The 72,089-nt window shown below is 34.5% G+C and overlaps 1 pseudogene; it reads left to right on the plus strand.

The window, feature by feature from the left end:
* Positions 1–15,158: 15,158 nt before the first annotated feature.
* Positions 15,159–30,823, plus strand: LOC107151061 (annotated as a pseudogene).
* The last annotated feature ends 41,266 nt before the right edge of the window (positions 30,824–72,089 follow it).

Raw genomic sequence — 72,089 nt, forward strand, 5'->3', positions numbered from 1 at the left:
AAAACCATGCACAGTGGGTCTTGAAAGTCTGATGCAATCTAGCTGTCAGTCAAAAATCAAGAAGTGGACCTGGAATCTTTCCTGGGACCCTCAACATAACAGGATGGCAAAAGGAGCTCACCATCTCTTTCCTCTCCCTTAGGAGTGTCTCCTTTCCTCTATTTCCTATCCCTTCTAATAAACTCATGCCTGCTACTTTGTGTGACTTGTCTGAAATCTTTCCAACATGATTGCAAGAACCTGTGACTGAGGACATCTGCAGTCAATTGATGTCCATGTATGATCTTGCTCTGTAACAGTGATAAGTGCCTGTAATCTCAACAACTCCAGAGGTTGAGGTAGGAGGATCACAAGTTGAAAATCAGCCTGGGGAACTTAGTAAGACCTTATTTTTAAAATTTGTTTTTTCTTTACTTAAAAAATGGGCCAGGGCTATCACTCAGTGATAGTGTACTTGTCCAGCATGCACAAAGCCCTAGGTACATTCCCCAGTATCACAAAACAAATTATTTAAAAAAAAAAAAGTATTGAGAACTTCAAAAAGCTGGTTTAGGAACAGAAACTGAAACTAAAAATTTTTAAACATTTACAAAATGATTTTAAAACAATAATAAATTACTACATAGTAATAACATTTTATGAAAGAACTATTTTCCCAAATTTCTAAAAATAAGCATTTTTGTTTCTACATGAAAATAAAATTTTATATTATGAGCATCAAGGAAAAGGGATGTTTCAAGAAGAAATGCCATATTTATTCTCAAGTGATAGGAATGAAGTTAAGGATGTACTAAACACCAATTTGAGAAGCACAGGGTCTAGGAAAACAAAACAACAAAGCAGAGCAGGGAAAATGTTCTCCTTTGACATCTATCAAGATGCATTGGTTCTCACCCAGAAGAATTCAATGGTCTTGAATCATCAATGGTCTCTTAGTTAAAACATGAAAACTTGCCTTTTACTTCTTTAACCAACTAGACTGACCCTTTGGTTGGATATATTTGGTATGATATCTGTTAATTAAAAATTAGACTGGGTTATTTTAAATTAGCCCAATCTGAATCTAATCCATAATGTCCTTGGAGACTCTGGAGAAAAATTATGTCCTACGGATAAAAAAAAACAAATCTTTAATCTTTTATCATCTATAGTCTCAGACCAGGTTTTAGTCTATTAGTATCTGGGGTTTTATTTTCTACTAGATATTATTAAGAAATACTACAATTTTCAACTTATAGAATATACCTGGCAACTAGGCTTCCATTTTTTATTTTTTTACCTTGTAGAAGCAAGAAGCATAGAACTCTACATAAAAAGGCAAAAGTTAATGAAAGACTGGTTTCTCTTGTTTTTTTTTTTTTTCTAATAGTCAGTTCAAAACTATGTGTCTGCCAAGTAAAGGGATATATGCTGATCTTATATGCATGGCTTCTCCCTGCACAGCATTTGAAGGCAAATTCCTACTCCTATATACTTTACCTGAAACTAAAAGTATGCTCTACAGTTGGTGTTATCTCATATGACATTATAGTCTTATCACACACATGATTATAAAACTGACTGATTAGATTCTCTATAGGTGGGGGTCATAAATATGTATTCATAGGAAACTTAGTGGTGCTAATGTAGTCAATCAGACACACTTTTGAGTCTAACCAGCATTGCTCATCACTGATTTGAGAGACTTATATTCATAACATGGATGTCCAAACTTAAATGCATTTTCTTTTAAAAAAAAACTTTAAGTATTACTTAAACACAATTTTCATGTTTCTATGTATGACTTAAAAACAAATTTAGTTTTTAAAAAATAGGTCAACAAACATAACTGACAACCACTATGCTCCTTTTGGTTTCTTTATTTTAAAAAAAATTTTTTTTTAGTTGTTGATAGACTTTATTTTCTTTATTTCTTATGTGGTGCTGAGGATCAAACCCAGTGCCTCATGCATGCTAGACGAGTACACTACCACTGAGCCACAACTCCAGCCCCAAGCCACAACCTCAGCCCCTCCTTTTGGTTTCTTTACCTAGTTAAGTCAAACTGATTTTCAGCACCTGGGCAATTGCTGTTGTTTCTGGCTTCAAAATGGTTCTCTGGCTTTCAAATGGTTCTCCATCACACTGTTCCCTTCCCTAAGATCACTCTTGCTCTCAGCACCATCATTTTACTTTTATAGTCCTCCTTAAAGATCCCTTGCCCCCATCTTCAGCCTCCACCTACCCCACTTATCCCACACCCTGGGATAAATCCTACTCATCACAATCTGCAATTGTGTTATTTGTCTTTTGCTTACCATCAGTCTCTCACCACCAGACTGTGTCTTTCTTTTCATCATGAAAATACTTGGTATTACTTGGTAATTACTTGGTACAGGGATTTTGAGAGATAAGCAATAGACACCAAACCCAGGTAACTTAGCAAATAGGTACCTGGTCAGAAGAAATTGGAAGGAACAGAGAAGCACACTAGAGAACCAGTCTACTGTCTTTGGCACTGGTTATTTACACTGCTGACACCATCAAAACGCAATCTGGTGATAAAAAAAAATGATGCCGCCTCTGGAAAGCAGATGTTGGCACTCACTGTTTCTGCTGTCACAACTCCTCAAGGGGCAGGGAGAGGTTGGAAATTTAGTCTTTTCATCATCATTTCTGATTCAAACTTGATCTGTTTGCCAGAGTTTAGGCCATGGGCCTGCAGCCCCCTCAAGGAGGTTAGGAAAAAAGCAAGTATCTTACATTTCCAGCTTCTGCTGTGCTAGATGAACTTGGCCTCATACAGAGGAGCTCCAATACAGAAGAGGGTTCAGCTGTTAGGTAGCCAAAATAAAGGATAAATGGCTCCACTTATAGAGGCTCTCAAATATCTCTTGAATGAATAAGTCCTAAAATATATTTTTAAAAAATACTATTAGAACAAGTTTAAAATAAGTACTTGTAACTACAAAATTTCTAGTATTTAAATGCTATCAATTACTATTTATTCTAATCCTGATTCTGATTTCCTCCTCCCAGACTTGAATTAAAAAAAAAAAAAACAATCTGTGCTTCCAAGCAGCTTGAATTTCATTAAACATGATGTCACAGATAAATATAAGGGACTTTCCAGATTCCCCTTAGATGAAAGACTAGTTGCCCAGCTGCTGGGAGAGTGGGCATTGTATAGCCATCACCTGACAGATATTAATAGAATGGCTCCAGGCTCCTTCCCTAGGCACCCTCCATCCAATGACTGATCAACATGGGAACCTGAAGTTTTGATCCCGTTGCCTCAACTCCAGACTATAAAGCCAATCAGGCTCTGGAATTCCCCACGGTCCAGTCCAGGCTGGCAGACATCCTTCATGCAGATTAACTTCTCCCTCTACTCACCCCTGCACTGGTCCTTTGCCTTCCACAGGTGGTGACCTCAAGGATACTCCTCAATAAACACTCGGCACACTAAATTCCCTTTCAGCTTCTACATCCTGGAGAACCACCCTGGGACTGTTCTACCAGCAGTGGTCAAAGAAAGTAAGTATTCAGAATGGGCTTTGGAACTGAAGGAAATGTGCTAATAGTCTAGAACGAAGATTTTATGAGGCATTCTCATTTTGTATATGTTAAAATCATTAAGGTAAAGATAATTAGGTTCAACTAACAAACTGTTAAAATGAGATCATATGGAAGCTACCATGTTCTACTTGGAGAAGATAAATTATTACCAGCACAAGATGGACAAAACAAAGTGATTACCAGGAGATTTTATTTTCTCCCTCAAGCTAAATAGTTTTTCAACATAAATAAAAATGCCAAGGATGGCTTGTGAAACCACTTAGTGTTTGGTGCTTTTAAATTTTTGCTTTAAAATTCCAGTAAACATAAACCAAACAATTAAATTTGAAGGTAATACATAACTAAGCCATAAACACTCTCAAGGGTCATAATTTGTACTCTTTGCCCCATTTATTTAATAAAATATAAAGAAAGTGATAGAACATTAAATATTTCCAACCGAAATTAAGTAGAAACTTCACCTAAAACCTTTTTTCTAGATTTAATTGTAAATGTCACTACATAGGATCAGGGTTATGGAATTCTTTTAATTACATTCTACCTTTTTTTTCCAGTACCCTTTCTCTGCCAAAATTCCCAATTTTAAATAAGTAGAATATAACACTAAGGTTACCTCATAGCTATGGTGTCTATAATTATCATTTTCAGAATATAGGGAGGAAAATGAAATTGAGAAATAGCTTGCCTCCAAGGAACAGTTTAGATTGAAAAGCACTACACCAACAAAAGCAGAAATCCTGCACTCTAACTTCCTATTAACAGATTCTAGATTGTAGCCTGAAGAAAAATAAGAACCTCAGCACCCTGTGCTGAAAAACTATTTAGCTTAGAAAATAAGTTAAATCCTCTTCATGCAGAAGCAGATTTCTTGGTGGGACTTGAAGTTGGTGACAGGAAGTTACCCAGTTATTAAGACATATCCAACTATGGAAATAATGTGGAGCTCCAAAAATAGTAACAGTTCTATTATTACCATAGTATGAAAATAAATTATATTGTTTTGCTCTGTTACTAAATTTGGTTAATTATCCATGCAAAAAAAAAAAAAGATATTTCTGGCAACCTCCAAACCAAAATTATAGCTAACACTGTTGGGGTTAGAAGACAAGAGATTTCTACAAAAGGAAAAAAGTCCTTCTTAATTCTAATTCAAATGCTACATTTTACTGACTCAAAGAAATATGGTCTAACAACCATACTGAAACTCTGGTTTCAAAGCCAATGAGATAACTTATTTTTTTGGCTAAACAGACAACCTGATATGAGGCACAATGGCAACATTCAAAATGCTAGAATAGGGACAAGAAGAAGAAATTCATAAAGTACTCGATATGGAGCTTGCATGAGAATCACTGTATTGGGGGGATTTACTTAGAAAAATGAAGCCCAATCAAAAATTTACAGCACAATTGTATTATTATGAACCACAAAGATATAGAGATTTTTAAAAAGGTCCAATTATATGCTTTGTACATAAGATGCACTTTAAATAAGTTGAAAGTAAAACAAAAAGATATATCATTCGCATAGTAACCATAAGAAAGCTGAACTGGTTATATTAAAGCCAGGCAAAATAGAATTTAAAACAAAATATTTCTAGTGATGAAAAGGAACATTTAATAATAGTAAAAGAACCAAGCCATCAGGATGATTTAGCAATTACAAATATATATGTTCCCAAAAAAGAGCCACAAAATATATGAAGAAAAAAAATGACAAAATTGGAGAAATGGGTAACTAAAATATTATAATTAGAACTTCCATACCCCACTTTCAGTAATGGATAGGGTAAGCGGGAGATCAACAAAGAAATAGAGGACTTGAACAACACTGATATCGAATAGAGCCTAACATGTCTGTACAACACTCCAGCCAACAGCAGCAGCATCTATATCCTTTTCAGGTGCACATGGAGAGATACTGAAGAATAGGACCTATCTAGCCCATAATAGAAGCCTCAAAATTTAAAATCACTGAAATCATACAGAGTATATTGAAATTAGAAACCAATAACAGAAGGAAGTTTAAAAAATCCACAAGTATTTGAAAAATAACATGCTCTTAAATAGTCAATCAAGACAAAATAAAGGAAATTAGAAAAACCTTTTAGATGAATGAAAATGAAAACAGCAAAACTTATGTGATGCAGCTAAAGTAGTGCTTACACAAAAATTTATAGCTATAATGCCCTTATTAAATAAGATCTCAAATCAATAAACCAAACTTCCACATTACTTCACCAGAAAAAAGAAGAAACTAAAACAAAGCAAGCAGGAAAAAAATATATATATTTGAATGGAAATTAGTGAGATTAACAGAAATAGAGGAAGAATCAGAGAAAAGAACCAAAACTTGTTTCTTTGAAAAGAATAATAAAATTGTCAAACCTGCAGCTAGACTGACCAGGGGAAAAAAAGAAGACGCACGTTACTAAAATGAGGAATGAAAGAGAAAGTATCACTATTCACCATACAAAAATAAGAAGGGTTAGAAGAAAATACTAAGAACAACTGCATGCCAACAAAACTAGATAACCTGGATAAAATGAAAAAATTCCAAGAAGGTCACAACCTACTTCTTGGGCTGGGGTTATGGCTCAGTGGTAGAGTGCCTGCCTAGCACTAGTGAGGCACTGGGTTGGATCCCCAGAACCATAAAAACAAACAAAAAACAAATACACACACACACACACTAAATAAACAAAACAACTTACTTCTTCATGAAACTGGTTTGAGAAGAAATAGAAAATTTGAGCAAGGAATATTTTCCAATTCATCCTAACAGGCCAATATTGGTAAAATGCCCCCGAGTTCAATCTTTAGTACCAAAAAAAAAAAAAATGAAAAAGAAAAAAAGCACACACACACTCTCTCTGATAAAATCAGGCAGGGACATCACAAAAACAAATAACAACAAAAACAATCACAGACCAATACTTCTTATTAATATACACGCAAAAATCCTTGACAAAATGGGATGAAAATAGTAAGACAACACAAACTACTTATTAAAACTGGATCAAATAAAAACTAACAACACATAAAAAGGCTTATTCATGATGATCAAGTGAGATATATCCTAGGAATGCAGGAACAACTCAACTTTTAAAAATCAATTCATGAAATAAATCGTATCAATAGAATAAACTATAAAACCCACACAACTGTCTACATAACAAACATTTGTTTAAAAAGAAGAAACATTGGGGCTGTGGCTGTGGCTCAGTGGTAGTGCACTTGCCTGGCATGTGTGAGGCACTGTGTTTGATTCTCAACACCACTTATAAATAAATTTTAAAAAACAAAGGTCTATCAACAACTAAAAAAAATATTTATTAAAAAGAAGAAGAGGGAGGAGGAGGAGGAGGGGAGGGGGAGGGGAGGAGGGGAGGGGAGGGGGAGGGGGAGGAGGAGAAGAAGGAAGAAGAAGAAGAAGAAGAAGAAGAAGAAGAAGAAGAAGAAGAAGAAGAAAGAAGGAAGAAGGAAGAAGGAAGAAGGAAGAAGGAAGAAGGAAGAAGGAAGAAGGAAGAAGGAAGAAGAAGAAGAAGAAGAAGAAGAAGATCCAATGCCCTTGGGCTAGAGTTATGGTTCAGGGGTAGAGTGCTTGCCTAGCAGTGAGTTCCATTCTCAGCACAACATAAAAATAAATAAATAAATAAATAAATAAAGCAAAGATATTGTGTCCATTTACAGCTAGAATTTTTTTTTTAAATCAAATGCCCTTTCATGATTAAAAGAAAAAAAAACCTCAACTAACTAGGAATAAAAGTGAACTTAACCTGAAAAGAGGCCTCTGAGAAACACACAGCAAACATCATACTTAATGGTAAAAGATAGAAGGCATCCCCCTAAGAAAAGGAAAGAAAGACAAGGTCCACTTTTACCACTTGCATTCAACACTGTACTAGAAGCTCTAGTCTGGGTAATTAAACAAGAAAATGAAATAAAAGCCATCTAGATTGGATGCAAAGAAAAGTAAAATTATTCTTACTTGCAGATGACATGATCTCATATATCAAAAATCCTAAGGAAATACACTAAAATCCATTGTATCTAATATACTAGTTTAACAAAGTTGTAGCATACAAGATTAGTACACAAAAATTAACTGTACTTCTCTAAGCTTGAAATGAATAGTCTAAAGATTAAATAAATAAAAAGATTGCATTTACAATAGCATCAGAGTAAAATACTTCAGAGTAAATTTAATAAAATAACTTAAAACTTACAGAATAAAAACTACAATGCACTATACAAAACATTAAAGAAGACCTAAATGAATGGAAAGGCATCCCATATTTATGGATTGGATAGCTTAATATTGTATGATAATACTTTTCAAATTTGATCTTATATCAAAATACCAGCTCCCTACCACCATCTTTTTTATTATTTTTCAGAAATTGGCAAGGCTGTCCTAAAATTTGTATGGGAATACAAAACCTAGAACAGACAAAAATAGCTTGATAAAGAACAAAATTGGGGGTAGTCACATCTCCCAATTTCAAAACATACTACAAGACTATAGTAATAAGGATAATATAGTCTTGGTGTATACACAGTCACACAGATCAATAGAATAAAACTTATGGTCCATAAATAAAAATTCACATTCAAAATCAAAATTCAAAAGTGCCAAGTTGATTAAATGAGGGGAAAATAGTTTTTTCAAAAAACAACACTGGAATACCTGCAGAAAAATGAAGTTGGATCCTTTTCTCATACCATACCCAAAAGTTAACTCTGAATAGATCACAGACCTAGATATAAGATATAAAACTCTTAAAAGAAAATTTAAGGGTAAAAAAGCCAAAGGTTGAATGTTTTCTCGAATACGTGGAAACTAACCCACAATAGTGGGGGAGGAAGGGAAGGGAAGAGAAGGACTTTAGTAGATTAGATAATGGGGAATGGAGGGCGGATAGGAAAAGGAAAGACAGTGAAATGAGTGTGACATTATTTTCCAATGAACATGTGAAAAAAAGCATAGTACATCCACAAGAATGGAATCCTAACTAGAATAAGATATATTCCATGCTTGTATGATTATATCAAAATGGATTTTACTGTCATGTATAACTAAAAAGAATCAATTAAAAAAACTGAAAAACAAACAAAAAAACGTAAGGGTAAATTTATAACTTTAGATTTTTGCAATGGTTTCTTAACTATGACACCAAAAGTACATGGGACAAAAATATATATAGATATTTAGGATTCATCAAATTTTTTAAATGTTATGCTTTAAAACACATTATCAAGAAAGAAAAAAGACAACTCCAAAGAAGTGTAGAAAATATTTGCAAATTACATAAAGAACTAGTACAACTCAATAATAAAGATGATTAATGTAACCTAAACAACTTTTTCTATCAGATAATAAAAATGCCAACAAACACATAAGAATATGCTCAACATGCTGAGCCATATGTGAAAAGCAAATCAAAACCACCACAGTATGCTACTGCACATCCTTTAGTATGGCCAGTATACTGAAACACAAAAAACAAAAAACAAATCCAGACAATGAGTATTGTCCAGGCCATAGGGTAATTGGAACCCTCATATATTGTTGGTATGAATTTTAAATGGTACAGCTGCTTTGTTTAAAATAAAAATAAAAAATAAAAGCCCAGCAGTTCCTTAAAAGTAAACACAGTAAGCATATGGCTCAGAAATTCCACTCCTGGGTATATACTGAAGAGAAAGAAAAATGTATATCCACACATAAACCATTACATGAATTTTCATAGCCATATTATTCATAATAGCCCAAAAAGCATAAACTACCCAAATGTCCAATAAATGATGAATAATAAAATGTGTTATGTTCATATAATGAATTATATAGTCATAAAAAAGAAATACTGATACAAGCTACAATATGGATGAGTCCTGAAAAGAAAGATACTAAATGAAAGAAACCAGTCACAAAACAACACACATTGTATGATTCTACTTATATGTAAGTGCCCAGAATAAATGAATATTAGAGAATCACAAAAGCAGATGATAGCTATCTCCAGGTAAGGTGAGGCAAGGTAGGCAGTGATGCCTAGTGGGTATGGGGCTTCTTTCTGGGCTGAAGAAGTGTTCTAAAATGGACTCTAATGATAGTTAGACAATTCTGTGAATATACTAAAAAAATGGAATCATACACTTTAAAGGGATGAATTATATGTCATATGAATTATGTCTCAATAAAGTCATTAAAATAACAACATTGATAACAAGGAGGTGAGGCAAGAGGTAGGGCCAGCACACCAAGGGACCAGGAACCATGCTAAGGATTTACATTTCTAAAGCACTGGGGAGTACTGAAAGATCTAAACCTGTGAAGGACATGATCACACTGTAAATAAAACACTGCTGGCACATCAATGCAGATAATAGATTTAGGGAGAAATCATGCAAATGGTGAAAGAAAGGCCATTAGGGGATCGCTGTGGTAACCCAAGGATGACTGAAAAGCAGGTTTAGTCTGGAGAAGGGACCTGCTGAGGAAAGATAATGATGTCAGTTTTTTTTTAATATACATTCCTATGACACATCTAAACACAACTGTCAGAAAGTCAGTTTTATGAAGTCTGGGATCAAGAGAAAGGTTTGGAATACAATAGTAAGCATCAGGAGGAGGAACAGGCAGAAACTAGAATCTTGTGTAGAAGACCAAATTGTTCAAAAAGGAGGAGGGGGGGAAGGAGGAGGGGAAGGAGGAGGGGAGGAGGGGGGAGAAGGTGGGGGAGGAAGGGGGAGGAAGAGGGGGGGAGGAGGAGGAGGAGTTGGAAAACCAGACAAAGACAGCATCTTGGAATGCTCCCACGTAACTCCCATATACACAGGATGGGCAGGTCGTTGAAACTCACAGAAAGAGTCTGAGGAGGGATTACAAAGGAAGAAGAGAAAATCACAGAAATGACATCCAGGAGGGAATTTCAAAAAGGACAAAAAAAAAAGTATTTACTGGATTTAACAAAAATCACTAGGTATTTGGACAAAAAATTCAGTGGCAGAGGGAAAATCCAACCCACAATTGAGGAGGAGCAAATGAGAGATGAGGAAGCAAGAAACAGCAACAAGAGTGAGAAGCAGGGCTGGGGTTGTGGCTCAGTGGTAGAGCGCTGGCCTAGCACATGCGAGGCCCTGGGTTCAATCCTCAGCACCACATAAAAATAAATAAACAAAATAAAGGTATTGTGTACAACTGAAAAAAAAAAAGAGTACAGAGAAGCATGCCTTTGAGGTGAGAGGAACAGGTAGAGTGTGGCACAGAATAAAGGGTAAACCTTGTAGTGTTTCATTTTTTAAGTTAAGAAGTCTCAATCATGCATGAATATTGAGAAGAAAAAGACAATTCGGAGGCTAAAGGACAAAAGAAATAAAATGATAATGTCATTCACTAAGGAGAGGGAAGCGGATGAAAGCACAGCTTTAGACAGTGAGAGAAAATGAATATATATGAAAACTCTTCCTAAGTGCTGGGAGTGATGAGAGGGGTAGGAGGAGGAAACAGAGATCCCTCCTGATTGCCTCTGCTCTCTTGGTGAAGCAGAAGGCTGTAAGTCACCTCCTTAAAGCTAATATGGAAATAGTAAGAAAGCAGCCCCGAAGATGGTGAAAAAGGCTTAACGTAACTATCAAGAGAATGGAAGAATCTGACTGAGGAACACAGAGAAAACTGGCATAAAATACTAACGGTGTCATTCAGACTAAAGTTCAAAAATTCAAACTAAGTAGCAGTCTTCAAGAGTATGTGATCTTTCTTTCTAGCCATAAGGGGTTAAAAAAAAAGTAGAAGTTAAATAAAATAGGGGTTAAAAAAGTAGAAGTTAAATAAAATGGAAGTGCAGAAAAAAGAACTGAGGATACGTATGTTCAAAACATCAAGCTTTATCACCTGTGAGGTCCTGAGTTTGATCCCTAGCACCTCCAAAGTTGTTTTAATTAAAAAATTCATTAAGCTATGTACTTCAAATTTGTTTACTAAATTGTTTGTTAAGTTATGCCTTAATATATTCATCTAAAAAAGAATCCTTTGTCTCATTCCAAGTATTCAATCTCCCAATCCCAAATCAAAAGGCAAAAAATATCTCTGGACAACTTCTATTTTAAAATAACAGGTGAAAAAAGATTGAAAATGGAAACAAAAAAACAAAACCTGGGAAAATCCCATCTTCCCTCAAATGCATATTTTTAATCTAGAGTAACTTATAGACCACCAAGTAGACTTGGATATCAAGCACCAGTTCCCACATGAAAATTGTTATTTTTGGCTTTAGCACTTTAATCTAAAGAGGACACAAATTCTGCTCATGTTTGAATAACCCTTGCCAACAAATTGATCCCATAGCAGCAGGGCTGCAGGGAGTAGTTTCCAAGATTGAAGGGAAACATAAAGGGGAAAAATTCAGTAAATATATTTCCTCCTAGGATAGATCCATTTAAAAAGAAAAAAAAAAAAAAAAAGCTTTTTTTCTCTTTCCTTCTTTTCCAAAAGCAGTCCAAAAGGGCATTAAGGAACATCTGTAATATACATAGAAGGAAGCAATACCAAAGAAATGTAGATTCCACAGCTGTTAACCCAAGGGACACCTCAAACCAGGCAAATCTCTAAATAAGGTCTGAAAGGCAGATGCTCTACTAAAGGCCACTAACTTCCAAAACCAGGAATATGAAGTGAGCACTAAGCATGCTAATGTATGACTTTCTAGAAAGCTAACTTTTGCTTTTTATATGGGCAAAGCAGTACAATTAATAATTCTTTTGTCAATTCAGATATATCCAAAATGGATTAGGAAGTGTGCCTAGCTACCACCTACCATCTGAACATAAGGAAGGATTTTCCTTTTCATTTCAATATCTATCTTCTTCATCTACAAAATATTACATATTTGATTAACAATATCAGAGTAAGGTCTCCCAAATGTACAATATCATATGTGAATAAACCCTCAGAAACTCTAATAGAATAAAGCTACAGAACCAAACCCCCCTGGATTCAAATCCTGATTCTCCACTTTCAATGATGTCTTGGTCAAGTTACTTCACATGTTTAGGCCTCAGTTTCCCCACAGAGAAAACAGAGCTATTATCTACTCATAGAGTTATAAGAATTAGACAGTCAACATATTTAATTATAAAAATATTCCAGTGACATTGTAAGTGACTCATAAATCTTAGTTCCTATTAAGTCTGTAACTTAGCAATTTGTAATAAGCACATCTCTTTACTACGACTTCTAAAATTTGCATGCAGCCAGGGCTAACTCATGTGGCTTACACCCTGTGAATACCTGATAACTGGAAAAGGGTCAAACTATGGTATACTGAAATTGTTGGCCTATTTAATAAATAGCTGGAATTTGAAGGCTAAAGATTCAATGCACTATTTCCCTTCTCTAGAAGTTCTCATTCACATTATGTATGTGTTTACTAAAATGACCAACTGCCTTTTGTGGAAAATGTCAATATTCTGTAAACACAGCATCTGGGAGGATTAAACAGAACACTACCAAATTTGAAAAAATACAATGAAGTAAATTAAGAAGGACTAGAAAGGTATGTTCTAAATTCCTAGAAAAACTGTTTTGGTAAGCTTTCATACTTTCTCTCCTTTTTTCATTAGACTACTATTAAATAGAGTTCTGTCCCTTTAACTGTCAAATGGTTTGCCATTTTACATGTGATCTTTCTCCACAGAGGAATCTTTTAAAAGTTATAAATAAAATACCCCAAATATTTTCTTTTTCCCACAGATGAGAACATTAGAACACTAACATTTTAATCTGTTCTGTACAAGAGTGAGTTGTGTCAACACAGTGCTCCCAGCTACAACGCTGAAAAAAACAAGTTTAATTAAAGACAGAGAAGAAACCGTGTGTGGAGCCTAAGCCATTGAGATACAAGGAAGAGTTGTCATCTTCAGAGTGAGTTCTCTAAGAACAAATCTCTGTCAGTGTCAAAAGGAAAAAGAGAGAGAGACAAAGCAAAGCCAAAGTGTGATTCTATAAAGGAAAAACCTGGTGGTGTCAAATGTCAATGTTCAGACTAAGAACTAAAAACACTGTTTCCATTACACTGTTTACCTTCAGAGTCCAGACCAGACCCTACTCCTAGCATCATAAAACATCTCTGGATGTAAATAGATACCTATTAACCATAGACACATTGAACTACAAAAGGAGAAAAAGACCCATGTCACAATAATGATTTAGCAACAGTGAATACTGCTTTTACTGGGTTTATTCCAGAATATTGGCTATTCTCTTTTCTCAGACTCTTATTTGAAGGGCAAATCAGCATTACCACAATGCTATCAGCTAAAATTATGCACAAATCTAACTACAGTTTTGCAATACATAGCTTGCTGCCTATCCCCCCTGCCTTTCTGCCAGGGCACTCAATTATCAGAGAGGCCCTACAGGACAATGAAAACAAAACAAGGCAAAAATGACCCGGCTTTAGCTTTGGCCCTGCCAATTTCCTAGCTTAGTAAGTCTTGGGCAAGTCACTTAATATATTTGTGATTACTTTCTCTTATCTATAAAATAGGGATAATGCTAATTACTCAAGAGCCTTATTGTAAGGCTTCAATGAGATAACATATGTAAAGAATCAGGTTCATTTGTTTAGCTCACATAACACACACTACACAAATAGTATTCTTTCTGTATTTATTTATGGAACAGAGTTCCCGGTATACTAGCTGGCTGTCCCTGAACTCACAATCCTCCTGCTTCAGTCTCCCAAGTAGCTGAAATTACATGCATGCACAACCATGCCTGGCTTCTTATTAACTTTTGATTTTTAAGATACTGGTCACTTGTCGATTGTATATTATCATACCTTCGACTACATCCTACATTCCTTAGAACTAAAACTTCTTTCAATCCTATATAATAGTCTATCTCACTTCAGAAGGAATATTAGCATTTACTGGATTGTTCATCCATACATAACTGTGTTTTTCACAGCACAGTGTAACAGAATGGCTGTCAGCATGCTGAGCTCACATGTCAAAACCACCTGCATTAACTGATAATATTTCAATCAGGCCACTCTTAATCACTACACAACTTTTAGCAAGTTACTTTAGTATGCCACAGTTTCTTCATTTGTAAAATGTAGATAAAACACTATCATTACAGAGCTGTTCTGAAGATCAAATATATGTAAAGCTATTATAATGAATGTGAACTAAGTATGAGCCCTTAGAAAACATTTGCTTATGACTTGATAATGTATCTGCCCGATGAATATTAGTCTATAATTGTTGTATAGCATTAGATATTTCTCTGAATTTGTATGTATAAATTTGTAGGAAGATGAAACAGGGTAAATATTTTGGTCAATAGTTACAAATATGATAGGAATAATAGAAAGATGTATAAAGAAAAACTTGACAATATAAAACTAACTGAATTAGAATATAAAGAATCCAATCTGTATAATTTTTATGTTTGTATATGCCAATTAAAAAAGAAATTCAGGCATTACAGAGGGGAATAAATAGAATAAGCTTATGTTGTCATGAAATTGAAACACAATTCATAAAAATGCCATATTTTAACTGTATTAGGGAAAGCATCATGGAGAAGACAGCATGAAGATTCAGACAGATGATGAGAAAACAAATGTTATTCAAAACAATAGAAATAAGAAGAAGTATGAAAGGATTACAAATAGCCCATGTGAAAGCCAGTACCCAGATCTGTCTGCCTGGAGACAGGTTCTTGTAAGAGAATAGTTCCTCTAAGAGAATTTCCTTCCTTGGAGTTTAGAAAGCACACAATATGTACTCATTAAGATCTAAAAGACAGGATAAATTCTAATTAAAAACATTTTCAAATTCTACATTAAGAAGAGCTTTCCAATGGGTATGCCAAGGCATATCGGTGTGCCTAAATTAAGTGACCAATGTACTAAGAATTGTGAGCCTCTCAGCCCTTGGGGTATAAATCCTCTAGCTATAGATGGCTGGCCTATTCCCTCTGTGTGCCATACAAATATAATTTTCTAAACATAAAATGCCATAAAAAGTTGTAAAACAATGGGTTAAATAATATGGCTATTATGCAATGAGAAAAGAAAACTAAGTGGGAGAGAAAATGATGTACAATGTCTTTGCCTAGTCTGGTGGCATTGTGGAAGATCAAAGAGAGGAAAGACAAGTGGCAAAAGAGTAGTTAAGAAAGTGCTGTAAGGCAACAATAAATGTTGGCAAGGATGTGAGGGAAAAGGTACACTCATACATTGCTGGTAGAACTGCAAACTGGTGCAACTACTATGGACAGCAGTATGGAGATTCCTCAGAAAACTTGGAATGGAAGCTCCATTTGACCCAGCTATCCCACTCCTTGGTTTATACCCAAAGGACTTAAAATCAGCATATTTCAGTAATGCAGCCATGTCAATGTTTACAGCAACTCAATTCACAGTAGCTAAACTATGGAACCAACCTAGGTGTCCTTCAATAGATGAATGGATAAAGAAAATGTGGTGTATATATTCAATGGAATATTACTCAGCTTTAAAGAAGAGTAAAATGATGATATTTCCCCAGTAAATGAATGGAGTTGGAGAATGTCATGCTAAGCGAAATAAGCCAATCCCAAAAAACCAAAGGCCAAATGTTTTCTCTAATATGCGGATGCTAATTCACAATAAAGCGGGGTGTGGGGGGCACTAGAGAATAATAGCGTTACCTTAGATTCGGTAGAAGGAAGTTAAGAGAGGTAAGGGGAGTAGATGTGGGGATAGGAAAGATAGAATGAAATAGACATTATTACTTTATGTATATATGGGACTGCATGACCAATATGACTCTATAACATGTACACTCAGAAAAATGAGAAATTATATCTCATCTATGTATGATATATCAAAGTGCATAAATGCATTCTACTGTCATGTATAACTAATTAAAACAAATTTTAAAAAAAGAAAGTGCTGGGCTGGGGATGTGGCTCAAGCGGTAGCGCGCTCGCCTGGCATGCGTGCGGCCCGGGTTCGATCCTCAGCACCACATACAAACAAAGATGTTGTGTCCGCCGAAAACTAAAAAAAATAAATAAATATTTAAAAAAAAAAAAAGAAAGTGCTATAATAAGTTAGGCACAAAACTAAGGCCCAAAATTAGAGTAGTAACAACAGGCAAAATAGGTTGTGAAAGAATAACTGCTTAGAACTCAGTTTAGTTCAGTCAAATATTTATAGCTGTCTATTATGTGTCTGCCATTCTCCAGGCATTGGGGATTTTAAAACTGAAGAAACAATTTCGAGTGATTATAAATTTTTTAAATTATAGAGACAGAATTCCAGGTTCTCCTTAATATGATCTGTTTTACACAGACTTAAAGAAAGGAAATATCAAAAGGCATTGTATATTGCACCATAAACCAAAGGTAGTTCCAACCTAACCATTAAAGCTTTAAAAAATAAGCCTTTTCGTGAAAAGACCCAATATCAGTAGCCAATGGGTTATGAAGAAAATTCCATGGAACAGAATGCTAAAGACAATAAATAGTTTTTAACATGTTTATATATGAGCCAGGGTTAGAATGCATGCCATTGGTAAACTCCATTTTTAGCTTTTAAAAGATAATTATAGCAGCTATCATTTATTAGGTGCTTACTACATATCAAACTGTGCCATCAGCTGATATATTATCTCATGGTATCCTCAAAACAACCCTGAAAGGGTAAGTATTGTCAGTACCACATTTTTTCATGATAAAACAACGCTCAGAATATTAAGTAATCTACCTAAGATATACAAAGCCAGTGAAATAGCAAAGCTAGAATTAAAACCTAGCTCTAAAGTCCTTGTTCTTAAGAAAATGCTCTAAGACAAACATAGGTAAGACACATTCATGCACTGTTCTAAGAGAGAGTGCTTGCCCAAGGCTCACTAACTGGGTCCATTCAGGAAGAAATTTTGAGGTCTATATATTAGTATTCTGCTGACATACAAATTACCACAAACTTGTTGACTTAAAACAATGCAAATCTATTCTCTTACAGTTTTATAAGTTAGAAGACTAAAATGAATCTCACTGGATTGAGATCAACATATTAACCGAGCAGTCATTCCTTTCTGAAGGTTGTAGAGTACACTCTACTTCTTTCCCTTTTCCAGCTTCTAGAGGCTACCAGAATTCCTTGGCTCATGGCTCCTTCCTACATCTACAAAGCCAGAAATGGTTAGTCAATTCCTCTTCATGCTGCTCTGTCTCTCTGGTTCCTCCATAGTTTTATCTCTTCTCACCGCAAAAGGGTTCTCAGTTCTGAGGACCCGCATGATAAGATTGGGCGCACTCAAGTAATCCATCATAGCTCACCATCTCAAACTCCCTAACTTTATCGCATCTACAAAGTTCTTTTTCTTATGTAAGGTAACAGATTCTGAAGATCAGAACACACACATGGGGGGCGGGCATTATTCTGCCTTTCACTAAGAAACAAAGGAGCTATTCAGTGTTTGAACCATTATAATTGGTTACACATGTATAAGATAATTCACTGATAACATTTTAGCTTGCCCTTACTTATAGGAAGAGAATGTGCTGTTTAGAGGATGCAATGTCTACTCTCATGAGCAGATGCGTTTTACATTATGTTGAATGATTTGTTTTCTGAGTTATACATTACTGCCTTGTGAATGCTGTCAGAATGAGTCAGAATCTCTTAGTCTAAAAACTCCAAGACTCAGACAAGATCAATATTCTGAATCTTTAAGTTAAGGATCAGAGTCAAGGGTGAGGGAGGGGGTATATTTAATGGTTCTATATCTATGATAAAAACAACCTTTTGAAAATCATGTTTAAGAAGTTATATATAATTAGATATATCTAAGAATACAGTTATATGTCACTCCCTTTGATTTATGAGACTTGTATCAACAAAGAGAATAGTTACAGCTTTCTGATTGTGCCTGTATAATCAATCAAATGGTTTGAAGTAGAATGTCCTTGGAAGGCAGCAGGGAATTTCAAATCAAAAACTTTTAAAACTTGGATCACAAAGATCAGTGGTTGGCTAGTCGTGGGGTATTTGGGGGAGGATATACAGTGACTGCTCATGAATATGAGGTTTCTTTTTGGTATGATAAAAGTGTTGATTATGATAGTTACATACATAGATACATAACTCTGAATAGACAAAAATCATTGCACTGTACATTTTAAATGAGTAAATTTCATGGTGTGTACATTATATCTCAACAAAGCTGTATAAAAATGGGTCACAAGGAGAATTCAGTGAGAGGAGGATCTGGTTAAATATACATATTAAATGAAGAATAAAAATAAGAGATCTTATGCAATATGATCTTAGTGAAGATCCCTTCCTTAATGCCTACTATTTCCCTCTTTTTTGTTCTATCTACTTTAGATTTTTATATATTCTGTTCTTGGAAATGTCATAATTTTCTATGCCTTTAAATTTTATTTTGCAGTTTACTACGTTTACTACTCTACTAATATATACTATATAAAATTCAAAAAACTTACTCCATAAATTATGAATATAGAATATAATTCTGATGCTAATATCAAACGCTCCTTACTAGAAAGTAAATACAGATAAGGGAAATGTTCTCATTCTGTTTTAGGAGCTCCTGTTTTATTACCCTTGTTCTGCACTGTGCATGTATTCTCTATATGCCTTAAATCATTCCAACCACCTCAAGAGGTATATCAAATTCATGTGTTCTTGTACCAAGATTCGCATATTAAAATCAAAGAACTTGTCTCTACTTGCAAATGTAGAAAGTTCACACTTTGCAGACAACCTTCATTTGCTCATTTTATAGTTATATCTATTATAGTGCCCCAGCAGTGACTCCGCATCTGTAGAATGCTATTGAATGACTTTTCTCCACAGTTCTTTTTACCTGCATCCTCTTTCTCAAGAGCAATAATAGCCCTCTCTTCAAAAACACTATAACAGAGTACACTGTCAGAGGTTACAAGGCAGTTTTGCTTACAAATTAGAAAATCAGGCAATGTTTTGCTTGAGGCTTTCTTACAGTTGATAGGAAAATAATCACCTATATAGCCCATAAAAATGTCCCCCCTGAATAACAATCAAGCCATTTCAATAGAATACTTTCCTGAAACTGACACATTAGTTAAATTAATAAAATAACATTATCTACGCCGATAAAAAAGTTCCTTCAACCTTGAGGTGGAACACTTGTCTCCTATGAGCTTAGACAAAATGGTCTGGTTACTTTTCTACATAAAAGTTGTAAAAGATCACTTCCTATTCTCAGGAAAGAGAAACAGAAATACCTGATATTATAAGCCTAATCCTTGAGTATGATTGTGCTTACATACTGGATTCTCCACTGAATCACAAGTATACCATACTGTTATATGTTTTCATGCAGTACAATGCATTCTATTCATATGGAATGCCTAGTTATATATGCTGAAAGAACATGATGGTCCAAGAACAGAAGATAAATATACATAATCCACACTGTAAAGTACAGTTTTATGTAATTTTCTTGCTCTTAAATACAAATGCACAATTGACCATATAGTATAAACACCACAAATTCAGTTCCTGATGCAAAACTGCCTTTGTCAAATAATTTTCTCATTCATTTTTCTAGGATTCTATCAAAACCTGGAAAAAATTTAATTATTGCAGTTGAAACTGGAAAATGTTGCAGAGGTTACAAAATAGCTTGCACTGAAATTTATAACACATTTGTAAGCTTGTCAAGATTGTGTTGTTGTCATTGTTGTTGTTTTAATACACATAGAAACTCAAGTCCACATTCTGAGGATCCTTTCAGACAACTGAAAGCTGAATTTTCCAAGCAGGCAGCTGTAGCTCATTAGCTCTGCCATGGACCGTGAAAGCCACTTGCCAATAGTGTCGAAAGACTATTACTCATTTCAATCTCTCCAAAGAAGATAGACCTTTTTCTCCAACAAACATTAGTGAAAAACACTAAATTTGGGGCTGTGACTGGAACAGCTCAGCGCACATGGATGGAAACTCAACAGGGAAACTAAAGCCAACTGGAGGTGGCAGATTGATGTTCTAGCTTTTTACCTTCAGAGACCAGAGCTTCCAACTAGTTTTCAAGAAGAAAGAAAACAAAACAATCATGTAGAGATAATAATGTACTTGAAGCATGTATGATAATCCGATTGCCTGACAGAACTGTCAGTCTGAATGGCAAATTCTCTGCATATGATTGAGTTTTGCAATCCCAGCAGCTCAAACTTAAGGGGCCAATCAAATCAGCTTTAAATGTCAGTCACCATCCAAGCAAGGCAGTTACTCAGAAAAATCAAGATTACACTTAGAAATAGTTTAAGTCCTTATTCAACAATCACGAAGACAACTAAGGAAATTCTATAGACATTTATAGAATTCTGTAGAATTAAATAGAATATTAGTATGCTATAGCTAGCATGCAAAAGGTAAAAAGTAATATAACTACCTAGGTAATATTGAGTAGTGTTATTCTTCCCACAGTATTTAAATCTAAACAATTATATAATACTCAACTAAAATTTAGCTGGGTAGAGACTGATGTTCAGTTTAGATATAAACACTACGTGGGATTCCAAGTTATGAGATATGCTTTGTTTCTTAATCAAGATGCTAGCTACTCAGGTATCTCTAGGTTATAAAAATTCATTAAGCTGTATACTCACAATATATGAATCTTTTTGATCAAAGAAGTTTTGTGATCAAGGAAACATCATGTCCTCTAGTCAATTGCCCCATGAATTTAATTGCTGAGAAAAGCAACAATATCAAATTCCTATTTGATCACAACTTCAGACTTAGTTTTCAGTTTTCCAAGCTACCTGTTAAGGACAGACTCACGTTAGCATCTTAGAGCAACAGAACATGGTTCATTATATGTGGGTATATTATCTCAATAGTTTTTTACAATGAGAACTATTTATATTTTAATGTCTTAGAAGAGTATTTTTAAATAGCTCTGATATCAGGGTTTTTTTAAACATTTTTAGTTGTAGATGGACACAATACCTTTAGTTTTTTATTTACTTATTTTTATGTGGTGCTGAGGATTGAACCCAGTGCCTCTCACACGGAAGGCATGCACTCTACCACCAAGCTACAACCCCAGTCCCTGATATCAGGTTTTATTCCTGAAAAGATCTACCAAACCACAAGTCATGCGTAATATTCTTTAATAGTCACAAAGTAGTTTGTGAAAATATAAGAACAGTATTTCAATAGTAAATACTCACAATATTTGATACTGATGACAGAGGCAGAACAAAACACATACTAAGACACTTAACAAAGCATATAAGAAAGATAATAGAAAAAAGAATGAGACCCAGATATGAATTCCAATTTTACAAGACACTGTTAAAAGATATATCTAACTCCGAGGTTACCGTTAGAGAATAGAGAAACAAAGTTTTAAGGCTATAATTACTGAAAATTCTGTAACAGCTTTTTATTTCTATAAGGTAGAATCATTGCTTTAAGTTGAAATTCTCAGCATTAGCTTGGTCTACTGTACCCACAACTCCCACACTGTGTAAGCTACCTCAATAACTAGGAAAGGCTCTCTTTTTGTTTATGGGCCAAGTATTACATTATGTGTTTTTAATACCAAATATTCACATATGCAATTCTATGCATATGAATATTAAATCATGATAGCATATGAGGCTGAGGCCAGTAGTAAGGTTACAAAAAAAAAGTTCATAGTACCCTTATATTTTTTCTAGGTACTGAAATTATCCAAAGGGCAAACCCCAACTTCAACTGGATGTTCAAAATGCACAGAAAGTCATTTTCTTGATCAGTTTGTGTTAATACAGCAACAATTTTAAATCTAATTCCATGAAAGGAGCATTTTTTAATCCATCAAAATTTACATAACTCACTATAGCTTACAATTGGGTCAAAATTCTGAGAAAGGAAATTTGGTCTTAACCTTCAATTAAAATAAATTCTCAAATGCATGTCTAATATTAATGGCTATGTAGACACATTTTTCCATATGATTATACCTTTTTAAACATACTTTTAGCATATAGGTAGCATTGAGTAATCTGCTCAAAGTCATCTCAGTTTCTTCTCACATTAACCAGGATTTCAATGCACTACTCCAAATAAATTTGTTAATTGCCGAATATTTCCAAATAACCAAAGGTTGAGTTAACTATTAAACCATATGAAACTACCACTTTTATAGATGAAAGCAAGTCAAACTTTGGTAATTTCATGTGGCTTAATTAAAAATGGTTTTTAGAGAGTTTCAATTTATGCTAAGAAAAAATAAAAGTTTACCTGATGTGAAAGTACAAAAAAAAAAAAAATACTTCCAAAGGAACAACCAATTGCTAAGGTATAAAAAGCAATAAAATAGTAGGCTTTATAAAAAGATGGGGAAAAAAATCAGGTAGTTCAACAGGTTCCTGAAATCCTGGTGGTGATCGATAAATTGACTTCTGCTTCACCTTTTATGAAGAGGCTGTACTTAGCAAATCACTGTGTAAGCTACCTCAATAACAGCATTCCTGCTATCAAGTTTACTTGCAATAATTCCAACAAAGAAATTAATTTCTTAGATGACAAGAAAAGGTTATCTGAAATGGGGAAAACACAGGAGATTGAGCTTTCTGCTAATAAAACAGACAAATATCAGTCTAGGCACTGAATTCAGAACTGTTTAACTGTCGGCAAGATCTGAATTCCCTGTAGCCCAAAGGCTATCATCATTTTACACACAGACATACACTATACATACATTCATACATACATACTTGCTCTGGGTTTTTAGGACTTTTTTCTAAAAGTTCAGACTCAGAAACCCAAACCTGAGAAAACTGGAATAGTCAACCTAACCTCCAGCTACTAATCCATGTTCATGTACACATACACACACACCACAATGCATCCATCCACATTCCAAACACCAAAGAATGTTTTTCTAAAACACATAATGAATATATTAACTCTTCAGACAATAAGTAGTATTATAAAATCATACAACCGCTATTGTTTGTTCTATTACCATATCAGTAAAATATGTAACCAGCAGTGATAAAATCTGAGAACTAGAAACTACCATTGATCACAAGTTATCAGATCCACTCCTTCCCCAAAACACTCATGTTTAAATCAGACTCATATCACTAAGTGTTCTCATAGAAAACCTCTTACGACTATTCCATTTTGCAAATCTAAGGAAAATCTCTAAGGTATTCTGCAGGTATGAATCTCAACTTCACCACTGAATAACAACATAACCTTGGGAGAAATTGTTTAACTTCAATAATTATCTATTTCCTAATATGTAAAATGAGGATAATAATGGTACCCTCCTCACAGTATTTTCACAGGTATTAGACGATATGATGTATATAAAATGCTTACTATAATACATGACATTAATTCCAGTAAATGTTATCTGTTATTTTCAATAGTACTGTTATATAGTTATGAATTTACAAGTACTTTGAAGGTGGCAGTTGCCTATCCCTGGTTTTGTTAGTGAAAATATTTTCTTTTAAAAATAGTTTATTTCTTTTTGTAATATGTAGATCTCTGAAATAATTCTGACTGTTAAAACTAGGAGACTCTTGAGTAGTTTAAAAGAAAGAGTGTACTTATAAAAGAATTAATTACTTCTTTACATGGAATTTCTTTCCATTGTTGTATTTCAACATCATATGTAATATTGCAAGTAAAAAATAAAAATCAGAGCTTGTCACTAATGTAAAAAATAAATATATATGCAGTATTTAATGGGATGAAATACAAGTGATAGATTGTCCATATTAAAAAGAATAAGAATAAACAATGAATCAAAATAAAATCAAATTAGATTTTAAAGCTTGAGGAAATTTTTTAAATCATCTAGGCCCAATCCCCTCACTTTATAAAAAAGACTGTAAAGGGTGATTTATGCAATGTTATATGGCCAAAATCAAACATATTAGAAGAACCCAGGTCTTCTGACTTATAGTCCAAATATCTTTATAATATGCTTCTCTCCAAAGAATAAGTGAAAAAATCATTAGACAAATTCCTATTTCAAAATTTCTAGTAAAAGCCACGTTTGAATACACAAAACTAATTAAGGGGAGGATGTGCAATGAGAAAGCTAAAGGAAAAATATCCAGTGTAAATAGTAGAAAATATTCAAATGGCAGCTAAGCCATTCCTTCATTGTATGTTAATATATAAAGTACATACTCTGAGCTTCCAGCTCCTTGTTTGTAAAATGGGAATCCTACCTACAACAAATAAACAAGATATTCACAGGTTAAAATAGCACAATAGGGCTGGGGATGTGGCTCAAGCGGTAGCAAGCTCGCCTGGCATGCGTGAGGCCCGGGTTCGATCCTCAGCACCACATACAAACAAAGATGTTGTGTCTGCTGAAATCTAAAGAATAAATATTAAAAAAAAAAAATTCTCTCTCCCTCCCTCTCTCTCTCTCTCTCTCACTCTCTTTAAAAAAAAAAATAGCACAATAGTTGAGAGTCAAACTACCTATATTTGAATTTTAACTCCACAATTTACTCATTGTTTGATCAAGTTATATAACTTCCCTGAGCCATGGGAAGCCCTTTAGCATAGAACATGACACATAATAGCTGTAATAAGTTTTAGTGTTATGAATATATATAAATTACCTGCCCTGCCCTTAGAGGATACTGAATAATAAAAGCACAACCGTCATGAATAACAACAAAAATATCTGCTTTACAAGTAAAACTAGAACAGATTGACAGAGTTGACATGCCAAATAAAAATCAATGCTCTTTGCCACTTCTAGTGCAAGAATGAAGACCATTCTCAGCAGACTGTGGACATTCCAGAAAATGTCAACTTCACTCTGAAGCAATACATAGTTATTGTGAAGGGCCTCAAAGGAACCCTATGGAGGAATTCCAATCACATCAGTGTAGAACTCAATCTCCTTGCAAAGAAAGACATTATTAGGATGGCAAATGGCAGAGAAATAGAAAGGCACTGGTTGTTGTTTGCACTGTTTGTAATCATGCACAGAACATGATCAAGAGAATCTGTGCATGCTCACTTCCTTATCAATGTCTTTATTTAGAAGAATGGGTCTCTTGTTAAAATGCAAAATTTCTTGGGTAAAAAATACATCAACAGGGTTCAGAGGAGGTCAGATGTTGCTTGTTCATAACTCACACCCAGAAAGATGAGTCAATTCTTGAAGGAAATGACATTGAGTTGAACTTGTTTCAAATTTAACTGCTTTGATTCAATAAGTCACAACAGTTAAAAACAAGAATATCAGGGGGAAAAAAATGGATGATGTCTATGTCTCTGCAAAAGGAATAGTTCAGCATGCTGATAAATAATATCTAAGAATTGTCCTGTTACAGAAACAAGATCTCAGGTTATAAGACCAATGTGTGGTATTTTAGTGATGTAACAAAAGATCTCTGTTTAGCCGACAAAAGACCTCTATTGATCCTAAAATGGTAGCACATGCCTATATTCCCAGCAATTTAAAAGACTAAAGCAGGAGGATCCTAAGTATGGGGCCAGCTTTGGCAACTTAAGAGATATCCTATAAGGCTGGGTATGTAGCATAGTGGTAGAGTACCCATGGGTTCAATCCCCAGTGCCACAAAAAATAAATAATGAAAAACATTCATTGAAAAAAAATTAAAATAAACACTTATTTATCCTGAAACATGCCCATACCCTGAAATGTGTGAAAAGTTTATTATACTAGGATTAAACATCAAATTCATGAAGTATAAAAGTTGAAACCTATCCAGTAAATTATTACTCCATAGTGAAATATTTAGAAAAATATGGTATTCAGGGTATTGGACTTTCAAATGCTCAGTTCACAAGGTATTGTTGTTGTTATTCTTTTTCTTTTTAAAGGTTTAAGTCAGAAGTTAAATAATAGCAGAAGGCTTACAAAGTATGAAATTAAACTTACAGCAAAGATACTTAAATAAATCTCTGAAAGACCAGCTGTGTATAGAAGAAACCTTCATCTTTAGAAGACTGTATCTTTGTGATATGGTTTTCATAAACTTCTAATCAAAATATAATAAAAAGGAAAAAATGGTAGAAAATCACTTCTAATATATCACCATTTAAGAAAACCAATTCCCAGGTGACTAGAAAAGATCTATCTCTGAACTGGGTGGAAAGGCGTGATTCCTAAATCCAAAGGGAAATTAAACCACAAACTTTAAACAAAACAGCATGAAAAAATCAATATCTCACAAAATAAAAAGGAATAATTTAGTTTTCAGCTTTCTTTTTACAAAAATTCTATTTTTAGATCAGATACAGTGGCTTAAGATACTACCATGACTTAAATCTATTTGGTAGGGAAATACCTGTCTGGCTCTGCGACTTCTAAAGGTAAATAGGAGGCTTTGCATTTAAGTAATAATGTGGAATAGTTCAGAGTAACCTCATGCCAAAATGGCATATTTCTAAGGGATGCAAAGGTATTCAATAAAAAGCTTTTAAAGGCATATTTTTAAACTTGCAGCAGGAAAGCTTTTCTGTGTCAAGACAGTAATTCTTTTAACAGCATTGATCAAAATGTCATTCTTTTATGAGTGTACAATACCTTTTAATGGCATACAACAAGCCATTAGGGTTATACACCTCTGTATAGCAGACAGCTTACTGGAAAAAAGGGAACACTGGCCAAGATACAGTCAGTAGGCTTTATGCTTCTAATAAGGATCATTTCCCCCCTAGCAGCTTCATTCCGAAGTCCACAACTGAAATTATCCAAAAATTAAGAATAAGCTGTCTTCACCTCTGAAATTTAGAAGTGCTTTCATAGAGGCCTAGACTGCAAGGTCTAACTTGTATCTCTACAGATACCATAGGATGGCCTTGAAAACCCTTTAACCTAGGGCCAGAAAGAAATTATTCATGAAGATTAGAAAAGAATGATGGTTTTATTTGCTTTCCGGGGAAAGAAGAAAGTGAATTTTTTTAAAATGTTACAAGATGATCACTTTTCATATTTATTTATAAGGCCAAATAATAAAGGAACATTAAAGTTATGTATTACTCTAACACAAAATATTTCTTTGTCACCTATAATTGATTAGGTAATTTTTCATAAAAGGCAACTATTTTAACAAGCCCATGTCATTGACATATTCACTTTTTAAGAAAGTTGAAATAAATTCTGAAATTATTTAGAGGAAAAAAATCACAAGTATACAAACCCACAAAAAAATTTCTATCAATTTACCAAATTTCTAAGCACTCAGGAAATGGGAAACTAAGGAGCAGAACAAAAATAGAAGGTGGTCTTTTCATGCTTTTCACATTACACCTTTACTTATTTTCCTCTGCTAAAAGAAATATGTCTTAAACACAATAAATTCCTAGAACTATAGAAATATCCCAGATAAACTGGAACCTAAATCTCTGCCTTATGAAAAATATTTAAGGACTTCAGATAGTCTGAAAAATATATAATTAATAAATATGATCCTGCACAAAAAGTAAAACCCAACTTCACAAACAATACTAGATGAATTTTAGAACTTTATCCCTGAAAGCAAAGTTTAATAAGTAGAACAGTCGATCTTCTTTTAAAGGTAAGGGTGTGTGTGTGTGTGTGTGTGTGTGTGTGTAAAAATGGAAAGTGAAAAGAAAAGTTCTATAAATGGTTCGCCAAATTTTATAATCAAACAAAAACTTTTGTTTCAGGCTCTGTAGAGCACCAGAGCATTTGTACCAATTCCGTCACTGAAATCAATTAAAAATATAAGATGAAATACAAAAACGTCTTAAAAGCATCCAAGAGTTATTAAGCATAGTTAGAAACTACCAATTCAAAATGTAGGTTAAAGTGGGAATTCAAAGATAGAGTGCTAAATCTGTTTTTGCCCTGACAATATGTGATCAGCTATTTTGACTTAAGCTGTAGACTTACAGACCTTGTTTAATATGAAGCACAGAAAACAAAAATTGATACCACCTAAAGGTCTAATAGTGTCTCTCCTCCTGTGAAGCTGGGATCCCAGAGTATTCACCTTGTAAAGGTGATTAGGAGTCCGGACTAAAAGACTACAGGGAAAGTTGGTTTGGCAATGAGCAAAGCAAGGGCAAACACAAACCCACAAGTCGCCACCCAAACAGATATACAGTCCAAACACACAACACTTATATATAAACAAACAAACAATCATAAAGTGGTGCCCAACTGGTAGCATTCCCAGGTGCCACACTTCAGCAAACACAAATGTTATCTGGTGGAACACACTATTAAATACACAAGAAAACTAGGCACCATGAAAAAAAATTTATTTATTTGGATTATCAAGTATAGATTATAAAATAGCCATGCTAATATGTTTAAAATATTTTTTCATAATGTAAAAATATCTTTACAGAAAATTTAAAATAAATGAGTTAGGGGCTGGAGTGTAGCTCAGTGGTCAGTGGTAAAGCACTTGCCTAGCAGCTGTGAGGCCCTGATTCAATCCCCAGCACACACCACACACACACAGACACACACACACACACACACGCACACACTTGAAAAATAAATGACCTATGACATATGAAAGGCATTTATACCAATTGAATATATTAATTAAGAAATTAAAAACAAAAGCTTAATGGAGAGCCTATGGAAATGAGTTCAGAACAGGCTTACCCTCTCAATAAGAATAATTAGAAAAACCAGGTAAAAATAGTCATACATCACTTAACAGGAATGCATTCTGGGAAATTCATCAATGGTTTATTCATTGTGCAAAGATCACAGTGTGCACTTACATAAGCTGAGACCACTTCAACATCACTAGGCAACACAACCACATGGGACCACTATCATGCACAGAGTCCCTTGTTGACTAAAAGGTCTTCATGTGGCAAGTGACTATGTTTTAGTCTCTTTTCTGTTGGTATAACTGAATATCACAGACTGAAAAAATTTATAAAGAATAAATATTGGTTTATTTAATTCATGGTTTGGAGGTGGGAAATTGAATAACACGGCAGTGGGTATTACCTGGAGAGATCAGGGAGATGGAGCAAGTATTCTTATAAAGCTACTAGTACCTTCATGAGGGTCCCATCATCATGACCTTTATCTAACCCTAATTACCTACTCAAGGCCTCGCTTACAAATACTATTAGCATATGGTTTGGGGGATTAAATTTCTAATACATGAAGTTTTGTGGACAAAGTCCAGCCATAGCAATATGGAAAATAGTTGTATGAAGACATTACATAGCTACCACTAAAGAAGCCAAGACACGGGGATCAAGATTTTTAGCAAAAGAAAAGTCACAAAGAGGTAACTCAACCTTCAGCGTGGATTTTCTCAAGTCATTTGCCAATTCTAAGGCAGAAGTCTGAGAAGCTAAGTAAAGCTGTTAGCAGTACCACAGAGTAGGGAGGAAAATGAAGCTTGGGAAATAGTAGCAATAAACCAGAATTGTATCATAAGAATGAAATCCAGCTATACATCAACTCAACCCCTGACTGAATTAAGTTAAACTGTTTCTACTCTACCAACCTCCAGAAGCAAAAATAAACCCTCTTTGGAAAAAGTTAATATCACCTATAGTTTCAAAAATATCATATCCAAATCTGACATCCAGTTGACAATTATAGGACATAACAGGAGAAAAAAATGTAAGAGAAAACAAAAGAAACAACACTACAGGAGATATAGGCATCAATCTAGACTTTAAAATATCTGGACTTCAAGAAAATAGAAGAGTACTCCAGTTTCCCATAAAATCATGGAAAAACCTATATCCAAATGTCTCCACAAAACTTTAAAAATAGTCCACATATATAGCAAAATTAAGAGACAATACTACAAATGTCAAACACATGTAAGTAGAGAAACAAACAATAAAATTCAGTAACCATCTTTGAAGCCCAAGTTAGAGAATAAGAGAGAGAGATACAGACTATGCAGATAAAAACGGAAAATCAGCAGGGCTTAGGAGACATAAAAAATGCAAATAACATAAGCATCAGAAAGTAGAAATAATCAAAAAGTAAGTCTAAGACCTATTAGATCAGAGTACTGGTTACCACAAGATCAAAGGGAAGAGGCTTGCAATTGCAAGAAATAGAAGTGCCAGTCAGGAAAATGCCATTCTGACATACAAGGGGTACTGTTCAAGTGCTTGGTAGGAAGAAAATAAAAGATAAAAGTTAATAATGGTCCCATAGGGGGGAAAAAATCACAAAATCAGACATAGCAAACCTCCAAAAAAAATATACCATAAACTAAAGAGACTTCATTTCATTATAGTAACAAAATAGGGAGATATATCTTGTAACCTCCCTCACCACTATCTATATAAACTATTATAACCAGTTAAGAAAAATAAATTCAAAATGAAAAGAAGTTATTATAATACAAAAAAATAAAAATAAAAAACTCTTTAGCAGAGGAATAGTCCCCTCAAAACAATACACATCCACAAGGCAGAGAAAATTATAATATGTCAACTTGAATTGTAAAATGTTAAACAAATATTTACAGTTAAAATAAATACATCTCTCAAGCATTCAACAATTATGTACAAAAATGGCAAAATTCAGGTAGATGTGAATTGAGTACTATTTGCATATGAGAAAATTTTTAAATAATCTTAGAAATGAAAAATTATAAAGTACTCAAAACGAGAGGATTGATAAAATTATAATAAAGGTCACTGAACAAACACATGAAAAGAGTTAACAGAATAAAATAAAATGAAGGAGTATAATAAGAATCACTGAGAAAATATTAATATACAAGACAGAGTCCAACATACAAAAAAATTGTAGAGCCTGAATAAGAAAACAAAACAATGGAATAAAACTAATATTTAGAGCTAAATACAAAAAGAAAAATGAAATAAGACATGAATCTATATATCTAAATACCACAACTCAAATAAGTATATGCTAATTATGAATATCTACCCACCAAGTAACATAGTAACTTCTTCAACAAAGGAGAATCAAAGAGAAAGAAAGACAAAATAAACAAAAGACATCAACATACCATATGTAGTAAAAAAAAAAAATAAGAGTAGAGAAATACAAAAACATATGGAACACACGAATATAATGTTAGTATTTGCAAATTTAAACCCCTATAAGCTTTATCAATCTGTAACTGTAAATCCTCAAAAGAGAATAATCTTTTCAAGTGTAGACAAATATATATGGTTGTTCTGATAGCCCCAGATTGGAAATCTCAGTGTCTATGAACAAAGCAATAATAGTAAATTGCTGCACAGGCATGTGCTAGCATACTGAACAGCAATGAAGAATGGATTGTTACAAAAAAATTACATCATGTTTTATTTTAAGTAAAAGAAACTAAACCCAGAATAGCAAGTACTTTTAGATGAAATTCAAAAATCAAGCAAAACCAATTGACGTTGATAAAGACTGTGTTGCCTCTGGGAGGTCAAAGAGCAAGAAATACCTAGGAATAAACACAGGGACTCCTATGGGATGATGGGAATGTTTTGTATTTTGATCTACATGTCTCTCTACACATGTAAAAAGAACATATTTTTTCTTTGAAATATATACCAAAGATTAATTAGTATAATTGTTGAGCTTTACTGAGTGTCAAACAACAAAAACAGTCATAAAAGAAACACTTTACTAAAAGAAGAAATGTGAATGGTCAGAAAATAGAATATGTTCAAACTCCTGTCATCAAGGAAATGCTAATAAAATCACTACTACAACTTCCACAAAACTAGCAGAAATTAAAAGAATTACAAACCATTTGTGGGAGTCCAAACTGGTATAACCATTTTGGAGAACTGTGACATATCTGTTATGCTAAAAACACGATTCCTTCAACAGATTTCTTGTCTTCATATCTATTTCATTTCAGTCAGATCCTTGGTAACCACATTCATGGAGTCCTTTCTCAGAGATTCTTACATTTGCTGTAAGTTTTCCTCTCACTAGATTTTTTTTTTTTTTTTTTTTTTTTTTTTTTNGAACCAACCTAGATGCCCTTCAATAGACGAATGGATAAAAAAAATGTGGCATTTATACACAATGGAGTATTACTCTGCATTAAAAAATGACAAAATCATAGAATTTGCAGGGAAATGGATGGCATTAGAGCAGATTATGCTAAGTGAAGCTAGCCAATCCCTAAAAAACAAATGCCAAATGTCTTCTTTGATATAAGGAGAGTAACTAAGATCAGAGTAGGGACGAAGAGCAGGAGAAGAAGATTAACATTTAACAGGGATGAGAGGTGGGAGGGAAAGGGAGAGAGAAGGGAAATTGCATGGAAATGGAAGGAGACCCTCAGGGTTATACAGTGGAGGGGGTAGAGAGAGAGGAGGGGAGGGGAGGAGAGAGGTGGGGAGTGAGGATGAGAAAGGCAGCGGAGCACAATAGACACTAGTATGGCAATATGTAAATCAATGGATGTGTAACTGATGTGATTCTGCAATCTGTGTATGGGGTGAAGGTGGGAGTTCATAACCCACTTGAATCAAAGTGTGGAATATGATATGTCAAGAAATTTGTAATGTTTTGAACAACCAACAATAAAAAATTAAAATAAAATAAAATACAAAAAAAAAAAGAAAAGAAAATCTTCCCCTCAATAGTTTCTGTATAGGACTTCTTATTTAAAATGTCTATCACATTGAATGCAACACCACAAAAATCAACTGCATTTACACCTTCCATTTGCTCGCCTGTATAATTCAACACAATAAAATAAAAATATGAAGAAATCTCTCCACAACATTAGCAAATCACCCTCAAATTGCTTGACCTACCCATGGCTTGTTTGGCCAGGTCAACCTACCATTCCCAAATCAATCCTCTTCTCTCCCTATAACACTCTATATAAGGTAACAAATAGAAAAATAAAATCTAGTAATAAAGAATCAATAGGATCTCTATTACACATTTAAAAAATTCAAATGAGGCTTGCCATGTCTTGAACTTCTTTCCTCCTCTACATCCTTCTGCCATGATGCTCTGCCTCACCTCACACCCAGAGCAACAAAGTCCACAGTCTATGGACAAAGACTGCTAAAACCGTGAGCCCAAACAAATTTCTCCTCCTCTAAGAAAAGAAAATCAAATGAAAATCTGACTCTACTCTTAAACATTACACTGAACATAAAACATTCACAGGGTAAACAGGACATTCCAGATAGCAGAAAGTTTCAGGTAGAAGAGCATAATTATATTAACTGTTTATTATGATTTGACTCTAAAAGTGTCCCTCAAAGAGTCTATGTGTTACGCAATGTAGCAATGTTCAGAGGTGAAAATATTAGATTGTCAGAACTATAACCTCAACAGGGGATTAACCCATTTGATGGGTTAATAATTTGAATGGGGGTGGGGGGCTGTAGCTCAGTGTAGAGCGCCTGCCTTGCATGTATGAGGCATTGGGTTCAATCCTCAGCACCACATAAAAATAAATAAAGATATCGTGTCCATGTACAACTAAAAACACATATATTAAAAATAATAATAATAATAATTTGAATGGACTATAGCCATGGCTAGAGGAAGCAGGTCACTGGCAACTTAGCCTTGGACTACATCTGTCCCTGATCTCTTCCTCTCACTCTCTAAGCCTCCCATCTGCTACAAACTAAGCAGTTTTCCTCTATCATTTGCTTCTGCCATGATGTTTCTGCCAAGGAACCTGCTGACCATGAATTTCTGAAACTATGAGCTCAAAATAAATGTTTCTTCTTCAAATTTATACTTGCCAAGTATTTTGGTCACAGTGACAAAAAGCTAACACATTATTTAAATAATGATTCCTCATTTAAGTTTGTTTCTGTCAGCTTTTTACCCCTGTGACCCAAAGGCCTGACAAGAAAATTTTAGAGAAGAAAAAGTTTATTTGGGGCTCATGGTTTCGGAGGTCTAAGTCCATACACAGCTGACTCCATTACTCTGGGCCCCAGATGAGGCAGATCATCATGGCAGAAGGGTGTGGAGAAGGAAAGCAGCTAAGGACATGATAATCAGGAAGCAGAGAGAGCTCTGCTCACCAGGTACAAAAAAATCTACCTTCTCCAGCAGCACCCAACCTGACTATAATTACCACCCAGCTAATCCATTCAAGTGGAGTAACACACTGATTAGGTTAATGTTCTTGTAACTCAATGTTTTCACCTCTAAACTTTCTTGCATTATCTCAAATAAGAGCTTTTGGAGACAGCTAATATCTAAACCATAACAATGTTCAAGATATATAGACCATTAGAGTTTATTTTGCTAATGAAATCTAACTACTAATGATTTGCAGAGCAAAACTTGACTCATCCCGATTCAGCATCTATAAAGTTGTAATCTAATGTGATATGCTTATACCATATTACTTTCCTGGTCAACTAACTGAGATCTTGTCCTGTTCCATAGAAAAGGATTATCTTCTATGTCTTAGAGCACTAACTTAAAAATTTCATGGCATTGCTCAGGGAAAAAAAAAAAAAAAAAAGACAGTGGACATCACTTAAAAAAAAAAAATCTCAGAGTAAGACCTCTAAAAAGCTTCTCCTTCATAAAAGCAATGAAAACACTAACAAAAACTGAAAATCAACATTTTCTAAATGCTAGAAATTAACCAAAGACTGGCAGCTATTCAGAAAATGATTGTTCAAGAAAAAAAAGGTGAGCTTTTTGACATTTTAATTTGCCCTATGCACATCTGCCTATATCCTCAGTTCTATGGGAGTTTTGAAAAAACAACAGCCATAATAAAGTCTGATGCTTCAAGATGTTGGAACTCTTCCAAAGCCCCATCCCAAAGAATGGTCATTTATTAGACTTAGAAGACTACATGAAAGGCTATCTTTACTTGAACTGATTCAGAACACACCAGTACAAAAAGCATTTTACCTGAAAATATCTGTCAAAACCAATAAAAGATAATAGTTGAACATAATTTTTAACCATAACTCTCAAGAGTTGACAATAACAAGATGAATGATCCAATTTAAAAAGTGGTAAAACATCTAAACAGATATGTCATCAAAGAAGATACATAGATGGCAAATAAGCATATAGACAAAGTTCAACATAATATATCATGAGGGAATTGCAAAATAATACAAAAATGAGATACTATTACACATATTTTTATCATAAAATCCAGAAGTCTTGCTCATTTGTATTTACTCAAACAAGTTAAAAAACATATCCACACCAAAACCTACATGACAGCCTTATTTGTGACCATCAAAACTTAGAAGCAACCAAATTGCTTTTTAGTAGGTGAATGGATAAACTGTGGTACATCAATACAAATGAATACTATCCAGCACTAATAAACTATATCAGGTCATGAAAAGGCATGGAGGAACTTTATATGTATATTACTAAGTGAAAGAAGCCAATGTAAAAGGCTAAATACTGTACAATTCCAACTATTTGACATTCTAGAAGAGGTAACATTCTGAAAACTAAAAAAATCAGAAGTCGCCAGGGATTGGAGGGAAGGAGGTATGAACAGGTGAAGCACAGAGGATTTTCAGGACAATGAAACTATACAGTATGATGCTAAAACGCTGACATGTAACATTATACATTTATCAAAGCCTATAGAACATAAACTCTCAAGAGTGAACTCTAAGTTTCGGACTTTGGGTGATACTACTATATGCACAAAGATTCATCAATCATAACAAAAGTACCCTTCTGGTGCTGGATATTGATAATGGGGGAGACTATATGGGGAAAGAGGTATCTGGGCACTGTGTACTTGATGCTCAATTTTGCTATGAAACTAAAAGTTCTCTAAAACTAAAGTCTTTAAAAAAAATAAAACTTTAAAATGCATATTACAGAAAAAGATGGACTACAAAGAGTCATACTTCCCATATAAATTACTGATACTGTGGTACGTTTCCTTCAAGTAGTAGTCATTATATCTCATTTTTATTCACAGAGGTCATATCATAGATGTAAGTCTGCATCATACTCATGATCTGACCAAATAATTTTCCACGTCCTTAGTACTGGGGGGTGTGGGACAAGGCTGGGATTGATGGAGTTGTGGGGACTGGATTACCACTGAGCTACACCCCCAGCCTTCTATTTTTATTTTGAGAATCTCACTAAGTTGCTCTCAAGGCTGGCTGCCTCATCCTCCTGAGTTGTACTACCTCACTCACATTCTTATCTTCACAACCACTGCTCAAGAATAGTTAGATGTTGAGAGCCACAGCCGAAGGGGCCCCAGCAAACTTCCAGCTGATTGGCTCACAGCAGCCCCAGCAAACTTCCAGCTGATTGGCTCACAGTGGCCCCAGCAAACTTCCAGCTGCCAGCTGATTGGCTCCTCTGCGGTGATGCTCATTGGACTGTTTCCCCGCCCTTTCAGACCACGGAGCTGTTCATTGGGGGACTCTTTTGGCTCCGCCCATGTGACCCAGCCAATCAGCCTCAAGAGCAGGAGGAGTGGGGGTTGAGAGGCTCACCAGAAGCCAGTGGTGGCAGTTGGAATTCCTGAAGAGCTTGTGTGGTGCGGTGTGTGTTCTAAAAATAAAGTTTGTTTCTGCTTGACAAGTGGCTCGTGAATTGTGCCCAGCCAGACTGCGGCAGTTAGACACTTTATAAAACAGATATAATTTACTTCATAATTCATTTTATTTTACATACATTCATATGGCATTTGATATACACTAGGTATTTTGACACACACATACACATATACATATATATATTATTTATTTATTTATTTATTTATTTATTTATTTTTTGATACTGGGATTGAGCCCAGGGGTGCTTTATTACTTTTTATTTTGAGGTAGAGTCTCACTACATTGCTAAAGGTCTTGCTGAGTCACTGGGATTACAGGAGTGCACCAGGCTCTGAGCCCAAACACTATTCTTAACCTCTATCAATGTTGCCACTAAGTCTTCTACTTTTGAATATTTTAGATTACTTCTGTTTTATATAACACTACAGTAAATTCTACTAATGAACAGCTTCGCTGATAAAATACTTATGTTTCACCAATAGTAGAACTATACTAGGTACAAATAAAGTGGAGGCATGATTATTTCAGTTATCTTCTTCCTTTATTATCTTTTGTCTTGCTATTGTTTAAAACACCTTTGTTTTTGTCTCCTTTCTCTTCTTTCTGAACCCATATCAAACTTATGACTTTAAATATCTCTTTTTTTATGTGGACAATGCCCCAATGTATTTCTCAACACACACTCACAAAAAAAAGTCTCCAGTTCTGGCCCATTCATTCCTGACAGCTAAATATTTGTTTTGGGTTTTTCAATCACTATGTCCTCAACTATCTCCCATAATTCACCCTTCATACATGCCTTTGCTCTAACATTTTATTTCTATTAATAGCACCATCCTCCTAATCATCGTGCTTAGAAACATATTTTCTTTTACTTTCTCCCCTCTTTTTCCAGACCCCCAAAATGTTGACTTTTCCATTGTACCCTACTAAAAACTTCAATAATTACCTGAAAGATAAATTTCAAAGACAGGCACACTGACACATTCTTGTAATCCCAGCTACTCAGGAGGCTGAAGCAAGAGGATCACTTGAGCCCAGGAATTTGGGGCTAGCCAAGGCAACACAGTGAGACCCAGTCTCTTAAAACAACGTTTCAAACTTGAAGACCTGGAATTAATCATCTGAACAGTTCAATTTTTTAAAATATTTATTTCTTTTAGTTGTACACAATGCCTTTATTTTTATTTATTTATTTTTATGTGGTGCTGAGAATCGAACTCAAGGCCTTGCACGCACCAGGCAAGCGCTCTACTGCTGAGCCACAACCCCATCCCTGAAAAGTCCGATTTTATTTCCCATGATTCCCTTTCATTGAAGCATAAAAGTAAACTATCTGCTATTGTTCACATAAGTTTTATGCGTTGTTCACTTCTTTCCTGCACATTCTCAATAGATATAGAAAGAAGATATAATAATCCAAATGTGTATACACTTTTTAAAAAGCATAAGGAAAAATATAGCCCCAGGAAATAAGGAAGTGCTTTAAAAAACCTTTTTTAAAAAGCATGCAGTGAAGGGGGTGGGGTTGGGGCTGGGGCTTGGCAGTAGTGCACTTGCCTGGCATGTATGAGTCACTTGGTTCGATTCTGAGTACCGCATATAAATAAATAAAATAAAGGTCTATCAACAACTAAAAAATAAATAAATAAAGCATGCAGTGAAGAGATTATGTCAAATGGACATGAAACAAGTAAAAGAGCTGCCAAAGGCCAAAACTGGAAAAATCTGCGACAAAATTAAGTAGTATTGGATTATACCCTGAAGCATTAAATAAATATCTATTAATTCACATTAATATAAATAAGTGATACAGTAAGCAAATAAATGAGAGAAAACAAATCTTCCATGCAGAAAAGCTCCTAATATGGAGATATTCCGTACCAATGGAGGTAGAGCATAACTCTCCACTCCTTAGATGTGAACAGTGTATGTTCTTCCAAAATACACATCATACAAAAAGAGAAAGAGTAACTTTATGGGAGAAAACCTGACAAATACTGCCTCAGTCAGATGATCAAAGTTAAATAAATAGTGATAAATAATGTCGAGAGTAGGTACCCTTGACACGGTTAAGATGAAAACAGCACTTTTTCTCTGAGGTCTTCCTCTAAAATCTATACTCCAGTCTAATCATGAAAAAAAAAAAAATCCGAGAAAGTTCACAGACAAAAGGAAGGAACCGAAATAAACATGAATTCTAAATGTAATGTGGCATATTAGATAGGATTCAGAACAAAGAACAAAGACATTAGGCAAAAAACTAAGGAACTGAATAAAATGTGGACTTCGGTTAATAAAAATGAGTCAATGAAGTTGCATTAATTCTAACAAATGTTCATAATAATATATTAATAGTAAGGGAAACTGCTATGGGCATATTAAAACTCTTTTCTCTCTGTAATTTTCCTCTAAATCTGAAACTATTATAAAATAAAAATTTGTTTGAAAAAGCCCCAAAACATTCCACAGATTTGGCCCCCACATCTTAAAAAGTTTTGGGACTAAGTCAAATTACAGAATATGGCAGAAGTGATACTAAAAATTCAGACAATAAATGCCATGCGGCCTCCTCCACCTGGCACTCATAACTTCCATTAGTGAAATGCTCTCTCTTGCTAGTGAACCAAAAGGCAAAGAAGAGGTTACTATTTTGATTTGGAAGACAATTCCTTACTACCAGGGAAAAATGAGGTACTATATGTGATGTTATGAGCAGTTTCCCAAAAGCTCACGTGTGAGACAATGCAAGAAGGTTTAGAGATAAAAATGACTGAGTTATTAGAGCCTTAACCCAAACAGTGAATTAATCCTGATAGGAATTAACTGGTTGGTAACTGAAGTCGGGGAAGGGGGATGGCTAGAGGAGGTAGGTCATTGGGAGAGTGCCTTTGGGGTTTATATTTTGCCCCTGGTGAGTCTCTCTCTCTGCTTCCTGGTATCATGCTCCCAACTGCTTTTCTCCACCACACACTTCTACCATGATGTTCTGCCTCCCCTTGAGCCCCAAGCAACACAGTCTGCCATTTATGGATTGAGACCTCGGAAACCACAAGCCCAGAATAAACTTTTCTTCTCTAAAATTGTTCTTGTTAGGCCTTTTGGTTGCAGCAGGGGAAAAGTTAACTGAAAAACATGATAAACATAAGGAAAAATATATTTGAAGTAGCACAGAATCAAAGAACCTATGAGCACTCCCATGTTGAAAGTTAACATAAACCTAAACAGCTCAATACAGACAGGACTACTGGCAAAACAATCCTCAAGAAGAAATGAATTATCCCTCCAGAAAAGAAACCACAGAGAACGAAAGTACTTGCTGAGGACAAAGGGAAGCTGGAATGGGCAATAGAAGAAAATGTTTATAACTACTGGCTACAATCATGTGAGTTTAAGAAATGAGACCTGTCATTATCTTTGATGTGCCTATATAAAAAGTAATAGTTATTTAACTTTTTATTTCCCTCATTTCAAAATCTTCTAAACTAAAACTTAACGCTTTTTCTCAAAGATCAGAAATATGGCAAAGATGTAGTGTCACTTCTATTAAACATCACACTGGAAGTATTAGAGAGCTCAATAAGACAAAAAATAAAATAAATTAAAGGCATACATGTCCGGATGATAAAAGCAAAACATCCAGATAAATTATTAGTGACATACAAAAGTCTAAAACTAAAGCTAATAATGAATTTAGGAAGGTCACAGAATTTTAGATTACTATGCAAAAAAAACTATATTTTTAAATTGACAAAAGAACTAAAAGAATAACAAATTTTACAATATTATCAATAAATATGAACTAGTTAAGGATAAATTTAACACAATTTGTGCAATATCTTTATATCAAAAATTAGAAAGCATTGCTGAGAAAATTAGAAAATGATACAAACAAAAAGTGGTCATATTCATACATTGAAAGAATCATGTTTCTTATTCAGTCAATTATCACCTTATTGGTCTTATATAGATTCAATGTAATCTCAAAGACATTCTCAGAAAACTTGTAGTAAATTGACAACTTGATTAAAAATTTCATATAGAAAGGGTCAAAACTGACACTATGTCTTTAAAAAGTATATAAAGCTAGTGGAGTGACACTACTAAATATTAAGACTTACAAACTTATAGGATTATTACATCTAATTTTGAAACACAATGACACAAGGGATAGATAAATAAATCAGCAGGACAGACTAGTGAGTCCAAAAACAGAATACTACACATAAACTAGTTTTCAACAACTTTATTAAGCTACTTTAGAATTGAAGAGCTACATACAGAATATTCTTAGTTTTTTTTAAAACTAAAACTCTCTTTACTAGACCTTCATTCTTAAAAGATATTTTGCTAAATATATAAAAAGCATAACAGGGAATTTTTTTTAACTCCCTTGGTACAGCCATTTTATCAGCTTAGAGACTCAATGCTTTTCCAGTTCATGCCCCACAGATCCCTGACTACTTCTGCACCCTGGGAATTTCTCTTAAATTTTTAATGTCTTTTATATGCTATATACACGTAACTGTAAGAGGGGGCATTTTAGGTTAGCTTTTCCTTGTAGAACAGGAAGTCTAACATTCATTTTCTGAAAAAAAAATAAAATGTAGGATTTAGATATTTGGGAATATACTTTATTTTCCATGCTATTGCTTCAATTTTACTATAATATTACTATAATATTAAACTTTCAATTTTCGTTTTGTTTTAAGTAATATTAGAATTATTTCCTACCACATTTATTATTTCTTGGAGGAGTCTTTGATTATAATAAAAACCCTCTCTTTCATTAGAATAAATTTCTATTCTCTTTGAAGATCCAAATCTGTTTAATTCTTTGATATTAGAAAGGGATCTGATATCAATAAATATTTGAAAGCATTCAAGCACCCTCTTGTTTCAGCTGTGTAATCTCTTTCCCAGGGGACCTCCTGACGAGGTGATTACCTTTAAACTAAGACCCTACCCACGTAAGAAAAATCTACTGATGGCTTTTCCTTACTCTCCACATCCTTGTTTCCTCCCTCTGAGACTATTTGATATCATTCAAATATCTCCTAGAAGGCATTGATTTGACTTCTGAGAGTAGTACCACTTTGCAAAATATGCATTAGTGAAACGGCTTCCAGACCATCATACTTTACATTTTTGCTTGGTGTAGTATTCCCAAAGGAAACCACAACTTCTTTAAAAGAAGTTATATAATGACTTCACGTGTGCAAATCAGTCCTCCCTCAAACATGCTTTTCTCAACTGGTTCTTATCTGTCTTCAGTTGTGCATTTGAAAAAACTACTCTTTTGCAAGTGAAAAAAAGTTTTACCTTATTTATCTATCCCTCCCATAATCTACTACCATTTTGTTCTGTCTCGTATATGTTCTTATATATATTATTTAAAATATTCTAAAAATAAAAAACTAACTTTTGTCCAGTATGGTGGCACACGCCTGTAATCCCAGTGGCTCACAAGGCTGAGGCAGAAGGATTCTAAGTTTGAGGCCTCAGCAACTTAGTGAGACCCTCTCAAAATAAAAAAAAAATAAAATGGGTCGGGGATGTGGCTCAGAGTTAAGCACCCCTGGATTCAATCCTTGGTACTAAAAAACATACATACACATGAGGCTGGGGCTGTAGCTCAGTGGTAGACTGCCTGCCTAGCACGTGTGAAGCACTGAGTTCAATCCTCAGCACCACATAAAAATAAATAAAGGTATTATGCCCATCTACAACAAAATATTTTAAAACACACACACACATACACACACACACACTTCTGTATATTTATTACACACCTTGAAATAAAACTTTACCAATATAATTGAAGCATTCAATGAAATCTTCCTTAATAACATTCTCCCCACCTCCCTTCTCCCAGCTCTCCACAGGCACACCACACAAGTTTTCTTTACAACTAATTACACCCTGCAAGTGGATGTTTATGATCTCCACATTTTCATACTTTGCTAAATTATACAATGTTCTATAAACTCTAATCCTGCATTTTATATATATATATATATNAATATATATATCCATATATATATATATATATATATATATATATATAAAATAGATTCCTCTGCAACCTATTTTATTTCAGTGATTATGAGACTCATGATATTGATACATATAGTTCTACCTCATTATTTTAATAGCCTCACTTTTTCATTTTGAGAATATAAAACCATTTTGTAATCATTCTACTATGGACATTTACTTCTGATGATTTTCTAGTTATGAAACATACTTTTTGAACACACCATTACTGGATCACAATGTGTTATTTTTCCCTTTTTCAAAATACTGCTTTGCTGAAAGATAATTCATGTTCCATAAAATTCAGCCTTTAAAATGTACAACTCAGTAGTTTTTAGAATATTCACACAACTGTGCAACCACTGCAACTATTTCTAGAAGATTTTCATTATTCCCAAAAGAAATCCCATAATCATTAGTAGTCACTCCCTATTCTCCCTTGCCCCAGTCCCTACCAATGAGTCTACTTCCTTTCTCAATGGATTTGCATATTCTGGATATTTTATATAAATGGACTAATGTGATATCTGGCATTTTGTGACTGGCTTCTTTCATTTTGCATAAAGTTTTCAAGGTTCATCCACATTGTAGCATGTACATTAATTTTGCTGGCTCCATGGGTGTATACATATACCAAAACTCTTAAAAATATACACTTCAAGTATATGTAATTTGGTTTATGTCAACTACATCTCAATAAGGCTATGAAAGAATTAGGTAGAACATTTTAGTTTGGCTTTTGTTTATTTATTTATTTATTTTAGTTGTAGTTGGACACAATACCTTTATTTTATTTATTTTTATGTGGTGCTGAGGATCAAACTCAGTGCCTCTCACATGCTAGGCGATCGCTCTACTGCTGAGCCACAACCTCAGCCCCTTAGTGTGGCTTTTCTTTTAACTTTTTTTTATAGTTGTAGACAGACAGTATGCCTTTATTTTATTTAATTAATTAATTAATTTACTTTTATGTGGTGCTGACGATAGAAACCAATGCCTCATACATGCTAGGCAAGCGCTCTGCCACTGAGCTACAGCCCAGCCCCAGGTAGAACATATTATTAGGTGTTTTATCAAAGATGAAGAGATAGTGGCTGGGATTGTGGCTCAATGGTACAGCACTCACCTAGCATGTGTTGGGCACTGGGTTTGATCCTCAGCACCACATATAAATAAATAAATAAAATAAAGGTATTGTGTCCACGTACAATTAAAAAAAAATTAAAGATGAAGAGATATCAAATCAATGTATGGAAGATGCACAATATCACAATGAGTGATATTGAGTGATACTGTGCATCTTCCATACATTCATTTGCTATCTTATTAGAGAAACAGAAATTAAATTATAATGAGACATAAATATACACCTACTGGAATAGCTAAAATTTAAACTACTACTAAAACCAAGAACTCATGTGAATAAATAAAATAATTATCTGCTGCTGAAGGGAATGCAAAACGTAACTACAACTTTGGAAAAACATTTGGCAATATTTTATGAAATTAAACATATACTTACCATAAGACCCAGTAGTTTCACTCCTGGGTAATCACCCAGCAAAAATTAAAATCTATGACAACACAAAGATCTGTAGGCAAATGCCTAATGCCTTTTTCTCAAATTCATTTTTCTCACTTTTTCTACCTCTGTTTTTCATTCCAGTTTCTTCCTAACAGCCCAAATCTGGAAACAACCCAAATGTCCATTAACTGGTGAATGGATAAACAAACTGTGATACCAATGTATAATGTAATACTATTCAGATATAAAAAGGGATAAATTACTGATATATGCAACATCATGGATAAATCTTTAAAAGAATTATGCCAAGTGAAAGAAACCAGACACAAACAGCTGTGTTTCAATTTACATGATAATCTCAAAATGCAAACCCATATTGGCAGATATCAGATCAGTGGCTGTTAGGGGCTGGAAATGGGTCAGAGAACTGATAATAAGAGGGTATGAGGGAACTTTAAAAATGACAGAAATACTTTGTGTTTTATTGTGGTAATAGTTCTTTACACTTGTTAAAACCCAAAGAACTATGTTCCTAAAAAATTATTTTAACATATGTAAATTATGCCTCAATAAACTTAAGAAAAAGAAGCAGTGGGAAGTGGGGGACACTTACATACTAGAGAACAAAGATAAGAATGATTCCAAATAGCTTATTTAAAATAATACAAGCTAGAAGACAATGATAAAGAACTAAAAACCCAAGTTAACCAAGAATTATATATCCAGTTTTAAAATAAACCTGCCAAAATGGAAATTAAATAAAAATGTTTTCAAGTTAAAAAAAAAAAAAAACACTGATAGAATCCTTCACCAACAAGCCTGTACTACAAGCAATGTCAAAAGAAGTGCTTCTAACTTAAGGAAATAATGAAAATATGGATCTACAAAAAGAAATGAGAGTGACAGAATAATAAAGATGTAGGCAAATAAAATTTACTCTTATTTTCTTAACTTCATTGATACTTCCTCACAAAGAAAACACCAGCCACAATGGGTGAATTCTATCAAACATTTCATTTAAAAAAAAAAAAAATGCCAATTCTATACAAACTCTTTGGATACAACAGATCTCAGACCATTTAAGGATGTCAGCAACCATTAGTCTAATTCTAAAATCCAGACAATCACAATAAAGCAAAACAAATTCCAATCTCCCTTGTGGAAACTCTAAAGAATAAAGTTATAAAATCACATTAAAAGTCATGGAGTATGTTAGGGTATACTATGTTCATGGATGGGGAACACTGAATATTGTAAAGATGACAATTCTTTCTAAATTAATCTTTATATTTCAGGCAGTTTCTATCAGAACTCAAAATGATTTCTCATGGCATTTAACAAGTTAATCATAAAATTCATGTGGAAGATTTAAGGGCCAAGAATAACAATGCAAAAGAACAATTTGATGTGTGGGATGAAAGAGCAGTTTACCTATTGGATATTTAGTCTTATTTTAGAACTATAGTAATTTAATACTCTCTGTATTTTATGTTTGGGGCTTGACAAAGGAGGCAGACTGGATAGCTCAAAAACACAGGCACACATAAGGAAACTAGATAGGATAAACTTGACATTACCAATTCAGTGACAAAAAGATGTCCTAGTCCAGCGGTTGGCAAATTTTCTGTAAACAATCAGAAAGCAAAATTTTCAGGTTTTGAGGCCCATATTGTTTCTTTCACAATGAATCAACTCTGACATTGCAGCACATAAGCAGCTGTATATAATAAGTAAAAACATGGACATGACTGTGTTCCAACAGAACTTATAAAATAAGTGGTAGACCAGATTTGGTACATGGGCCATGATTTTTCAAATAACAGCAGAATAATAATAAATAAAAATAGTTAAGGCCATTCCTCAATCATACACAAAAATAAATTTCAGGTGAACTGAAGTTCTACGTGAAAAAATAATGCTTGAAATGATTCCAGAGTATATATGAGAGTTTATACTCAGTGCATGCTGGCAGAATTTCACAATTTGAATTGCTTTGATATAAAACATCCAAAAAATTAAAGCATGTGTTAGACAGCCTTAAGTCACTGTGACAGAAACACACAACAACAAAAAAAAATTAGAAGAAGAAAAGTTTATTTGTGGGTCATGGTTTCAGGGGTTCAATCCTTGGTTAGCCAACCTCCTTATGTTTCTGACTAGAGGTAAGGCAGAACATAATGGCAGAAAGATGTGATGGAGAAAACCTGGCTAACTCACATCAACTAGGAAGCAGAAAGAGTGGGAGGAGCCAGGGACAAAATAAAAACCCAAGGGCACACCCCACTGGCCTACCCCTATGACCCAGTAATCACCAATTAGGTTATAACTCAAAATCTAATAATTTCACCTTTGGACACAATTGCATTTGTCTATTACATGAACTTTTGGGGAAAGTTGGTTACCTCATATCCAAATCATAACAAGGCACACAAATTTTCACTCCTCATGCTGATCAAGAATTTTCCTACTTTTTGTGTTAATTTAAAAACACTCTGGATACAATATATAGTCAACTTATTTTTCTGTATGTCCCTGTAGTTATTGCGCAGGTGGCGAAAACTTATTTCTGTGAAAAATCTTCCTATAACTCTAATATGTATTCAATAACTTTTCTAATATTATCTGTGAAAAATCTTCCTATAACCCTAATAAAGTATTCAATAACTTTTCTAATATTTTTAAACCACTGCCCAGTTGAAAGTTTCAGTCTTTTCAATCCCCACCTCCCTTAGATTTACAAGTCTTAACTCAAATGATGACCATTTTGTAAAAGTGAGACACCTGGCTGATTTTCCTTTTTTTTTTTTTTTTTTTTTAATAAAATAGAAATAAACTGCTAGAAACTGACTGGGGTCCCTACAAATAGCCATATTTCAAAGTTTATCAGTTCCCTGGAACTGATTAAAAATTTTTTGTCTGTGCATATTCTGGAGAAAAAGCTCCATTTTTTGTTTGTTTTTTTTTTCTTGTTTCTGATTTTTTTTTAACAACTCCAAGGGGGATGTGATTTCTCTAACTTCCAACCAAAAAGAAATTTAAGAACCTTTGTTCTAGAGGTTGTGCATAAAGAAGCTCATTTGAATTATTAAATTGGAAAAGAAATCGCAGGTTATTACAGTCACAGACAGTGAAGGGAAAGATAGCTAACACTGTTAAATCTCCTGAAATGGTCGTGAATCTCAATGGAAATTACATGCATTGAAACAGGGGATCATAATATACATATAAGCTAAAGGTTAGAGAAGAGAGAGGGTTTAATCAGTGAAGGCTTTTATGCTTTGGATCAATTGCCAGAGTTGGTTCTCCAACAAACATATTGGCTTTACTTTTCAAAGTCTGAACAGTATTCATAACCCCAATATGAGACATATTATCAACAGGGTCTGACCAAGCACAAAACGCTTTCCATAGGAACTCATCAATAACTTACATTTTTGTAGCGCTTTGTAAGGTGCTGGGCCTTGCCTTTCCGCATGACCTTCACTACTTCCTGCTTGGGAGAAGGACAGCAGCATCCCTTGGTAAGGAACGTTCTGGACTCCATTTGTGAGGTGTGCGAGGCTCACCAGGTTGCTGGGGAGCCATCTGTCCACACTGTCAAGTTCATGTAGAAAGTTCCGGATCGTGTTGGTAATGGAGATAAGGATATGCTCGTGATAGAGATCGGTGGGGCATAAACTACATTGGAGGGAAGAAAAGTCAACACGTCGGAGCTGCAGTGTTGCTGGAAGACAAGAAACAGCTGTGAAGAGGGGCGGTCGCGTTGGGCGAGCTTCCTTCAGGGGCCAAAGCGGGCCTGCCTCAGGGGAGTGAGGCAGCCCCGCTGCAGGCTCCCCTCTGCAGAAGGCCTGTTTGACGCCCCTCCAGCTCCAACCGCCCTTTTCGTCATTCTCCCCACGCAGTCGCTCATCCCTAAATCTCGGGTTTGAGCACAAACCCAAGTCCCTATGGCAACTCGCAGAGTCTGACCGCCACAAATTCAAAAGCAAGCTCCACGGCCTTGCGGTCTCGCCCATCTCCCAGAGTGAAGGACAGATGGGCCAATCGCAGACCGAGGAGCCGGAGACGTCTACGGAGGAGGGCGTGGCTAAGGGAAGTGGGTGGGACGGCGCTATGTTGCCAAGACGACAGCTTCCGGGCCGGCTGATTAAGGTGACTTCCGGCCAGAGGGAGAGACTCCTAGAGAGAAGTCACCTTGCTAAGTAGGCAAAGAGGCCTGGTGCTGCAGGCTTTTTCGCCACCTGCGCAATTTTCTTTACCCTCTTTCACCAAACGAGTCACCTATCCGGTTATAAGGTGCAGGTTGTTTCCCTGAGGTAAGCATGTGGTAGTACTTCCTCTTTACACGAGGATGAGGGAAACTCACTAAGTCAACTTTGTCGCACAACATCGTGGTACTGAAAAGTTGAAAATTTGGATCTTTAAACATTCGGTAGCTTTTTAAATTGTACCCCGAATATATTCTGTAGCCTTTAAACACTCGGTGCAGTTCTGAGTTAACAAAAGTTCTGGGTTCTTTCAGACTCAAAAATTCCATCTAATTGGACAATCTACAAAAGACTTGAAGTTTTATTTCTTCAACGGCCTTAAAGGTCCTGTGACTTAATAGCCTAATCGCCTGTAAATTTAAAGGCAGATACGTGGTTTGAGAAAATGATTCCAAGAATCAAACTAATTGAGCTCTTTCTGTAAGAAAAATTATTCTCATCTAATCTAATTTTAACATAGATGTTAAACGTAGCTCCTTTGGTTCAATGAATATCTCATTTGATAACAATAGCCTCACATAAAAAGAAAATGAACATTGTTCAAATGATAGAGGGGAAATAAAGCTTTCCATATACAGGTTTCTATAACTTTAAAATAAAATCTCATAGCTTGAAAATAGCATCTTTTAACAAACCACGAAGTCATTGTTAAATTACTGTCACCAAAACCTAAAATTTCAGCTAAACTTACCTGCTCATCAAGAATTTCTAGAGCCAAGGTTCAGAAAAGCATCTGCAAAAACTTAGATCTATATGTGTTTAGGTTCCTACCAACTCCTTTGTAAAAATTCATCTGCAAAACTCACTGCTAATGAGCACTTTTTCAGCAGCTTAGACAAAACATTTTGAATAACTCCCTGAGCATGAAGGTTAGAAATTTTACTAAATAAAAATTAAATACATTTGAATACTTGGATAGAAAACAAAAATGAACCAAATAATGCATTTGTAAGAAGACGGGGCACTTAAAACACTGACCACCTGTATTGTGGTAGTAGTCATACATTTGCTTTATACACTATTCTCTCCTACATATCCTCACCCCTCTACATGGTTCAATCCTTCCTACCTTCAAGATTTCAGCACAAATTCTAAATCTTTTGTGACCTAGCCCACAAACAAATCTCTTTTGTGTGTCTGTAGAATTAAAAATATACACTTTATTTGGCCTTTTTGCTTTGTCTTATAATATTTATCATTTATGTTTATGAACATATTTTGCATATAATTTGCCTCAGTTAATATATTCTACTTAGAATTGTATTCACCACTGTCCCTGCAGAATGATTTAAATATAGTACACAGGTTTTGGTGTAAAAAAAAAAATGCCTAAATTTAGGTTAATGTTAAATGTAGCTGGTAGCTGTATTATTTTGCTAGGATTACCATAACAAAATACCACAGACGGGTGACTTAAACACAATTTATTTTTCTCACAATCCAGGAGATTTTCTCACAATCCAGGAGGTTTAAAAGTCCAGGATTAAGGTGAAGACAGGGTTTGAGATTCAGATCCATACATTTGGTTCTAAATTTGGTGTGTTTCTAAAGCCTCTCAGCTTGTAAATGCCTGTCTTCTCCCTCTGTCTTCACATGGTCTCTCTTCTATCTGTGTCCCAATGATCCAGTAAGGACACCAATCTTACTGGAATGGGACCTACCTCATTTTTACTTAATTACCTCTTTAAAGATCTTGTCTCCACATATGGTTCCTGTCTGAGGTACTAGGGTTTAGGACTTCAACATACAAGTTTTGGGAAAACACAGTGAAGCCCCAAACAGGAACAGTTAAAAAGAAGAAATCGATGGAACAAATGACCTGTCACCTTTCAGAACTCTCATCTTTAAGACTGAGGGTAAAGTGTTTGCCTAGCATGCTGATGCTCAATGCCCTAACTTAATCCCCATTGTGGGGTTAGGTGATTCTTATCCTTAGAAGGATAGATGACAGAGATATGTAAATCAGATTAGTGTAAGATAATAGAGAATGGTAGGGCCAATGGTAAATCAGAGTACTTATCCAGGCAAGACATTTAAGTTAAATTTATGTACAACCAACCCCAGCTTCAGGGAAATAAATAAATAAATAAAATTTGGCTGGTTAGACTCATGGCATCAGTTTGCCATGTTACCTCATTTGCAATCATAACCTCTTATGGTAGCCATGGGCATATGAAGTATTTCTTGAATATGCAAACATATATTTCCCAGACCCCACTGGTTCACAAATTACTTATTTTATCTAGTTCTTGCTGTGTTCAAGGAACTGTACTAAATGTCATATTGAGATTCAGATCCATAAATTTGGCTACAAACATCCAAGTCATAAGGGCATCCTCTTGTTTGACATATTTACTAAATGCAAAACTAGATTATCTTCAGTTTTGTTTTGTTTTGGTTTGGTTTCAGTTCCTCATAATCAACCTGAGTTCAAAAAATATTAAGTGGAAATTTTCAGAAATAAATAATTGATGTTTAATTGCACTCTGTTGTGAGTAGCGTGATGAAAGTTTGTGTTCCCATCCATCCTGCCCAGGATGTGAATTATCCCTTTGGCCAGCACATCTACACTGTATACACTACGCCCCTGTGAATCACTAGTGGTCATTTCAGTTTTTAAATCCACTCTCATGTTATGGCAGTGCTTATGTTTAAGTAGTCTTTATTTTAATATAGTCCTAGAGCACAAACTGTTATTATAGTAAATGTTTATAATTGCTCTATTTCATTATTATTGTTAATCTTTTACCACACTCAATTTTTTCACTGGGATGTCTGCATAGGGGGAAAACACATTGTATATAGTTTAGTATTATCCATGCATGGTTTTGGGCACTCACTGGGGGTATTAGAATGTAACCCTCAAGAAGGGATTACTGTATACATGATTTCATTTTTTTAATATATATCTTTATGCTGTGACTAAGTGAGAATTTTTTTAAAAATTCCTTGTCTCACTGTATGCATTGATAAGGGCAAGGCTCTTTCTTTAAGAAATAGGGTAGAGGAAATGAGATGAATTAAAAAATAATTATAGTGCAAGATAAAAGTGAAAAGATCAGAAAAGAATTATAGGTAAGTATTATGAGAAATTATAGGAGGAAAAAATTTCACCAAGCTGGATGACTTATTGAAAGTATCTAATGCAGTTATAATTAATCTTTCTGTGGTACTTGGTACCTCTTTTATAACATTACTCGATGTGTTATATGGTAGTCATTTGCAATGTTTATATCTCCTTCAAATATACTCCAAAGATTCCTCAAAAGCTAGTAATGTAACCACTATATGCCTTAGCCCTTCCACTCCTATTTATCCAGAAGAACAATAATCAGCATACTATAGAAATATATACACTTCAGTGTTTATAGCAGCATAATTCACAATAACCAGATTATGGAATCAACCCAAATGCCTGTCAATAGATGAATGGATCAAAAAATGTGGTATATACACATAATGGAGTTTTACTCAGCCCTAAAGAAGAATCAAATAATGGCATTTGCTAGTAAATGGATGGAAATGGAGGACATCACGCTAAATAAAATAAGCCAGATTCAGAAAATCAAGGATTGAACTTTTTTCTCTCATTGTGGAAGCTAGAACAAAAGAAGGGAAAGAAGGCACTGTGGGGGAACAGTCAGATATCATAAATATACAGGGAAGATCAGTGGAGTAGAAGAAGAACAAAAGGGAGGGAGGCAGGAAGGGGAAGAAATATGGAATAAATCTGGCAAAATCATGTTATATGTGTATATAAATGTGCCAAAGGGAATTTCACTTTATGTATATGTAGAAAGTACCAATCAAAAATTTTTAAAAAAATAAAGAAGTGAAAAGAAGATCAGTGGAGTAGAAAAGGGAGAATCGGACAAGGGAGGAGGGGAAGAAAAAAAGGGGAATGGGATTGAAATCAAATTCCTCGCATATATGATTGTCAAAATGAATCCAAATACCATGTGTAATTATAATGCTCTAATTAAAAAATACAGATAATGTCTAAGTCTTTATATGATTCAGTCTATTGTTACCATAATAAGAATCATTTGGGGAACTTTTTAAAAATAAACTTTTATCAACTCTATTTCTAAAGATTCTAATTTAGTGGGCTTAAAGAGTTGGTAGAAAATCTATAGAAAAATTTTCCCCACTTATTAATGCTGATCAGCCCCATCTGGAACCTACTGCCCTAGAGCACCTAGTACATAGTATGCTCTCAATAAATTCTTGTCACATTAAATGAGCAGAACTGTGATTTAGTAAGATTAATAATACCCTGGTGTGTAGAATGAATTAAAGTTGGAAATATCCCAGAGGCAGGAAAATCCTATTACGCACATTCTAGCTAAGAGATGAAGTAGCCCTAAACCAGAGGAGAGGCGATAGGAAAGAAATGGATGGGAAACCCTGAATAGGAAGAATGAGCAGAATTAGATGAAACTTGATATAATGCAGTAGTTCTCAAAATGTAGTGTTTCTAAGTCTATCCTAGGGAGTTATTTACAAAGCAGATTTCTGGACTCAATCTTTGAAAACCTGTTTGGTTAGTCCAGTAAAGCATGTGAATCTGCATTTTTATACAACCCTTCCTTGTGATTCTGATTTGGATTGTTTAATCCATTTCCATTTAATAATTCAGTTTAAGAATATACAGATGTGTTGACTCTGGTGAGTAGGGAAGAGGTTGAGATTGAAAAATAATTCTGAAGGTAAAATCTTATGTGACAGGATGGTAAGCCATTAATAAACACTTAGAATTTGGTTTACAGAGAAATAAAATTCATTCATAAAGCTATAAGATTTTCTAAGAGATCTAAGAAAAATAAGAGGATGATAGAGAAAATTGAGGACATATGTCTCCTTTTAAGAATCTTGGTACAGAAACAACAACAAAGAAACACTAAAAACAATGTCAGGTAAAGAATATTTACATTGTCTAAAATAGAACAATTACAACAATATATTATAATAAAAATTATGGGAATTTTGTCTCAAAATCTTATTCTACTGCTCTTACCTTCCTTTTGTGATGATGTAAAAAAATGCCCCCATGATGAGGTGACATAAGAATAACACAGGTGTTGTGACATAGCTTTAGGCTACTAAGGATTATTGTAAGCACTATCATATTTGACAGTAGTTCCCCTGACTGGGATTATTCCTAAGTGACTAACAGGTGTGTAGTATTTACACGGTAGATACACTAAACAAAGTGTATTCCTTTCCTGTGCAGTAAGATATCATGAGCTTTCCTTATGCTACTTCAGAATAGTATGCAATTCAAAACTAATGAATTATTATTATTTCTTGATTATTCCAGTTAATATTTTTGAACTATGGTTGACACGACTAACTAAACTTCAGAACATGAAACGTCAAGAAAGAATGATTATATGCTACAACACAAATGGACTTTGAAAATATCATCCTAATTAATGTTATAAAAAGAACATAAATATTGTATGATATTTTGTATACTTCCTAAAGACTAGAAGTAGATTAGAGGTTACCATGGGCTGCACAGTGAGGGAGAATGGGAAGTTATTGTTTTATAGGTGTAGCATTTCAGTTTGGAGAGATGAAAAACTTCTGGAAATGATGGTGATGGTGGGCTTATATTGGGAATATGCTTAATACCACTAAAACATACACCTAAAAATTGTCATAGTGTTATATTTTATGTACATTTTCCAACAATAAAAGTATATGTTTGTGTATACATATTAGTAATAAGTTCAGTGCATTTTTATAATCATTTCTCTAACCTAGCCATTAATATGAAAATCCTTGGACTCTCTTTGTTCCAATTCTTTATCTTTTCATCTAATTTGGCTTTTCCAATAATTTTTTCTATGAGAAGAAAGCATACTGACAAGACTCCAGGAATATTTTTGTACTGCATAATTTATCTTATGAAGTAATGAGATTCTTTTCAAACACAAATCATTCTTATAATAATTTGATGAGGGGCTGGGGTTGTGGCTCAGCAGTAGAGTGCTTGCCTAGTGTGTGCAAGGCCCTGGGTTCGATCCTCAGCACCACATAAAAATAAATAAATAAAACAAAAGAATTGTGTCCAACTACAATTAAAAAAATAAAAAAATTAACTGGAAATTCATATGCAGCAGAATGAAACTAAACCCCTATCTCTCACCATGCACAAAACTCAAAGTGGATCAAAGACCTAGGAATTTAAAAATAATAATAATAATTTGATGAGACATCAGGGAGGAGATAAAAAAAAATCTTGGAAGTAAATGAGAATTCCAATACAACTCCAATACAAGCCCTAGGAAAAGCGGAACAAACCAACACCAAAAGTAGTAGAAGATAGGAAATAATTAAAATCCATGCAGGAATCAATGAAGTTGAAACAAAAGAAAAACAATTTAAGAATTGACAAAACAAAAAGCTGGTTCTTTGAAAAAATAAATTGACAAACCCTTAACACTCTAACAAAAAGAAAGAGAAAACTCAAATTACTAAAATTTGTGATGAACAAAGAAATATCACAACATACACTATTGAAATACAGAAGACAATTAGAAACTTTTATTTTGCAAATTAATACTCCAGTAAAATAGAAAACCTCGAAGACTGAAAAATTTCTAGAGGCATATGATCAACCCAAACTGAGTCAAGAGGAATTACACAGTTTAAACAGATCAATTTCAAGCAAGGAAATAGACACCATCAAAAGCCTATTAACCAAGAAAAGCCAGTTGGATTTACAGCTTACTTCTACAAGACCTACAAAGAAGAATTAATACCAATACTCTTCAAATTATTCCATGAATAGAAAAGGATAGAACCCTTCCAAACTCATTCTATAAAACTAGTATCATCCTGATACCAAAATCAGGCAGAGACACATGAAGGAAAGAAAATTTTAGACCAATATCCCTGATAAACATTGATGCACAAATTCTGGCAAATTGCATACAAAAACATATATAAAAAATAGCACACCATGATCAAGTAAAGTTCATTCCAGAGATACAAGGTTAGTTCAATATACAAAAATCAATAAATATAATTCATCACATCAATAGATTTAAAGAATCATATCATTATATCAATTATGCAGAGAAAGCATTTGATAAAATGCAGCACTCTTTCATGTTCAAAACACCAGAAAAACTAGGGATAGTAGGAACATACCTAACATTATAAAAGCTATGTATGCTAAACCCAAGGCTAACATCATTCTAAATGGAGAAAAATTGGAAGCATTCCCTCTAAAAACTGGAGCAAGATAGGGATGCTCTCTTTCACCACTTCTATTCAACATAGTCCTTGAAAATCTAGTGAGAGCAATTAGACAGCCAAAGAAATTAAAGGGATAGAAATAGGAAAAGAGGAATTCCAAACTATCATTATTTGCTGAAGACATGATTCTATATTTAGAGGATCCAAAAAACTCCACCAGAAAAATTCTAGAATTAATACATGAATTCAGCAAAGCAGCAGGATATAAAATCAATACCCATAAATTAAATACATTTCTATACATTAGTGATGAATTCCCTGACAGAGAAATTAGGAAATCTACCCCATTCAAAATAGCCTCAAAAAAAAAAAAAAACTTGAGAATCAACAAAAGAGGCAAAAGATCTCTACAATGAAAACTATAGAACACTACAGAAAGAAATTGAGGAAGACCTCAGAAGATGGAAAGATCTCCCATGCTCTTGGATGGGCAAAATTAATATTGTCAAAATGACTATACTATCCAAAGCACTATACAGACTCAATATGATTCCAATTAAAATTCCAATGTCATTCCTTATAAAAATAGAAAAAGCAATTATGAAATTCATTTGGAAAAATAAGAGGTCCAGAATAGCCAAAGCAATTCTTAGCAAGAAGAGTGAAGCAAGAGGCATCACAATACCAGACCTTAATATATGCTACAAAGCTATAGTTACAAAAACAGTGTAGTATTGGCACCAGAATAGATTTGTAGACCAATGGTACAGAAAAAAAAAACACAGAGACAAACCCACATAAATACAATTATCTCAGACAAAGGAGCCAAAAACATACATTGAAGAAAGGATAGCCTCTTTAACAAATGGTGCTGGGAAACTGGAAATCCATATGCAGCAGAATGAAACTAAACCCCTATCTCTCACCATGCACAAAACTCAACTCAAAGTGGATCAAAGACCTAGGAATTAGGCCAGAGACCCTGCACCTAATAGGGTGCACCTAATAGGGTCTCTGGCCTAATTCCTAGGTCTTTGATCTACTTTGAATTGAGTTTTGTGCATGGTGAGAGATAGGGGTTTAGAGGACCTAATAGAGGAAAAAGTAAGCCCAAATCTTCATTGCCGCAGTCTGGCTAGGCACAATCAGGAGCCACTTGTCAAAAGAAACTAACTTTATTTTTAGAACCACACACACCAAACAAAACAGCCTCTCAGGAAAAACCCTCAGAGCCCCAACTGCCACCACCGGCTTTCCACAAGCCTCTCTCTCCAACCCAAGCCTCTCTCCCCCTCCCACAATCCTCCTGCTCTTGAGGCCGATTGGCTGGGTCACGTGGGCGGAGCCAAAAAAGTCCCCCAATGAGCAGCTCCGTGGTCTGAAAGGGCAGGGAAACAGCCCAATGAGCATCACCGCAGAGGAGCCAATCAGCTAGATGTTGCTGGGGCCGCTGTGAGCCAATCATCAGCCGGCAGCTGGAAGTTTGCTGGCAGCTGGAAGTTTGCTGGGGCCCCTTCGGCTGTGGCCCCTTCGGCTGTGGCTCTCAACACTTCATCATGTCAGATTAGGCCCTGACTTCCTTAACAAGACTCCTAAAGCACAAGAAATAAAATCAAGAATCAATAAATGGGATGGATTCAACTAAAAAGCTTCTTCTTAGTAAAAGAAACAAGCAATGAGGTGAAGATAGAGCCTCCATTTTGAGAGCAAATTTTTGCCATATGCATCTCAGAGCACTAATCTCCAGGATATATAAAAAACTCAAAAAATTTAACACCAAAAAAAACCAAACAACTCAATCAACAAATGTGCTAATGAGCTGAACAAACACTTCACAGAATATATGCAATCGACCAACATATATATGAAAAAATGTTCAACCTCTTTAGCAGTTAGAGAAATGCAAATCAAAACTACTTTAAGATTTCATCTCACTCCAGTTAGAATGGCAGCTATTAAGAATACAAACAACAATAACTGTTGGCAAGGATGTGGGGGGAAAGGCACACTCATACATTGCTGGTAGGACTACAAATTGGTACAACCACTTAGGAAAGCAGTATGGAGATTCCTTAAAAAACTGGGAATGGAACCACCATTTGACACAGCTATCCCACCCCTCTGTCTATACCCAAAGGACTTACAATCAGCACACTAAAGTAATGCAGCCATATCAATGTTTATAGCAGCTCAATTCACAATAGCTAAACTGTGGAAGCAAACTAGATGCCCTTCAATAGATGAATGGATAAAGAAATGGTGGTATATAAACACAATGGAATGTTACACAGCAATGAAAGAGAATAAAATTATGGCATTTGCAGGAAAATGGATGGAGTTGGAGAATATCATGCTAAGCAAAGTAAGCTAATTCCCAAAAATCAAAAGCTGAATGTTCTCTCTAATAAGTGGATGCTGGTCCATAATGGGAGGGATGGGAAAAATGAAGGAACTTTGGGCAAGAGGGAAAGGGGGAGGGGGGAGGAGGGCAGGAAAGATGGTGGAATGTGATGCACATTATTACCCTAGGCACATGTATGATTGCACATATGGTGTGACACTACATCGTGTACTATCAGAGAAATGAAAAGTTGTGCTGCAATTGTGTACAATGAGTCAAAATGCATTCTGCTGTTACATATACCTAATTTAAATAAATAAATAAATTTATTTAAAAAAAAATAATTTGATGACATAGGCCTAGTTTTGGGGAGTGTAATTAGGCTTGTGTAAGTTGGGGTTCTGAAGCTAAGAGTCCAGAACATATAATATCTAAGTAACAGTAGACCTGAAGTCCAGTGGAAACAGAGTAGCTGACTTCTGAGTTGCATAAGCAGTGTGATTCAAATGACTTAACATTATTATGTATTGAAATAATAACTCTAAAAATGAAATTGTTACTTTTATTAGGATAAGCTGTGTTGCAGTAACCCTTAAATTTGTGTGATGTGGCCTTTTCGTTGACAACTATCTACAAAAGAAGCTTAATTGTTCTTGTATTCCACCCCAACCTAAATACCTTGAAAGCTGGGAGATGTAGATTTGGTGTGATGCAGGTGTAACATCGACTTTTTCATATTAATATGCATGTTTAAAATTTCTGCAGAGAGACCTATATAATATTTCTAATAACTTAGTAAAGTTTTGATTAAGCCTCTATCAGGTAAAATAAGGAAAGAATTTTTATAGACGAGGTATTTTTGGATTTGGAAAGATTCATTTTTTCATAGTATTGGCAAAAATTTAGTAGAACTCTCAACTTTATTATCAGTAAATATCCAGTTCAATGCTAGTGTTAAATACCAACTGTGTGAATTATTAGTTGTGTATTCTTGAGAAGTTCATTTACTTCAGTTTCAGCATCTGGAATGGGGACAATAGTACAAAATATAAAATGAGAACTATTGTTATATACATTATAGGTTATCATTAATGAGAGATATCATTACTTATTAAATATCACTCAATTTTCTTACATTTATATAGTTTGGTGAACATCAGATCAGATAATATTAAAAACTTTTTAAAAATTTTAAAGAGGTTTACAGATATACACTTTTGACTACTGATATATACATCTTCTCCCTTTTTCAAAATTCCTTATTTTCACTATCATATAATTGTTTAATGATGTACTTCCTTGTGTTTCACTGTCATTATTTTGTGGGTACTATTCTTATCTCCCAACAAGCATGTACACTCCTTGAAACTAGTTAATGTTTCATAGCTCATATTTCTTTTTTGTCTCCTGTATCTGGCATACTACTGTGAACTTAGTCAGATACTCAGTAAACATTTGTTTACTTTTAGTAATTGGTGATTTCTAAGCAAGCCCTTAAGCATATTATAATTGCAATTAGAATTAACTGTCACTCTCAACATAAAATTGCTGCTACACTCTTGAGAATTCTCATTAGTCAAAGGTGACCTTCCCATATATTCCAACAGATGCAGACCTGACAAAGTGATTCATACCTTTCTAACCCACGACACAGAACTTTTCAATCTGACTTGCTTTCCAAGCAACTCTAAACCTAAAGCTGTTGAAATAAGTAATGCAGATCACTTAGGGTACTCCTTACCAAATACAAAACACTATTACAAAGCCTATTTGTTTGTTAGCATAATATTTGTTCTCATGTACAGTCTAAGATAATCTTCCTTTAAAAGAACTTTTTAAAAATCAGAGTACAATTTTCAGGAAATTAGCACAGTACATATCCTATAATATGTTGCACAATAGCTTTTTCTGTGGCCTTAATGAAAAAATAACATTGAGCCAATATTTCTGATCCTATATTTAAAAGACCCAAAAAACTCCACCAGAAAACTTCTAGAACTCAGATGAATTCAGTAAAGTAGTAGGTTATAAAATTAACACCCATAAATCAAGTGCATTTGTATACACCAATGATGAATCAGCTGGAATAAAAATTAGGAAAACTATCCCATTCACAATAGCCTCAAAAATAATAAAGTATTTGGGAATCAATGTAACAAAAAAGGTGAAAGCTCTCTACAATCAAAACTTCAGGACACTAGAGAAAGAAATTGAGGAAGGCCTTAGAAGACAGAACAATCTCCCATGCTCTTAAATAGGCAGAATTAATAATGTCAAAATGGCCATACTACCAAAAGCACTATACAGATGTAATGCAATTCCTATTAAAATTCCAATAATGTTCTGCATAGAAAGAGAAAAAGCAGTCATGAGATTCATTTGGAAAAATAAGAGGCCCAGAATAGTCAAAGCAATCCTTAGCAAGGAAACTGAAGCAAGAGGCGTCACAATATCAGACCTTAAACTATACTACAGAGCCACAGTAACAAAATGGCATGGTATTGGCATCAAAACAGACATGAAGATCAATAGAATAGAATAGGAGAAAGAGAGACAAACCCACATAAATATAGTTATCTCATACTAGACAAAGTCACCATAAACATTCACTGGAGAAAGATAGCTTCTTCAACAAATAGATCTGGGAAAACTGGAAATCCATATACAGCAAAATGAAATTAAACCCCTATCTCTCAACCTGCACAAAACTCAAAGTTGGTCAAAGACCTAGGCATTAGGTCAGACACCCTGTTGCCTACTAGAAGAAAATACAGGCCAAACTCTTGAACATGTTGGCTTAGGAAACAAGTTCCTCAACAAGTGCAAAAAGTAAAGTTAAGAACTAATAAATGGGATGGTATCAAACTAAAAATCTTTTTCACAGCAAAGGAAACAATCAAGAACATGAAGAGAGAGCCTACAGAATGGGATAAAATTTTTGTCACCTGTACCTCAGAAAGGGTGTTAATTTACAGAACATAGAAAGAACTCAAAAAACACCAAAAAAAAAAAAACCCAAATAACTCATTTGGTAAATGGATAAAGGAACTGAACAGACACATCTCAAAAGAAGAAATACTAATGGTCAACAAATACATGAAAAAATGTTCAAGCCATCTCTACTCTAACAATTAGAGAGATTCAAATTAAAATATACTGAGATTTCACTCCAGTGAGAATGGCAATTATCAAGAATACAAGTAACAATAAATGTTGGCAAGGATGTGGGGGAAAGGTCCCATTCATACATTGCTGGTGGGACTGCATATTGGTGCAACCACTCTGGGGAAGATTCCTCAAAAAAACTAGGAATGAAACCACCTTTTAACCCATTTATACCACTTCAAGTATATATCCAAGGGAGTTAAAATCAGCATACTACAGTGACACAGCCATATCAATGTTTATAGCAGCTCAATTCACAATACCTAAGCTATAGAACCAACCTAGGTGCCCTTCAACAGATGAATGGACAAAGAAAATGTGGTATATATACACAATGGAATATTTCTCAGCCATAAAGAAGATTGATTTCATGACATTTGCCAGTAAATTAATGGATCTGTAGACTATCATGTTAAGTGAAATAAACTAATTTTAAAAAAAAAGGTCAAATGTTCTTTCTCATATGTGGATGCTAACATACAACAAGGTGGGTGGAGTATGTGTTTAGTGGATTAGACAAAAAGGAAAGAAGAGAGGTGAACAGGGATAGGAATAGGAAAGAAAATGGAATGAATGTGACATAACTTTCCTATATACATGTATGAATATTAATATACACCACAGCGAATCTCCATATCATATATATCCACAAGACTAGGATCCTAATTAGAATATATATATTCCATATTTGTATAAATATTCAAAATTAACCCTACTGTCATGAATAATTAAAAAAGACAAATTTAAAAATTTTAAAAGAAGAACTATTATAGCTAAGAGCCTAACTTTGAAGTTAAAAAGTCTTATATTCTCAACTATGTTACTTACTCTGGGTAAGAAACTGTAATAAAACTATATAAACATTGTCTTCATGTGTTAAATGGGTATCATAATAATCTCAGTGATTTGTTACATGAATAAATCACAGCATAACACTAGGTCTAGTAAATATGCAATAAAAGCAACTTGAACTTTTATTTAAATTTTTAACTTAAAATCTGGAAAAATTATTATCTAGAAAGTTTCAGGGCTGAAGATGTAGCTCAGTGGTACAGTGCTTACCTAGTATGTATGAGGCCAGGGTTCAAGCCCCCACCCCACTGGAAACACAGAAACACAAGAAGTTTCAAAGTAGGAGAGCTAGCTCCCATGTAGGCTACTTGATGACATCATTGGGATACAGATCTTTTCCACCATTCTATTCTGTTATCCTCTATTAGACCTGTCATCAGACCTGGGACTTTCACAAGATATCCCCTGCAGTTTATCTCAAACTCAAGCAAAACAGCATCCAGCAAAACAAAACCCCATCTCTTCATGTTTGTTTCATTTTAAGAGTGAAGCAGTCTTTCCCAGAAGCCTCGTAGTATACTCTCCTTTATAACTTAATGACTGAGTCACATCGTTATCTCAAATGATTACTGATGAAGAGAATGGGATTATGAATTACCCAGGGATAGGCCTACACAAATCAAGATTTATCCCTGAGTTTTGGTTGTATCCCCTTTTAGAAGGGTGGATGCTTAAACAAAATTGGTATACTATTAACAAAAGGGAAATGGGTATCTACTACAGCTATTATTCTGCATAACAGAATATTCGCCATTCCTTTTTAATCTGCACATGAAAGAAATTTAGGTATCTCCTTGCACTGTTCACTTACTTTCAATTGCTTCCTATCAGTTAAATCTCTGCCATCAGAGACAAACTATTTAATTTTCTTCAATCTTTTAAAAATCTTTCATTCTGCTGCTACTGACAAAGTTATTGAAGTGTCTTAGCTAAAAATGGCAAATAACTGGGAATATTAAATTTACCTAAGACCCATAAAAAAACAAATGACATGTTAATTGTACCTACTTTCTTAAGGTGATTTTTGTCTTGGGACAGAAATTTGTAGCATTATTATATGTGACTTATAAATTTTTTTAAAAAACCTTTCTAAACTTAAAAAATGAGTTATTTTCCCACTTTGTTTAGATTAGCTATTGTTTTAGCAGCACCAAAAATGATAACCAAATATGATATTATACAGTATTTTAAAGGAATACAAAAAAGAGTTCACATAGATTATTTTGACATATGTAGAAGTTTATAAAAGAGAGTGGAGTGACTATTCCTATAAAAGAGAGAAGAGTGTTTAGTAATATGTATGTCCCCTGCTGCAGGGAACATGATTGATAGCACAGTTGCTATTCTTCAGAGCCCATCCTTGAGTTTGTGCCAAGATCATAGTTCCTGAATGATTCTTTCAGGCATACAACTGCATTTAACAGGGATGCTAATGCAGGTCCTCTCATGAAAGGCGGTACTGCTTTAATGCGATACTTGAACTCAGGAGCTCCCCATCAGATGAACAGAATCTTCAAACTGTCCTCAGTCTGTGACTTTTCCAATCCAACTCTCCTTTAATTCCCTTTCTCCATTACAGGTAACAAACCTGCATCACAGTCTGAAAGTTATCTTGTCTTCCCTTAATCCCTCACCTTTTATAGGTATAAATCACCAAATAAATCTTTTGGATGTCTAAACGTGGCAACTGCTTCTTGGAAGATCCTAACTAACACAGAAGTAGACAGAAAGTTTTAACAGAAAATGAACCAAAATGATGACTTTAAAAAAAAAAAGAAAAAGAAAAATTGCCAGGTGTGGTGATACATGCTTATAATCCCAGTGACTCTGGAGGCTGAGACAGGAGGATCATTAAATCAAGGCTGGCCTTGGCAACTTAATGAGACCATGTCTCAAAATAAAAAATTAAAAGGGCTGGAGATATAGCTCAATGGTAGAGTGCCCCCATGTTTAATCCCCAGTATCAAAAATAAAAATTTTTAAAAAGAATAGAAAGTTTTTATAGAATACCAAATAGTATATAAACCTACTCCCTCCTCAAGGAAGTACAGCTTAATTCCCCTCACCCTTGAATGTAATGGGGTTTAGTAACTTTCTTCCAATGAATAGAGAAGTATTTGCTAGCTTTTTTTTTAATAATCACCTCTGCATCTCCTCCAAGCTGAAGGCTTTTTTAAAATTTTTTTTAGTTGTTTATGGACCATTATTTAATTTATTTATTTATATGTGGTGCTGAGAATTGAACCCCGTGCCTCTCACATAAGAGGCAAGCACTCTACCACTGAGCCACAACCCCAGCCCATGAAGGCTTTTTAAATATATTTTTCCTAATATCCTCCCTACTCTCAGTAAAATACTAATACCACAAATACACTCTATAACTCTTTATATGTTACTTTATATCCATGTTTTATACATAATAAGAGAATTTTTTCCTTCCAAGAACCAGTTTTTGCCCCTTCAATAGCATTATAATAACCCTCACTGAGAATGCATGGAATAAACCATGAAAATGGGGAAAATCTTGCTTACCATAGAGAAACACACCACCTTAACCGAGTGATCAAAGTTAAAATCATCAGTGATAAGTCATGTTACTACCATATACTTCCAGTATGATGTCTTTGTTGGTATTTTGCCTTTATGGTAGTCTTTCCATAACCTTAGTGTTACCCATGTAAAACCATCAGAGTAACCTTAATTGAGACATTTTATAAAATACCCATAAGCACTCTTCAGAAGTGCCAGGGTAATGGTCTTAGTCCTTTTGGGCTACTGTAACAATGCTACAGACTGGGTGACTTACAAACAATAAACATTTAGTTCTCACAGTGTTGGAGGCTGAGAAGTCTAAGGTGGAGGCACTGGCAGATTCGGTGTCTAGTGAAGGTTTGTTTCCTGATTCTTAGACCTCTATCTTCTTTACTTCAACTGGCTGAAGAGGTGAGGGAGCTCTATGGAGCCTCATTTATAAGGGCACTAACCCAATTCATTTATAAAGTTTGTTCTCTCATGACCTAATCCCCTTCCAGAGGCCCTTCCTCCAAATACCACTGGAGATTAGATCTCAACATTAATCTTGAGGGGAACAAAAATATTCAGTCTATAGCAGTAATGAAAAAAAAAAGAAACAACTGACAAAACTGTCACAGATCATTGGAACCTGAGGCAAGACCACTAAGTACTTGGTAATATCTAGGACTGGATCCTGGCACAGAAACAAGACGGTAGTAGGAAGTAGGTAGAAACTGAATAAAGTCTGTAGTTAATAATATTGTATCAATGTTAATTTCTTCATTTAGACAAATTTATCCTGTTTTTGTAAGTTCTGGGAAGGGCATAAGGGAACTCTATGCTATCTATAACTTTTCTGTGAATTTAAAATTATTCCAAAATTCAAAGGAAAAAAAAGGTTGTTTAAAAAATAAAGATCATTGTGTCATTTGTAATTCATCACAAGAAAATAATGCTACAAATATTAAAAACGAAGTAAAAATATAGAAAGAGAAGTAAAAATATGGAGAGATCACTAGAATTATAAAGATTAAGCTAGTCTGAAAATGTTTTTTTAGATGTAATATCAGTAAATGAAAAGTTTAGTAGATGTAGTTTTTCTTAAAATTTAGGGAAGTATTTGATGCAGTATCTCATGACATCTGTGCACAATTAATTCAAATTGTCCTGGATATAAGCACAGTCACATGGCTTCAAAACTGGCTGGAGAACCATAAAAAATATTGATAAACGATAAATGGCAATGTATCAAGTTGGGAAATGTGTCTAGATGCTGCAGGGATCAGTGTTATGTCTCCCATCCTATACAGTTGCCGCATTAATGATGTAGAAAATGGAGTAAAAAGCATGTTAATGAAATTCACAGATGCTATTAAATTAGGAGGTGATGCAAATAGCATAAGGGCAGCAAAGAAACATAAAGGCACCCAAAAGCTTAGAAATATGGAGTGGACATAACAAAATGAGATTCTGCTCCTCCAAAATAGAAACTACTGCATTAGGAGAAAAACAATAAAACAAAATAGGTATTCAGAGGGAGTAAGATCTGAAAGTCATCAAATGGTCAAAAAGACCTAAGGGTGAAAATGAATAGCAAAGTAGATATGAATTTATGGTATGGTGGTTTTGAAGATTATGGCTGCATATACTGCATGCCACAGAAAGAATATTCTATTCTTCATACCTCTAGTAAAAGGACATTGGGAAGACAGAACTCATTTTATGTCAAGTTGATACCTAACCACTGACAACAAAATAGAAGTAGTAATAAAAATGATTAAGGCCTACAACACTGCAGACAAGTACATTCATCTTCAGGAAATTATAGTGAGCTATTTTACAAGTCTTTCCATTCTTAACTGCTGTTTCTACTTCATATTCAGTGTAGGTGACCCTTCCTTCCTCAGACACAGAACTTTCACTGAGCCTCAGAGCACATTGCCTACCTTTTTCTTTTTTTTAAAGAGAGAGTGAGAGAGAAGGAGAGAGAGAGAGAGAATTTTTTAATATTTGCTTTTTAGTTATCGGCGGACACAACATCTTTGTCTGTATGTGGTGCTGAGGATCGAACCCGGGCCGCACGCATGCCAGGCGAGCGCGCTACTGCTTGAGCCACATCCCCAGCCCGCCTACCTTTCTTTAACCTCCCTTTTCTTTCAAATTAAACTTAGAGCTTGGTGTGGTGGTGCATACCTGTAATCCTAGTGGCTCAGGAAACTGAGGTAGGAGGATCATGAGTTCAAACCCATCTCAAAATAAAAAATAAAAAGGGCTGGGGACATGGCTCAGTGCTTAAGTGCCCCTCAATTCAATCCCTGATACAAAAAAACCCCTCAGATTAAATTTAGAAACTAATTCTTTCTAAATATTATTTTCATTTATCTTAAATTACTTACAGTTTCCCCAGCTTAATTGCTAAAACTCTATTAGGATTAATTCACATGTACATACCAATAATACAATCCTTATTTGCAAATATGTGCATGTGCCCTTTCCCACCAGCAATTATATAACAAAGAGCATAAACAAGAGTGACATTTGAGGGGCTGGGGTTGGCTCAGTGGTAGAGCACTTGCCTAGAATGTGCAGGGCCCTGGGTTCAATCCTCAGCACCACATTAAAATAAAGGTATTGTATCCAACTACATCTAAAAAATAATATTTAAAAAAATGACATTTGAGAAATGTGTGGTAATTGACACTTAAATAAATAATAACTAAAAGAAATAGACTACAGATCTGATTTCCAATAGCAGTTCAATACTCCAATGACCATAGTATCAGTCAAGTGATCCCAAATTGTTATCACACATTGGTATTGGTAGAAGTCATTCAGAATAACAAAGGAATCTCAAGGTGACTGTCTATACTTATTAAATACTATAGATGCTTTAAAAAATTTTTTAATTTGTTATATATGACAGTAGAATGCATTGCAATTTGTATTACACATATAGAGCACAATTTTTCATCTCTCTGGTTGTACGTAATGTAGAGTCACACCATTTGTTTCTTCTTACATGTACTTAGGGTAATATTTTCCATTGTAGATGCTTTTATAAAAAGTTGTCTCAACACACAAAATCTATATGAATCTTCTTTTTTATAGTTAAAAAAATGTTTTATAGTTGTAGATGGACAGAATGCCTTTATTTTATTTGTTTATTTTTATGTGGTGCTGAGGCTCAAACCCAGTGCCTCACTCATGTTAGGCAAGAGCTCTGCCATTGAGCTACAGCTCCAGCCCTTTTTTTATAGTTTAAGAATGCTTCTTGGGCAAAGGTTGTGGCTCATGTGGCTAGCATGCATGAGGCACTGGGTTTATCCTCAGCACCAATTTAAAAAAATGAAATAAAGATACTGTGTGTCCACCTATAACTAAAAAATAAATATTTTTAAAAGAATACTTCTTTCTTTAACTTTTGCACTGAAAAAAATTAATCTCAAGGCATGCTGTTTAGGCTCAGTAAGTTACAACTAGAAACAAATACATGAGAATCAGTGAGTTAGACATGGGAGTTATCTCAAACTCCTCTATGTATTATTATTTTAATAACATCCTTTATGGATATTATTAAAATAAGTTCATATTTTATTTTGAGAAACTTAGAATCCTACTTTTCATGGAAGATTGGCCCAAGTAATTTCTAATGTTCCTTTTCATGCTCTGAGAATATTTTTTTTAATCATTTGGTACTTGAATGCTTGTGCAATATGAAGACAATTTGGTTATCTTAAAATCTTTACAAAAGCAAGTAGAACATCAACCATCCACATGTTTAAATAAATATTCCCACTGTGAAGATACAGTTCTTCTATATAAAACATCAAATTTCATACAATATCAACAAATGCAATAGCAGCTGTGCTATCACTTTGTGCTCTAGTTTCCTAGGTAGTATGCATGATTCATTTCTAGATAACCTGGTCTTTACTTCCATACAGTGCAGAACCAGAAAGCTAGAGAGACATGAGCATGTTTATTGTTAATTCTTTGCAAAACTTTGTGATAAGGGATGAAAGGGGGCATGATGTTCCTGTACTTGAAATTGCTGTTATTGTTCAGTATTTTCTCAGATATTTTTTTACAGTAAACCCTACGAGGTTGCCTTCTTTTTATTCTTTGAGGTAACCTTGTTATAATCTGATCCTTACCCATGTGTTAGAGAAATAACTGACATTTCTACAGTCCCTTCAACAGAAAACAAACTGATCCTATCCACTGGCTTAAAGCAGAGAATCCAGTTGACTACTGATATTAAACATCAGATTTTGCTCACCTAGAACTATTTCCTTGACCATAAGCTCTTTGATGCTTAGCATGTCTTTTTACTCTTAAATCTTTACAGTATTATAGACAAAATATTGAGAACCATCTTGAATATTGTGTCTTAGAAGGGCTCTTACCCTTAGATAGCATCAATTATCTTGTTTTTAATCACTCCCCAAATATAAAAATAACAACCATGAATTCTGGCTCTTACCAACTTCCTATATTTCTACCAAATGATTTTGTGTGTGTGTGTGTGTGTGTGTGTGTAGTACTGGAGATTGAATCCACGGCCTTAAGTATGCAAGTACTCTACCACTGAGTTATCCCTTGCCCTTTTTGTTTCTTTGTATGATTGTGTTTTGAGACAGGATCTCCCTGTATTGCCCAGTCTGTCCTCAAATTTGTCATCCTCTTGCCTCAGCCTTCTGAGTAATGGGATTACAGGCTTGCACCACAGTGCCTGCCCTCTACCAATGATTTTTATAAGAGATCTCAAAATACAAAATAAATAAAGTGAGCAATTTGTAACAATATAATGTAAAGATCAGGGCTGGGGATGTACCTCTGTGGTACAGCATTTACACTGGCATGTATGAGACCCTGGGTTCAATCCCTAGCACCACCAAAAATACAATAGTAAATTTTATAAAATATTTAATGAAATTAAATTGCGGTGGGTTTTTTGCATTATTAAGGTTTTATTAGTCAAGTCATTTCATTCTGCAAAGTTACAGACCTGGACTTTCCTTTAATGTTTATATCATTAGATTTATATTAGTAGGTGATAGGTGGTAGCTTTCTCATATTGGTCCCACTACTTGGAAACAGCATATCTGAATGTAAGTGCCATATTTACTGACTCAGTAAATTTCATCCTAAGACCCAGTGCCTTAGCCTGAGATTCTTGACCGTCTCTATCATAAACCAGTCAAAATCCAACCTCTAAGAAATCTCTAGATTTCTGCATGTGTTCATTCATCTCAAACCTAACTATCATGATTTCTTTTCATCATCCTTTTTGCTTTACCCCAGATGCCATTATCTGTGATATATTGAGTTTTATAAAGTCATGTATTGTTGAAATAATATCATGTAACTATGGAACCTTTAAAGAAAACTATATTGATAAAGCATTTTATATTTGTAAACTTCAAGTTAGGTTTTAGCTAAATGTAGTATATGCTTATTTCCAACATGCTTACTACTGCCGGGGTATAACAAGAGCTCTGAATTCTTTAAAATGTATATAAGGAAGAGAAATATTTTCATTTTGCTACTAGAGTAATTCTAAAGACAGCAAAGTTGTTAAACTTTAGTATTGACCACAGTTAATGAGATACGCACACATATATACACTCTTATATGTACATATATGATTTGGGAGTTAAGGCCTAACTCCATTGGTATGATTTATTTCAGGAAATTTGTTCATATACCTGGGTTTTTGGGATTCAGATGTTGATTTTTTAAAATTGAACCAGGACCTTGAACACACTAGGCAAATAGTCTACCACTAAGCTACTATCTCAGCCCCTGATGTTTTTGGTAGAATCTGTTAGTGTTTCATCCTGAACATAATAAGCATAATCACTGTATTAATAAACATTCCATATGACATAAATATAAGAAACATGAGATTTACCATACTTTGCCATAACTATAGCTCAACCAGCATGGTATTTAGCTTCCAAAAGTGATATTAACATGGTTTGTGAGAGAGAAGATGTCAGCCATGTCCCAAATCTCAAATAGTCGGAGATTTGTGTGGCTGGGTTTGTAGCTCAGTAATCTTAGAGTGGGTACTAAGCATTTACAAGGCCCTGGTCAACCCCAGCACCAAAAAATAAAAATTAAAAATTTTTAAAAATTTGTACATTTATAAGATGCCCTGGTACTATGAATCTAACATCCATTACACACACACACACACACACACACACACACACACACATATATCTTCCTTATCTGACTTACTTATCACTGTTTTGAGAGTAATGGATTATTCAGGTTTATCAGGAAACATGCTTATTACCTAAATTTATATAATTCTACTATATGGATTTGGATTCTGAAAAGACTTATTGTGGACTACTTGAAAGAGGGTGACTATTTTCGTGCTATTCATATGAAAGTTAAGGTTAGAATTATTGATTGCTTCCTTTTGTCTAGTTATTTCAGGAATTTATCATTTTAAAGATATCATTACTATTTCATTTTAATAAATGGGTAATTTATTCTGATTGTGGCTTCTCTATTATTGCCTTCCTTTTAAAAATTATTCAATTGTGCTATCTCTCCAGAGAACTTACTAAATTTTCCCTAATCTCAGATTATTGCCTCTTATTTTTCATACTTTGATTTAAATGAACCAAATATTAAAATAATTACTGAATTATGTTAGTCATGGCATTATGTTTCCATATTTTCTTGTTGCTACTCACCTATCCTAATCATGGAATGAGGCCTTTATATTCTTCCTTTATATTGTAGTCCACTTTGTGCACTGTGCTGAGAAAAGCAAGTATGCTAAACTGTGGGTACAGATGTAAAACAATTTAGATCATTTGGAAAACTGCATCTAGGGTTTATCTTCTAATCATTTAATAATATTTTCAATTCATTGAATTATTACTACTTTACAGTGATGTTGACATATATAAAGGCATTCATAATAATATCTGTGGTATCTTTAAAAATGTTGTTCCTAGTATGGATTTCTGAAGCATCCCTGAGTACTGCAAATACCTCCAAATGCCAACCTAAAATGTTTTCTTTTTGCTTTGCAACTCATTTTCCTCCATAGCTACTCTATCTGCTAAAAAATTTAGAAAAGAA

This window comes from Marmota marmota, unplaced genomic scaffold (genome assembly GCF_001458135.2).
Source record: "Marmota marmota marmota unplaced genomic scaffold, marMar, whole genome shotgun sequence".
Classification (NCBI taxonomy): Eukaryota; Metazoa; Chordata; class Mammalia; order Rodentia; family Sciuridae; genus Marmota; species Marmota marmota.